Consider the following 71,693-nt stretch of genomic DNA (forward strand, 5'->3'; position numbering starts at 1 on the left):
CGACACTACCGCAAAAAAAATATCCTACTTTACCATCTTTTTTACTCTAGTGTGGACAATTATTTACAAAATGAACATCCTCTTGTATTCACAAAGATTATAACTGCTGAGTGAGCCCATAAACTAATCAGGCAAGTGTCTATGGAGCTCACAGAGTAAGGCCTGTTTTCTTATAAAGCGCTATAGAGCCAGACATATTTTTGCTACCACAGCCATTAAACCTTGTTGGCTATTACAAATGATGCAGATTTAACCCAATTATGAATTGGCTTCAGTTTCAAGAAGTTTTATCTTTTACCTACAAACTATAGTATAATCTCAATGCTTTCCTATAATCGTTTACTGACCACTCAATGCTTTTAGAGGGTCCCTGACTGCAGCTTCCTCTGTAAAGAACCATTGTTCAAAGTAGTGTTAGTGTAAAGATTTCCACCCATCGTTACACATTTCACTTGTTTTAAGAGCCTACAGAGACTCTGTCTACCTGAGTTACAACAGTTTTGTTTATTTCCTCATTTGAAATTTATTGAGCATATCGAGAGTCTAAGGAGTTAAACTTCGCCCACAGATCAGCTGATCTCAGTACCAACCAACTTCATGGCTCAGCTTACGCAGCCCTACGCAGCATATCAACAAATCTCACATCTTCACACTACCGAGGTTGTTTTAGCCTGCCCACAGCTGTTGCACTCTGCAAGCTGCTTTTCAGCCCACCCCCATGCTGTGTCAGAGTTAATCAGGCTCAGGTCTGCTGTGACTTGTGCAAAATGTAAATAACTACAGATGAAACTATAAATCCTTTTATGACAACAGCCTTCGATATAGTAGTTGTATCTGAAGAGTATTTCTATTTCCTCTCATGCAGTAGCTCTTCTAGCTGGATGAGCTTCGCCGAAAATAGGTGGTGACACATCTGGTGCAGCAATCAGGATGCATTAACCTTTGAATAAGAATCAGGAGACTGTTGGCGGGTAGTTCTGGTTGTTGTAGTTAAAATAAAAATGTTAAATGTTAAAATTGTCCTAAATGAACAATGCTTGAGTACATAATAATGCTGTTTTAAATTAACAATGGCTTTTAGAGAACAAGACTTTGGGGGCTCAAATAAAAAATAAATAAATAAAAAAGTATGAGTATGACTGAGGATGAGAGACTCTCTCACTTCCACATAGCTCCACCAAAAATAAAACCCACTTTTTCTCAGTTGAAACCTTACATCTCCTTTTTGAGCCTGGACGCAACCCTGTTGTTTCAGTCACCCTCTCAGTACGTGATGTTTCACAGCTTTTGCAGGATTATCGCCTTGAGTTAACAGGGTCTTAAATAACTCACTGGCACCAGGAGTTGTACTGGGAATTTGCCACCTGCTGCATCGGCCATCCACAGCCACACAGCAGTGGAGAGAGATGGGTGAATGTACTCCTGGGTGCGAGGATGGCGTCAAACAAGCCTGAGGGTCACGCACCACCTCGAGCACCACGCTCAACAGGAAGTGTGGCTTCCTTGAGTCGTTGCCGTGAGGGCAGAGGTCAGAGAACAGGAATGGCAGATCGTGTTATGGCACCCAGATGTGGCAAACAAAAGCCACAGCTCCAATCTCAAGGTGCCCCAAATGTACTGTGCAAGCTAAGCTCTGCAGAAACTGGAACTTGTATTCTGGAAGTGTCTTTCCTTTACAATACAGATGTTTCTTGATCTCGTTTTAAAAGATATAACCTTCTAAGGCTTTGTTGAGCCCTTTTGCTATTTTTATGGTTCACATTTGCATATTTTCCTATTTTAAAACATCGGTTTAACACTTACCCTGTGAGCTACATAGAAGCTTGACTGGACGAGTTTTGCTCTGTTGAATGTAAAGTGTAAAGTGTTTGCCAAAGCCGGCACAGCACAAATGACTGGAGGAGAGGAGACTCTGCGTATGATTTATACACTCTGGGTGGAGCCTTTTGCATGTCTGTGTTTCGGAGCCTGTTTATGTTCTCAGTAAAATATTTCCAGTGGCTCCCTGCTACACCGTGCTTCCTCACCGGCCTGTCCGCTCCGTCAAGAGTGATGAGCTCGGGAATGAGAAACAGGTGTGTGTGAAATGTGGAGATCACTCCTTTATCTCTCGCTCTCTTTCCCTCTCGCTTGACCTTTCTGAGCGAGTCATGTTGAGCTGCAGAACAAGCAACAAAAACACAGGAGGAGGGAGGATGATAAGAGGGAAAGAGCAACAGATCGATCAGCTTTTTAATTTGGTATCAACTGATCACAAACTGTCTACAGCTAAAACAACAAATAAATAAGTGGAACACAAGATGTAAAAAAAAAAAAAAAGCAATGTGAATGCACTGTAAAGTAAATATTTCTGAAAATGTTTAAAAAACTGAAGCCTACACTACAGGCAACTTAGACAACAGGTCACATGTATTACATGGTAATTGCATGTATGTGTTAATTAGTCAGATCCATCTACAAGAAAACAATAATGATTGAAGACTAAATCCAATCAAATGCCGGGCTACTGATAACAGTTAACGAGTAGCACAACCAATCATCCTGAATAAAACAGCTACTGGCAGTCTTAAGAACTAGTAATAAAAGTGAAGTGATTTAACAGTTTGATGAGATCATCTTAGGACAGGGTGGGGGGTCAGCAGATAACACCTCTCCCTGAAAATCTTTCATATTCCTACCGCACAGATAACATAACTGTCTGAGTCACACTTCTGAGTCTGACATCAGAGGATTTTTTCTTCACGGTCTGCATGTAATGAACTATTATAACTGCGAATTTCAGAGGGTCACAATGTGTACTTCGTGCATGGCTCCTGTTAGCATAGCAGCATCCACAAATCTGCTAACATAGTCTCTTTGCACTTGCATTGCAATATTTCTTAGTGTAAGTCAACTTATTAGCAGTTTGCAGGTAAATTAATAAACCGGTGATATTCTCCCTTATGGAAAATAAACTGTGGCCTAATTCTTAACTAGCCTTCCAAATTAAAGCATATAAATCCAGCAATGAAGGCGTTTTTTACATCTCTGTTTTATAATTCATATAGCTATAACGTTGTTTACATGCCAGCCTCCACTCTTCTTGAAAAACACATCAAGCTAAACCTTAAAAGCTATAATTATATTACTATTTTTCATGTTTCTGCACTTCTTTAATGTGGGTGGTTTTGTAAGTAAAGTTTACTAAAATAACTGCACGATGTCGCTATTTGTCACCATGAGCTTCACTGTAATCCACAACCTGACAGAGCACTGCTCCGCTCAGCTCCCCCAAATCCATTTTCGAACCGCCTCGTCATACCTGCCCACCCCCGCCGCTGTGGGGAGGTCGGGACTCCCTCTTTTACTGCCGCTGCCGTGCGTCTTCCCGTCAGTGCGCCAGCAGACCGCGCAGAGCGAACAGCGCAGCGCCACGCCGACCGTGTGTCCGTCACAGAGCTCCACACCTTCACTGGATTTCAAAGACAACAACAGCAACAGTGGATAAACTGAGCGAATGTGGTGAGTGCGGACAGAACTACGGCTTTTACTGCTCGGTTTTTAATAACATTTTTGTGCTGACGGTGATTTATGACATGAAGTTTACCGATCAGGCTGACTCGGACAGGAATCGACCAATCCGCTAAGTGATTATTTTGTACTCTCAGTGAGTTATTTTAGTAAGCGTGCAGTTACGGGTTAAACAGATGGCAAAGAATAAACAGGCTTTAAATAAGTCGGAATCTATAATGGGTTCCTTATTATTCCTTAACTAAGAATCCAGAGACTCACCTCCCAGATAGCACTTCTGAGGTATTCTTGGATTAAAATAGGTTAAATATTAATAATCCTTAGTCAACAGGGTGTGTGCTTTCCTTTTTATATTTACTACAGGACTTCTTCAAGGCAAGAATTATGTCTGGAAACTTTATGATGTGTTTTTTGGCTTTTTCTGTGATGGACATCTGATTCTAGGTAGCTGTTTGATAAGACCATAAACATTTTTTTTAAGTTGGCAAGTGCATCCATTGATCATGTGCTCTGTAAGCCCTATATGTGGACGCCCTGGTTTAACTCAACCTTGAAGTCCAGCTGATAATAACTGCAAATACCACCGGCCTGGAGCAGCAGGTCTTTGCTTAGCTTTGATCTGCACTGAATATTTTCATCTGGATGAAATCAAGAAAATTGCCCAAATGAGGATCTGGTTTCCAAGCATCTAATCAGCAAAGACAAATTTTGTAACCCTAATAAGTTAAGTTTTTTTTTTTCTCTTGTAACCAGCCAATCATTTGAGACCACGACTAAAACTATAGGAGCTCATTTTAAAGACTAAGACGGTGCTACTTGAGAACTTTCAAAAGAATAGGAAAAAAAAGTTGGGGAGGGGCATTATGCAATCCACCCACTCTAAAGTGAAAAGACGGTCTCTTCCAAGGAGACAATCACGTGCCCTCAGGGTCACCTCCACCTTGACCCACCTCCACCCCTGCAGCTCCACCTATCTTCATAAGGGCTCAAGCATCCTGAGTTGGTTTGATCAGCGTGGGGTCAGGAGCATAAACAACTTAACAGTCAGACTAAACAGACCACACATGTCTTGTAAACACATTCGGATTCATAGGTGAGCATGTGCCGGTTTGGCCTGCGATAAGTGGCTGGAGGTTTGATTCGTGCTTTTTGATGCAGCTCATGAAGTGGCTCAAATGTTGCTCTCGCTCGTACCTTCTCACAAACACGCTCAGAGCTTTTAGTGGCCATAATGCTGCTGCTGAGCACACTGTGAGTTTTCCTCAGCAGATGTGCTAGCCCTCTTCTCTAACTACTTTAAGGATGTTAGTGAAGATTTAAATATGAGACAAATTTTCCACACAGTCTTTGGTGAATCACTTTCCAGGCCTTCTATTCAATAGGTAGTTTTAGCTCCGTCTCCTCCCTACCTTTCACTACCTTACACTTTTGTTTGAATCCCCGAATTCCGTGCTGAACCGTGCCCAACGGCTACGGTGATTCATAGGTCTTAAACGCTTACTGACGACATCAATCATTCAAACTGCATACACACGATTCAGTGCGCAGCGCAAACATCTCTCTGACTGAATACCTGCTTGCAAAATTACAGTGCAGAGGCGGTCGTAAACAGTCGCAGTTTTGTGCCTGGATTCATGTGGCAGTGTGCTAATTTTCCAGCAGTAATACAGCTGCATCTGTGTTTGATGCTGATCCCAGCAGAGCAGACAAGAATACATCCTCCAGTTACAAAGCGGAAAGAGAGCCCAGGGGCGCTGAGCTGCTCACTGCAGTCTCCGTCTGAGGTGTTGACAGGAGCCCTGACATCATTAACATGACTAAATAAAATGTGATTTGGGTCTTTGCCTTCCCGCTTGGCTCGTAGCACCAGCAGGGATATTTATGATGGTGGTGTTATTGATGCAACGCTTAGAGGAGCATGCAGAATCATGTTCACTTTCTGACTTTTGAGAGAGTTTGGTTTGACGTAATGTGCATGTTCACAATATGAGCATTTAAACAGGAGCTGAGAAACCAGCATCTTTCTGCAGCATGGGTGAAAAAGTTGACCTATATCACAGGACAGCTAGATTCCTCATCTTTAAGTCTTTTATTTTACAACTTTCTCCGTGTTTTGTTTTTAATGAACAGAGTTTTTTTGTCGAGGCTGCACAAGTGCATAATCTGATTGAGTTTTGACCACATTATAGCTGAATGCAGAGAACAAGCGGAAGCCGCAGGATTTTTCATGGTTTTAGTTCACAATGGGCCACTCATGTGTTTCTTATCAAAATTCAAGGCTCGGTTTTGCTTTCCTGCAGAGCCGGGCTTGAAAACGCAGCCTTTTAAGAGGCCATGTCAAACATTTGTTTTCTTTAAACCCTGTTTTGTTGCATGTAAAGACCCCCGAGTTACGGCGTGAAGCTTGAGTTTCTAATTAGAAGGGAAAATGTGCCCTGCTAATGACATCATCTTCCCCCTGGCACTGCGTTAAGTGACTGTGTGTGTGTGTGTTGTTTCACAGCAGCTGGTTTTAGACATTTGACGTTTACAACTGTGTGAGACTTCAAACACTCTCACACAAACTGTCGGGCTTATAATTTAGCTTTTATTGCTCCTTGTCGCCTTGTATGGGCCGTTGTGGCAAAAGTCTCTGGGAACAGTTTTCAGGAGGAACTGCATGTAAGAGAGGAAGAGCTTGTCGATAAACTCAGCTTCTAAGTTACATCCAGAGACAAAACAAAACCTTTTCAAACAGGCATGAAGTTGTGCATGAAGTTGGCTGAAAGGAGAAGTGAAACCTACCATCTATGTAGCGAGCTTCGTCTCTTTTGCAAACTAGTGTGGAATCATATTCGCAGAAGTATCAATTTGATGTATTTTTCAGGCTTTTTTGAGTCTTTGCACTTAATTTTTTTGACATAATGATTATTATAATCAGTCTTGCCACTCTCCGAGACCTGAGAACATTACATCACTTCCATCTCCACAGGCTTCCGAACTCAATTTATAATTCATTGTGAGCAACGAAATCATGAAACATGATCTGACAGATCTCCATCTCCTCACGGTCCCCTGTGTGTGCGTGGGTGACAGCTGTGAGAGCGGCCCTTCTCCCCGCTGCTCTCACATCCCTGTAATTGTTCACAGTCCGACTGGGCGCCTCTGTAGCTCTGCCACATCCCATCACACTCAGCCGTGCCACGCTGTGTCCGCTCGACCGTGAGGAAGACGACACGAGTCTGGACATTCCCTCTGACAGAGGAGGAGGCCGCCGATGCAACTGCACGGACTCTTCCAGATGTTTTCTGATTCTGACAGAAGCGAGGGAGAAGAGGAGGGAAGAGGGACAAATCGAAGGCTGTCTTTCCGTGGCACTCGGGGTGCTGTTAGTGGGGAAGCAGGTCGGTTGATCGGTAATGAGAGAAGACAGCTGGCAGGTTCAGCAAAGGTTAACAACTAAGTATAGATGGCAGAGAGGACAAACAGAAGAGCTTAGTGTAAGGTCTTTGTGTGGGAGGCTGTGGGTGATTCTTGCAGTTTTTAAGGAGGAGTTACCTCATTTTAGTGAGTTTGAAATAGATGAGTGTTGGACTCTGATCTGTGGCATCTCACACTGAATATTTCAAACTTATCTGTCCTTTTCGTGGTTTCTTGGGATTGGACGTGCATGTTTTTAGCACGTGACGTTTCTTTTAATGGCCTAGTTTCTCTCTGGGTTTCAGTAGACATCACAAAACTATAAAAAGATCTCTTTTTAAAAGTTTTTGTGGCAGTCAGGATTTAGCATTTGCAGTATTTCTAGATTTAGGGGGTATTTTTGCTTACGTTTCGAGCTGTGTCAGTCAGATTAAATCAAACTGCACCCACACATTCCTGATACAGCCGTCTTGCTGCATTCGCTTTTTGACTGCTCACCCCTAAATAATTAATGATCACTGTTAAACACTGAATATGGTGGATTTTAAACCAGGGATTTTCCTGGCTTAAAGCTGAATTGGATGAGCAACCTTCAAGTATCTAATTACCAGAAGTGTTTGAGAAAGTTTACATTATGAAAAGCGGCATGCGGAGCGTTTTATTTCATCTTGAGTTGCACACTTTTGCGCCCCGCCGTGTTGATTGCAAATCAATGCTGACACATTTAAAGTGGTGGAGAGTGTGTGGGGATGCAGGAGGAGGGAGTAGATGGGCTCGGGGACACCATAGTTACAGATGACCCAGTGTTTGGGGACAAGGCACAGCTGGAGACGCTTTAAGCCTTAACCGACCCCAAACAGTCCTGTCACAAGTACTCACAAGTTAGTGCTAACCTTTTACCGCTAACATCAGCAACATGTGTTTAGAATAATTCTGCAAGGGTTGTGTGAGTGTCCTTTTAGCAACCCTGTGTGTGAAAAGAGGGTGGGGTTGGGTTGCACAGATGCTACTCTGGCTGTCTTTCCTTTTACTTTAACTTGGAGTTCTGGATTGAGTTGCTGTTCGCTCATATGTGGCCCCTGTCCTCTCACACGGCTTTAATCAATTCTCGTGTGCTTTTTCTCATCTAGCTGTCAGTAAACTCTTTTAGTCAGTCATTGTGGAGAGTATATTTCTGCAGTGTTTCAGTCAGCAAAAAGGCAGGTAAACCACTGTTTGATGTAACACCGCTTTTGACTTTTTAGTTGCTGCTAAAGCCTCTTTTGTCGCTTTGGTGAAGCCGACGTATGCCTGGCAGAGGGAAAAATGTGCCGACTTTGTGAAATAAAACATCTGGCAGTTGGCCAGACAAAGCTGTCTCTCAAAGCATTCACACCAGCTGAGAGCTTAATGAGGGTTCACAGTGTGAGAACACTGCTTCATAATTTAAGACTCTAGGAGATTGAGGGACATGTCCAGATTTATGCCTCTCTACTGTACTGTATAAACAGCCTCCGGGCAGGCTTTTATTCGAGGGGGGGGGGGGGGGGGGGGGGGGGCTGTGTTACCCTGAGTTGCACAGTGCATTCCCAGTCCAGGGATGTGCCGCACACACACTCGCACACACACACTAGGTCACAGTGGTTTGTAATGCTGGTCACATAATCCAGGCTGGCATGTGGAGGGAGCAGCAGTGGTGGTTATAGTTTACTAAACAATGCCGTCCAGCGCTGGGATATGTGCATACTAACTCTATAAACGTAGCTCTTGCACACACTGTCTACGCTACACAGTTTCTTTCCCCCTTGAATGTACACATGTCCCCCACAAAAAACAGGTTATGTTTGGATCATAGACAGTATAAAAGATGGATGTAACCATGCTGATGGAACCCAACCCTCGAGGTGAGAGTCTTCACTGTCAATATTTTGGTGTTTTGAAAGTGGACGTGGCAAGCATCCAAGTCAAAGCATGTTTATTGGCTGACAACAAGTTGTTTAAGAGTCCCTTCGGACTCTTAGAACGGCCACAGTTTATAACATGAACATCATCATGGTTTATTGAGTTGAAGAGAGAAGAGAAGAGAGTGGAAGGCAAAGCGAAGCTTTTACCGGTGGATCTTTGGCCACAAACTGTGGGTAGTGACCCAAAAAATGAGATGGTGGATACAAGAGGGGGAAATTTGCTTCCTCCGAAGGCTGTCCGGGCTCTCCCTTAGGCCTTTGTTATACATTCTGCCTGCACTAGGATTCACTTCGGTCAGCTTGGGTTGGAGTGACATAAATTTTGTCACCAGACAGTGAATGTGAAGGCTGTGCGATGTCCGCCGACGTGCCTTCCTGTCTTTTGTGATGTTTGTGGATTCTTATATGGAGAATTTATAGACTTCAAGAGGATTTCAAAGAAGTATAAGAGAAATGACGACTAGGTCATGGTTTCCCCAGCTGACTGTGTCTGCAACAGAGTATAATCAAGGCTTCAGAGGTAGGGTGAGGAGCTTGGTCATTCTGGATGGGCTCCGAGTAGAGCCACCTATCACTCCATAATGAAAGAAGCAAGTTGAGGTGGTTCTGGCATCTCCTAGGTGAGATCCTTTTAGGCATGTGCAAATGTTAAGAAGCTTCAGGGCAGACCAGGACACTGTGGAGAAATTGGCTTGGGAGTGCCTCGGGATCAAACCACAAAAGCTGGAGGACAGGGCTGGAGAAAGGGAGGTCTGGGAATCTCTGCTTAGACTGATGTTGACTGATGGTAACTAGTGATTAAGCCCATAAAGTAATCAGGAAAGTGTTTATTGAGGCTACAGAACAAGGGATCCAAGGTCTGTTTTCCCAGAGACTCCAATACAACCAGAAATATTTTTGCAAAAAAGTGTCAATGTCAGTATTTGGGAGTATTGTCACTCCTGATTTCCAACATAGTGTATTCCAGTAGTAAAGTTGGAAAAGTGAGAAGAAAAAGGGTGTGTTTTGGTTCTTGGGAAGTTCATGTATCACTAGCAGTACAGGGTAATACTTATTTGCAGTTAAAAACACAGCTGCTTCACCTTCATGGATAGAGCCTGGTCAGTGCTCTGCATATGGTTTATTTAGCAAATCACAAATACAAAACAGATTAAAGGTTTTACAGTTTTATTACTGTTTATGTTCACTGCAGCCGTCTCAGGTTATTAACTCGGAGTTGGTGGGACTGGTCCGACCTTTTGAGTAGTAACTCCGAGTTGAGGGGGCTTTTCAGATTTAAATTCTGAATGGGAACTCGGAAATTCCGACTTCGACCTAATCTGGAACTCGGCATTAGCGCGAGGGTCGGGGTTTTGTCCACGTGCCTACCAACTTCTCTGTGGAGAATTTACATTACAGTGCACCAACTTCGCATGCTCCCCAGGCGGTCAACTTCAAGTGGAAGTCAAACAGGAATAGCTAATCGGCCGTCGGGCCTCCAGCTGTCAGTGTCCGCAACAGAGTATAATCAAGGCTTAACTCAGTACCTGCACACTTTCCACAATTATTTTGCCTGTCGCTGGATTTCACGGACATTTCATGGTCTCTGCTTACCACATTGCTGCTGCTTCCTTCCTGTGCCCTATATTCACATTTGAGATGTCAGAACAAAGGGCTTTATCAGTCTGAGTGCTGGGTGACCTGCCTTTGTAGGACACGTTTTTCATGTGCGTAAATAGATCAATGCTCTGAAAACAGGGGCAGTTAAAAATCAATTCCTTGTTAATAACAAAGGCAAAATGGACTATATAACTGTGCTGTTAGCAACTGCTCTCCAAATAACTGGTAATTTCCCCATAAATAAAACAGAAGAAGTGCCAATTTACACAATGATTACTTTACTGTACCACTATGTATTGCAAAACGAATCATTTTAATCCAGTGTCTATGTGGATCCCTGCCTGCATTGTCTGGGTATTTCTCTTTGATCATATATTTTCTGTACATTTCTCACAGTGAGGTATCATAAGGCAGCTTAACATTCCTGCATTACTGGCAGGCTCAGGTGTCTCTCTACAGCATGGATTATTAGATTTCCACGCACTTGGCACCTGGTGGACGGATCACAGGCCTCTAACTTTAGATCTTTACACTTATAAACTTTCTAAGTTTTAAAATTGGCATTCGGATGATAAAATAGCGTCCTCGTTCTATCTCTATGAAGAGCAGATTTTAAGATGCCTTTTATTTTCAGAGACTTTGACAGGCAAAGCTTGCGTGCGTTTCTTTTTGCTTTGTTGTAATGTTGTAGCTGGAAAAGCAAATAGTGACTCATAAAACTTTATGGTTCAGAGCTATTCGGTAATCACAAGTAACAGAAGCCTTCCTGAGCCCTGTGCTCAAAAGAAAAGGAACTTGCCCTGCCTGTTGATAAAAAAAATAAATAAATATGCACACTTTATCCTGGAGCTGGCCTTATCGGCGTAAGCACTGCTTGGGTGTTACAGCTGTGATAAAGGCTTGACTTCCAGTATAATGACTGTAATAGGAGGGAGAGATTTCACAATGTTAATTAAATTACTGTAATGTCAGGGTGATAGCTCTCTTACTGATTACCTCAACTTACAATTAAAGTCTCTTCTATTAATTAAGCTACTTATTATCATATTTTGACTGATTAGCCAGTGTAGTACAAACAAATAATGCTTGTTACACTTTGCCCGACTCTTATATGCATTATAATACCTTTGCTTTCCACTGCTAAAATGTTTTTCCAATGCTATAAAGTAGAACTGTGTCAACATTTACAAATAGGCTAATTCATTTTATTGATTATGCTGCAGAGCGCAGAGTTAATCGACTGATAATTAGCACTTATGTTCAAAAGGCTTTGGTTTATTGTGAGTCGTTTGCTGCCTTGGGTAGACCTCTGTGCTTTGATTGTGTGTAATTTTCTACAACAAGATGATGTAAAATCAGCAAATAAAGGCTTGACTTTAAGTGTAGTTGAGATAATTTAGTTGCTAGCTCATTACTAGTTGTCTTTTAATTCTGCATTTTTTCATATATGTACGATCTTCCTTTATTAGCTGAATTTTAGCTCATAACTATGCTAATACTCCTAATACCTGATTATCAGATAAGGTCAAATCTTTTTACTGTATCCCCTGTTTCGTTTTGTTTTGGGGTTTTTTTTCATTCTTGGCTTTTTTGCATCCAGTTCTCATGTACTTGTACCTACACCCACCATTAGACTGAGTACATGTTTTTGCCGTGGCTCTCCAATGTTCAGTTGCCCCACGATGATTAGCATTGAATGACAAAAGAGCCAGAGCAGTGAGTTTAGAGCGCATCTTGTCCAGTTTACAGTTTGCAAAGAGGTCTATTCAGGTTGGGGGTTTCTTAAGCCATCCCAGGTGGCCTGCTGCTGCTCCTCATGAATGTGGCGAAATCCCTTGCGTAGCCTCGAACCGTAGATCACGTGGCTAATAGCACTGAAGGCCTCACAGGCATGATAAGATTTACAGTTGGCTTTGTTTTTGAGGGGGGCAGTAGCCTATCTGTCATGTGTCTTAATCTCTTACATTTTATTGTCATCATGTTGTTCTTTTCCCTCCCTGACTAATGAGGCAGACCAAGTCTGACTTACCTATAGGAGACCATTGTTAGAGCCCGTTAATGATGCGAAGACAGCCTAGTTTGTCTCTTTTGTTTGGAGGAGAGAAGACAACGCCTCCTTTGCTTTGTCCTGGACCACGACAGACTTCTTGAGTCCTGTGTTTGCAGTGTTGGTTAATGACCGAAGCCTGCGGTCATGAATCGTGGCTCATTAGTGGCAGACACTTTTATCCACACTGTAGAGACACTTATGTGTGCAGATGCTCCATCATGATATAAAGTCTTCTTTGAATGAGCGTTGGTTAACGTTTGAACACTGAGACATTTCAGTCCATTAGGGAGGATTGTTAGTCACTGTCATTCTTAATAGCTGTGCCAGATGTTCATATAAAGAAAGTGAGAAATGCAAGACAGTGAAAGAGAGGGAAGATGCTGGAGATGGCCAGTTGGCTCTTTGTCAGCAGCAGATGCCCCTCATCTGCCCAAAGATTAATTTGACAGGTGCAGAATAACCTCCCGAGAGCTTCAAAGGTGGTCTTTTTGAATTTATTAACATCTTATCATGTGTTTACTTCACTAAATACATAATTCACAGAGAAACTTCCTTTAACCTTCTGATCCAGGACCAGCTGGGTTTTCTCTGGATTTCCAAGCATGCCTCGATGAAGCTATCCTTCTAGACGCTCGCTTGAAGCAAACAAACACTTCCTGGGTCTTTTTGTGTGTTTAGCTTCTGGGGCACCACTTTCAGAAGAAGAACCACCTGACAATATAACTGATAACGAGGCCTAAATGTGACCCGCTTTGTTCTCTCACTGGGTCAAATGCATGTGGCACAAACAGTGCTGCTGATTAAAAAGAAAAACGAACTCCACTGTGCCTTCCCATGACAGGTCTCTGTCCAAGCATTTTGATGTAGCATGACACAAAACATCTGGTTCCTCTTTAGCTGCATGGGGGCGCCTGGGTAAGCCTCCCCTGCAGGATGGTCCATCCGCTTCACAGAGGGGAAATGCGGGAGAGATGAAAGGCCGAGAGAGGAGAGGCAGATAGACAGACAGAGGAGTTTTATTAAAGAACACATCGATGGAAATTGCACAGACATGGAGAGCTGGTGATGTGAGAATTCACTGATGTTTGGTTTTTGGAACTATGCTTTCTGCTGCACGTCCCAGGTATTACTTTTGCATCACACGTTTGATGTTTCTGCAGACTCTTCTAGTTTGTTACAACCTTGTAGTTGGATAAAATAGCTGTAGGCTGTTGTAATTATTTGTAATTCATCATTTGTTCACAGTGCCTGAAACATTTGTCCCTACACGTCGGAATCTGGTGGGCAGTGTTTGTAATTTTTTGACATTTGGATACGTTTGCAGCCTGACAGAAATTCCCCTAGAGTTTGAACTTCCTTTTCTGGGTTTCATTCTAGCAAAACTAGTTCAGTCAGTTTTCATATGTACAATCTAAACCATCAAACTCCTGTTGTGTCTCAGCTCACTTTTACGATTGTTGGTTTTTCACCCCGTCTTTAAGTTTCTTCTTATTCTTTTTTTGTTTTTCATGTTGTGATGTTTAACATTCATTGCAAAGCCCGTATGTTTGGAGCCCGCTTTGCTATACATACACATAGTCAGTTCTGATAAATAGAACAAATATATGTCGGCTTAAGATGGGAAAAAGCTTTTGAAGATCACACTGTAAGTAACAGTAAATGGAGCAGGAGATGGAAAGAGATAGAAAGAGAGAAAGAGAGAAGGAAAATATATGTTTACAAGAAGAGAGTGATGGAGTAGGGAGTGAAATGAAAGGGCAGAGAAGCCCTGTAGCATGTGCAGAGGAGCTGAAGAGTGGGAAGTAACGCAAGAGAGTGCAGGCAAATGAGCTTGGGTAGCAATAGGAAGGAGAAGGTGGGGTGATGTTCACTGTAGAGACGAGAACAGAAGGGACGGGTTTAGAGGTTAATGACAACCTGCAATGAGAGACAAAAGAAGTCGTGAAACACGAGAGAAAATCCCAAGGCTATCTCACGCTTTGCACAAGCTTCAAGATCACAGGAGAAGGTGCTGGGTACTAATTTGGCTCATTACAGTCAAAAGAACTAATGGCGGCTATTGTTCTCCAGCAAATCCCAGTTGAGTCACTGGTGTCCCCTGTGGTTTTGTGCACATGTGTGTTTCTTCTCTCTGGTTTTCCCAATTTCTGTTTTAGTGTTTTATTATATTATGTTCAGATAAATGCCTTAAAAAATGACCTCTGATGCTATTTCTCTTTTTCTGTCATATAATTACAGTCATAATGGTTTAATGTGGATATCAAGCACAGTCACATCAGTAAGTGATCCCTGTGAGACAAAAGCTCAGGCTTTGACCTCACGCATTTTTTTCACTCTTGGGTCTGTGTGATGTCATTGTGAGTGCTTAGTATGGTCATCATCATTAACCGTGAACAGAAGCCTGCTAAACCTTCTGATTGTGAGGGGCAGCCAATGAGTAGAAAGTTGTCTTGAAGAGCGGGAGATGAGTTTAGAGGGACTGCACTAAGACCCAGTATGAGACAAATAAGGATTTTCTTGATCTGTGAAATCATGCAAAGCTACCCTAGCTCCAAGATTGAAGAAATGGAGCTAAAGATGACCATAAATCCCAACACTTACACCAATGACTGTGTCTTCTTAGTGCAGTTTTCATTCATATATTATGTTCCAAACAAACAACAGCAACCACTGTGACTCACTTAGTCATGTGATGTCCCAGATAGCACTTTGAGCAAGACATAAACTATGAAAGTGGCTTGTTTTCTTCAGGCTCCTAATGTCACATTCATTGAACGCACACTGGCATCACAAGAGAACACAAAAAGCATTGGAAGTAGAACAAATACAGATACTGCATATTACTGTGGTTTTCAAGGATTAGCTGGCATTTACCAGTTCTTGTATTCTTATATTGTCCTTGTTTTCTTCATATTTCTTTCTATATTTAACTCCACCCCGTCACTAGAAAGTCACTGTTAGCATTAATAACTTAGTTTAGGCTCCTATGGCGATAATCTTCTTTAACACTTGGGTAGCATTAGCCTCTCAATTTTTCATTTTGAACTCAGATGGGGATCAGAAGAAAGAAGAAGAAAGATGTCTAATAAATACCCCATAACTCTAACCACAGACCATAACCTGCATCCTCATTTCCTCTACATTTTCCACCAATTTTCCTCTTTTGTTTTAGCTTCCACACCTGTTGTGATTTTTCTCAAAACCTACCAAAACAATGGTTGACTTTCCCGAGCTCCCACATACCCGACATCTGGAAAAACTAGCCGGTATGCCATTTCCCCCATCGTCAGGTAATTTATAGCGCCATTTGACAGGGTCTCTCAGGCGTATGGAGACTGAATGAGGGTAGAAGGTTTGGTGAAATTCTAGCTCACCTTCTTAAATATCAACAATTTGATATTAGCAGTTAGAGGCACAAGAGTAAAAAGAAAGAAACATATAAAAAAATTGATTGAAACACAGGAATTGGAAAGTGATGTAATCAGCTATAATGATGTTTCTTTAATGCAAGCTAAGTTGCTTATTTTGTAAAACAAAAATATGAAAATATTTTTTCAACTTATGAATGTTATAATTTACATTAAGAGGTTAAATAAAATAGACGCACATAGAGAAAAAAAATTGTTTAATGTGATATGATTTCAGAAGATTTCAGTTTCAAGAAAATAAGTAATAATAACATGCGAGTGTGCATGTAGGACTTTTTCAAGAAACTGCTCCAGTTTTATAAATAGTTGGATAAATTATGTGTGTTATTGTTTTCTTTGTTTCGTGTCACTCTGTTATCGGATTAGTATTAGTCAAAAATATAAGAAAGGAGTGTATGTTGTGGTGTTTTTGCCATTGCCGGTGTCATGTGGTTCATCCTGACTGGAGACACGGATCCTCTTTCCTGGTCATTCATTGTTTTAGCTTTTGTGAAGGAAAAGCCAAAATAGCATTTGATAACACTTGAGGGACCTGAGAGAACAGTAAGCGCAACGGTATAACACCCTCCTGCTGTCTAACACACCACAAGGGGCATTTGTCTCCCCAGATGGACTTTTAATACATTTTGAGGGAAGTTGAATTGAAAACACCCTCCACCTGTGGCTCCAGAGTATAAATAACAGCTTTAGGTTTTAAAGATAGCTTCTTTGGCTTTCCAGCTTGCACTTGGCAGACGCTCACTGCTTTTCAGACAGAAAGGCTTTCACGGCACCCAAACTCTGCATGCACCCCTCTTTCATTTACAGGGCAGCCCCTCACTGCCTTGTGCTGACACACACACACACACAGAAATGCTTACAGGAAACAAATACCCATGACCGCATGCACTAACACGCACATATATACACATACATAGACATATGATAACTGTGCTGGGATGGTTTAAAGCTATAAATACTCCTCAGGCTGAGGCTGTTAATGGCACGTGCACCCTCCTCCCCGCTTGCTCCACCAAATCCTCATATAGCAGGAAAATGTAATATAAAGCAGAGCATAGTTATTAAGAAAAAAGCAACGTCTGTCACGGTGCCATGCCTCATTAGTTTTACTGTCTTTACTGAACTTTTGTAGTGGCTTTTAATTTAAATAACAAGCAGCATTACTGTGTCTATAAAAGATCCCTTCAAAGGTGTTCACCAATTTTATTTTGCATTAATTTAAAGAAGTGAGCTGCAGCAAGCTGTCAGAAACTTTTATTTTTTTGCCTCTCCAGTTATACATCATGTTATTTGAGTTTAATAGCTGTGGCAAAAAGAGGAATTAGTACCGAGACAAGTTTGGGTTTTTTTCCTTTTAACAAGAATAACACTTGTCATGTGTTTTCGGTGATCAATAATAAAGGATGTTGAGTTTGCAGTCATAAACAAAGCTGAAACAATTGTTCTAATAGGAGATCATAATGAGTCTCTCTGCCTTCCTGTTCAGAAAACAGGTGGAGACGGACATGTCATCATCCTGTCTGGACAGCAAACAGTGCTGTATCCATGTTTCCATTCATTCATCAATGACGGGATATTGTCACTCCGTCTCTGTACAGCTTTAAATAATCACAATCTATCGGCTTCAGGCACCACTGCCTTTGAAAGTAGCACTGGGAACTAAAACCACTCTTTCTCTCTCTCTGCCTCTTCCAGGGGTCCACACAGGTGAAGGATGCGAACTGCTTCTCCGCCATCTGTCCATCAACAAATCAAGTGCATCGGTGCCGGCCACCCTTAAGTCAGCTCAACCACAACGGGCGTCAAACAAAAGTCTTGACCTGGCGTCCCTTAAACGCCCTGTGCAAAGCAAATATTTGAGGCTGGTATATCTAATTTCTCCCGGCAGTCACCACTGAAAAGATCAACAGTGAAGGGTGTTGTTGGTAGAGAAAAAGAGAGAAGAAAAAGTGGGGGGAGGAAGAAGTAACCCTTTCAAACTACACCCTGCCTGCTATTTCTGCTGCACTGTGGGCAGGGAGCATCTCATTTGGGAGAGCTTCAGGCTGACAAAAAAGGACTTCCCTGTTCCCTGCCTATCCAGATGCCTTTATAAATACTGGATAGAGATATCAATTTGCCTGGGTTCTTACACTGCCCAACAAAGAGTCAGTTGGCTATCTATAGAAAAAGTTACAACAATCTTGGATTTTGTGGTTTCCTGAATTGCTACTTGGTCTATTATTGTTCAAAAAACATTTAAGAGCTGTGAGTACAGGAATGGGAGCTGCCAGAGTCCTCTATAGTTAGAAACTTTTCTAAACGCTCCCACTAGGCTTGAAATTTCACAGAGCTTACAACAGCTCACTGTGGGACGTCGGGAGCTGTGAGTCAGTTTGTAGGCTGCGGTTTTGATGTCTTTTCCAGCTCGGTGAATTAACATGAAGCCCCTAACGCCAATTGGATCTCCTTCACCTCTGAGGCTTCTCAACAAGGGTCCAGACTACTTGCGTAGGCAGATTGATGGCGGCGGTCACGGCCGCTCAGTCAGCGCCGTGGAGAGACTCGAGGCAGACAAAGCCAAGTATGTTAAAAGCCAGCAGGTGATCAACACCAAGCAAGAGCCTGTACTTGTACCCTGTGCCACCCCACCGCCGCCACCCCGGCGAGCAATCACCATCCCTGTAAGCCTGACGCCTCATCTTCCCCCACGGCGTCCGTCCAACACTCCATTCCCTCCGGTCTGTGGCTCCTTCGCTGCAAGAGACGAAAATGAAAATGATGACTCGAGAAAGGAGAACAGACGTACTTCTGTCGATGTTGAGGCACATAACAGGAGCAATGTGAACAATGCGCCCCCCAGCCCGCGCACACCTGGACTTAACACCTTAGTAGCGCCACACAGCGCTCCCATTCTCCGAAGGAGTACAGGCAAACGCATGCTGAGGCCAGACTCCCTCGTCATCTACCGGCAGAAAAAAGAGTGCAAGAGCCCGAGCAGTACAGCGCTGGGAGAAAACAATAACATGGAGATAAAGGGCTACAGTTTCGTCCGCCGCCTCTTCCAGGGATCCATGAGGGAGAAGAGTAGTGGAGGTGAGAGCAGAATCCAGAAAATGGTCATCGGTGAAGAGAAAGCGTCATCCCGGGATGGCGACTCTCGCATGTCTTGGACCAACGATAAAGATACGCCAGACGGGGGACCAGGGAGCAGGAGGTCCAGCAAAACTGACCACGAGCGCAGCCCAGAGTCTGCCACCAGCTCCGGGTTAAGCTGCACGCTCGAACAGACTAAGAATGGCTTTACAAATGGCACCGGCGATGGAGTTACCAATGGAAACCACTCAAACAAGCATGAGGATGAGAATGACCCGTGGAAACGAGCATCACCACCGGCACCCAGAAGACAGTTTGGAGAGTTGCGGCGCTCCAAGTCAGACTTACACCTGCGCTGCTCAGTAGCGTTGTCAGAGCAGGAGCATTTCTTTGACTTCTGTGGGCTGGACATAGATATGGTAGAGCGTCTGGGTCGCCAGAATTTCCTCTCTGGGGCCAGCTCTATAGACACTCTCTCGTTGGCGCTCCGCAGCGTGGGCGGGGACGGCTGTGGAGGCTCAGAGCCCAGTGAGTTCTCCCGCCACTCAGGAGATGGACTGTTTGAGGAGGAGCTGGCTGAGCAGCTTCCCACTGGCGTGTCAATAATTGAGAGAAATGCTCGTGTCATCAAATGGCTTTATGGGTGTAAAAACGCCGCCCGCGAAGGACCCAAAGAATCAACGGTTTGATAGATGGACGAAGATTCCTGTGCCATTGAGAGCTGTGTAGGTGTTGTGTATTTCACATAAATTTAAAGTACGTTATCCTCTGTGGGCTGCAACAGAGTGCAAAATTTGTTTGGTTTTTTGACTTTTGAGCCTCAAACAGTTTCGTTAATCGAATCTGGCTTCAAAATATGATTTGAATTTTTACATTTCAAACGAGAGTCAAAGACCCTGGATTTGTTTCAGTGGTCAACGTTCATTCACAGGATTAGCATTTCATGACACGCATCTACCTTTACTCCCTTCACTCCAAAGGCACAGCTTCTTTAAATTAGAGAATAACTGCTACTACTTATATCCTGTCAATTTGATTTTTTGTATTTATAGAGCCTGTGGAAGTAATTTGTGACCTTTACGGCAAATGGAGCTATTTTTTGTCGCATTTTTTTCCCCCATTATCATAAATGTGTATGAGTGTGTGTGTGGAGTGGGCGCTGGATTACTGTCCTCTCCATTTGTAGCTTCTTTTCATTTATTTGCATAACCAGATAAAAACTGATTTGAATTGAGCCCCCTGTGAATCCTCACAAGGCACATAAGTGTGTGTTTGTTTGACACAGTCAACACAGCTTAGCCTCCTTGACATCACCGCTCTTCCTAATGACTAATTTAAAATGGAAAACCACTAAGCTATGTTTTTTCCAAACAGGAAAAATGCTGTGTGAGTGTGAAGTGAACCATGAGTACCTCATTCGAATCTGTCCCAGTTTAGTTTGTGTGTCGCTTTTTTTTTTTTTTACTCCTTAAACGCAGGCGTTGGAACAAACATGTGAGGCACCCCCATGGGGTTGTTAATGCACTGAACTGGACAGAGTGAGGAAATGACACATAGAAATATAGTTTTGACTCTCTCCAGATATTTCATCTCATATAATGTTAATCACTGAGCTGGATTCAAAGAAGCTTCTTTGTCCTGAAAAAAAGGAGCCATGCTTAGCTAGTTTTCATTATTTGAAATTCATTTTTCAACCCTTAGTTAGGATCAGTGTTCAGGATATTTAATGTGACCCACTCACAGATTACCACACCTATTCAGTGGTCACTGGGTAAGCTTAAGAGTTTCAGGAATGAAAACAGGGATAAACACCCTGTTAGTCCTGTGACTGTGAACTGGACTTCAGCAGGCGAATATTTGTGTTTCACTGAAATTTCAAGACTGAATATATATAAAAAAGTAATATATTATAAGAGTAAAAGAACTCAAGCTGACAGGCCTTTCCTGCCAGATGCTTTAGGATGTCATTTCCACCATCTGGCAGCTTACAGATGTTAACTCGGTCAACCCGATTCCCATCACAAAACATGCAAAGGGGGCTGAAGCCGCCCTGCTCTCCCTGATAACCGCAGATCCTACCTCACCTTCACCTCATCCATTCTTCAGTTATTCCCGCTTTATCTTAATGAAAGGTCATTTCCATTGCTTGCCCTGGACTACGCCACTGTAATGTGAACTGCTGAGGTATGTGGAGGTTAGACTGAGAGTATTACTGAACTCGAGGGCATGTTATTTTTGTACACGTGATAAAATAACGCAGTTACTTGCAATGTCAAATATTTTCTGTATTTATCATGAGCATGGCACACTCCTGAGAATCTTTCCACCTGGATTTTTTTCAGATCTCCCTGTTAAGAAAAAAACAAAAATTTGTTTGCATGTTTTGCAAAGTGGCGACGTAACTTCCGATTCTCCTTTTTTATTTTCACACACGAGAGGTTCGGCTTTTATTCCAAAGAAGTTTGTGTATGATGTACACAGCAAATAAACACAAAGATTGAAACTATCCTCGAGTATGTCATTTCTTGCCACCTTCTTATGGTTTTTTTCTTGGCTAATTTTGGACAGAGTAACCACCGATTGCGGCATAAACACAGGAGAATGAAAGAAATGTGATGCCGTCTCGTCCTTGACTCTTTGTTGCCTTCCTCCGCCACATCACGTCTCATTTTTCCCCATTATCTCAAATGGCTAGGCGCTAATCCTTTTAGCATTCCCTGCATAGCATACTCTTGAGAGAGCAGCAACAGGTTGTGTTTATAGACAAGGAAGCCTCTGTGTGGCCTGATGCTATGTCTACGCTGTCGGAGCGCAGACTCTCCACCCTGTCTGCAGCCTCCTCCTGACACTTTTTGTGTCTTCTCTGAGTCAGCATTTGTTTTCATGCTCCAGCTCACAGTGGTCTGAAATCTTAAGAGGAAAATCTAAAAATATTTTGATTTGACAATGACATCCGTCTCCCTAAATCTAGTCAAAGCTTTAAAAAAAAGCTTTGCTTTTAAAAGCAAAAATGACTGCACGCTGACACTTCTTGGAGACGTCTGTGGACCTACTGAAAGAACACCACAAAGCACAATCTGAGTGGATTCTGCAGAGGGGTTTTTTTTTAATGTAAAACTTTCCCAAAGTCAGAGGAAGTGATTTATGTTTTCATGATGTGAACCCAATGCAGATTCTTGTGCAAAGAGGGGGGAAAAAGCTTTTTGGCTCGTGCACCATGGGATTGCTTTGCAAAACCAATCTGCAAGAACTACTTACACACAGGCCTCAAATGGTACTGATATGGTGCCATTTTTACAAATGATTGTCATTTGCAAACTGCAAATGAACTTCCAAATTCTGCAGTCCAGCGGTCCAGGTAGTAGTGGTGTGTTCAGACTACCAATAAAACAGCAACTAACTACATTTTTCTACATGAAAGCCAGAAATATGAGGCTGCAAATTCACAGTAAACATGTGCTACCATGCAGTGGGTGTGGAAAATAAAGGTTGAGCTGGCCTCAACTTTTTTCATTTCTATAGTGACTGGTGAAGCATCAACCACTTTCTTCATATCCATCATGAGAATCTCCTGTTCCCATGCATCCCATAAGTGAACATGGAGAGAGGTCTGGTGACTGTGGAGGCCATTTGACTACAGTGAACTGTTTGTCTTACTCAAGAAACCAGTTCTGGTTTGAGCTGAGCTTTGTGACACGGTCATAAAGGGACGGATATGGTGAGCAACAATACTCAGATATGCTGCGATGTTTATACAGTCCCGATCAAAAGTTTAAGACCATTTGAAAAATGGCAAAAAAAACCATATTTTACATGGTTGCATCTTAACAAGGTTCCAAGTAGAGCTTGCAACAAGAAGAAATGGGAGTGAGACAAAACATGCAAAAATTGAGCATGCAGTTTATTGAAAACAACGCTTAAACTGGAACAGGCTGTTTTACAGCTGATCAATAGTTTAGGACCACATGCCTTTAAAAGGCCAAATATGTGCTAAAATGTGTATTCATTGTCATTTCCTGTCAGGTAGTCACACTGTCATAATTTTCTGATGGCAAAGGCAAAAAAACATTCGCTTTTTAAATGCGTTCGGGTTGTTGAACTGCATAAGCAGGGTCTCTCGCAGCACACCATCACTGCTGAGGTGGGACACAGTAAGACATTTGGAATTTCGTAAACGATCCTGAGGGTTATGGAACAAAAAAGTCAAGTGGAAGACCCCCAACAATTTCACCAGCACTGAGCTGGAGGATCCAGTTGGCTGTCTGTCAAGACACTGGACGATCCTCGACCTAAATTAAGGCCGTTACTGGTGCCGACTGCAGCCCCATAACCATCAGACACCATCTGAGACTGAAACTTTTCGAGAAACAAAGCTCATTTGGTTTTAAGTCTCCTAAAGTGTGCCAAGAAAATATCCCTCACAGGTTACACAGACACCAGCAGCCTGAAAACTGTTGATAAAAGGCAGAATGGATCCACACTTTCATGTTGTTTACTGAAAACCTGAATGTTGAACCAGAAATTTGAACTCATCTGACCAGGCAACATTTTTCCAGCCTTCTGTTGTCCAGGTTTGGTGTGAATTGTAGCCTCAGTTTCATGTTCTTAGCTGACAGAAGTGGAACCCTGTGTGGTCTCCTGCTGCCGTAGCCCATCTGTTATGTGCTCCAAGATGCTCTTCTGCACGCCTTGGTTATAAGAAGTTGTTATTTGAGTTACTGTTGCCTTCAGCCCCAAGCAGTCTGGTCATTCTCCTCTGACCTCTGGCATCAACAAGGCGTTTTCACCCAGAAAACTGCTGCTCACTGGATAGTTTCTCTTTTTTTGGACAATTCTCTGTAAACCATAGAAATGGTTGTGTGGGAAAATCCCAGCGGATCAGCAGTTTCAGAAATACTTAAACCAGCATGTCTGGCACCAACAACCATGCCTCGTTCAAAGTCACCTTTCTTCCCCGTTCTGATGCTCAATTTGAACTTCAGTAAAAATTACGAAAATGCCGTAAGACAGTTTTTTGTACTCAGTGTCCTGTCATTACTCCAAAGTAAAAACATTTTTGCTACCTTTAACTCTGTGAGCTCTGAGTCATCATCAGTGTTGACCCCAACCCTACCTCCAATCTTTTGATCTCCTGATTGACAGCCTTGATAGCTTTAGCAGAACAATAAATAACAAAAACACACAAAAAAGTCAAAAGAATGCATATTTACAAGGTTACCGTGAGGGTCATCACTGATGATGATGATGACTTAGACCTCTTGGGGTTAAAGGTAACAAAGTCTATCATTTAGCACCTTAAAGCCTCCATGCTAACTAGTGGTTGTCTCCAGGTACATAATTTACCAATCAGAGAATCATCTTTCTAGCCAAGTGTCCACAGAAAACAGCATATTTCCCCAAATATAAGCTATTCCTTTAAGATATCCAGATAAGCTCTCATCATGTGGGCTGTTTTACTGCAAACTGCTCAATTATTCACTGTCCACTGAGCAGCCCCAGGATTAGTCTGCAGATGACTCATTTAGCAGTTTACAGAAAAGAGTTGACCGAATTCACAAAGAGGCTTTTCCCAACATATATGATTTCTATTGTAGGGAGTTTCCCTTTAAAGAAGCACAACACAGTGTGAGAATATTTAAGCAAACAAACATTTGACACGTTCACCGGTTTGCACACACTGAACAAAGCTTTTGCAAGGTTGGCAAGTTACAACAGCAGCACTTACACTGTACAATAAGTGCACACACGCTCACACACTAGCACACGCTAATCTAATTTCTTTCTTCTAGTATACCACACTTCCTTTCCCTCTTTCTGTCTTTCCCAAAGCAGAGCAAAACAATAGCCCTCCTGTGTGCCTGCGTCTCTGTCAGCTACGCTGACCGGAGGGCCTGCTGTGACATCCTGTTTTGGGTTCATAGGACAAGGTTTAAACATATGGTCATGTTTTGGGTTTGGCTTTTTTTTTCTCAGTCTGCCTGGAAATAAACAGACAACAGCTGGAAAAGGACTATTTGGGTCTGATTATTACAGGGTTGACAAGGTTTAGGCTGGTCTAGTGCTGAGCAAGCAGAAAGACTGAACTGGTGTACCTGTTAAAGATTTTAGTGTGCTTGCAAAAAAGGGGAAAAAAAATGCCCAGTAGTTTGAAAAGTGGATGATAAACCAGCAGGAATCCAGCACTCCAGGCTTTGATGCTGCTGCTGATGTGTTTTTTCACTCACTTTAATACAGACACACAGACACACACACAGTCCGAAGACTTTCCATATCACACTTTTGCCAACCAGCACATGTGGATCAGCAATCTTTTGACCCATTTATGACTTGATAAACTGGATATTTCACTGAATGAAATCTTTTGAACTCCCCTCAAAACTATTTTTGGTAGTTTAATAAGCTGCAAATGTAGACTTTTAGCTTACACAGGAAGCCGTTGTTGTTCCTCTGCTCAAAGGCCTCCAGTACCACTAAAGCATAACAGACTTATTTCTCAGACAGTGGATGGAAATCTGATTCCACTTTACCAGGGGTTTTAAACACTTACAAGGCTTTAAAAAATTCTGGCACTACTCGGTGAAACAAAACACAAGTTTCTTTTCCACTAAAGCCTCTAATTCAGCTCTTTGATAACACCTTAGGTCAAACTCTTCTGTGCTCGTGTGGCCTCCGACTGCGATCCATTTGTAGCTGGGATCTTTCTTCTGTGCTCTGAGAAGTAATATTGTGTGTCAGGGTTAGCATGGGTTGTGAAGTGTGTCAAATCTGGCCTAGTTCTTCTGCGCCAGCAGCTTCGGCAGACTGCGGATGTCTACGCTTGAGAGAAGCTTGGTTCATGACTCAGAGACCGAGAAAGTAACAGCACACACACACAACCCTGGCACACAGTGGTCTGCCAGGAGAGAAGTCAACTATTTCAGCTGTTAGCAAGGCACACCTTCATCACAGATGTGCTAGAAACATCAACAAGCAAAGGTGACCTTTTTGATGCGGTAATGGTGGTCATCTAAAACCAGAGGTGTCGGTGTAGGAAAACAGCTCTGTCCTACTTCCACACTGATTCTGGCATGTGTGTCAGAGTATAATCCTTTTAGAGAAGAAAGGGTGATAAAAAAAAAATAAGATGAAATATTTGCCAACAAGTCTTTTGACTAAAAAGAAGAAGAAAAAATAGACCAGGGATAAGTTACGAATTACTATATATATGAATTTTAAACCATGATTATGATTAGGTATTTGTCATTGGTCATTGCTTGCATGAACAGTGGTATCACCATATGTGCACCTTCTTCAAGGCTCATTACAAAATAATATCTTTGTTTTTATGCAAAATGCCTTTTCTTTTCTGTGTCTGTAATAAACAAACAAAACCTGAGGATCCACCATGAGCTTGAAGAAACTTAAAATGCCAAATTCCCACAAATTCATATTGTAAAGTCAGGGAAGACAGTTTGGTTTCTTCCCGCTGATGATTTACAGCATAATTCAAAAGTCTAGGTTCAGTTCAGTCTAGACCACTTTAGTCAAAACACTATTGCTATTTTCATCTGTAATGATTTATATATGGCAGTATTGTTCTGGGAGAACATAATTCTGCCCTCTTTCCATCTGCATACATGAAAGGACTAAGACGGGGAGAGCAGCGGGTGTAGAACAGAGCAGGCATCACTGACAACAGGTATGGCATCAATTAAGCCAGAAACGGCATGAAAAGAAGGAGCTAGGGTGGAGGTGGGTTGCAAAGCAGCTTGCAGAGGAAGGAGGATCTGTAATTAGGCAAAAGAAAATTAAAGAGTCCTTTCTATATATGAAATTAGCAGATATGGGCTGGCACTGAGTGCAGCCGCTTCCAGCTGATGCACGCAGAGTGTGATGTCTAGACATGCCTTCTAAAATGTAATGGTCAAAAAAGGAAAATTTTGTATTTTTTATCCTCTAATTGCAGTATTACATCCTAAGAAAATGGGAAGACTATAAAATAAATGATTAGATTGACATGAACTGAAAACCACAGTTTAGGGTAAAGCATGGGTTGGTTTACAAAGTCAAATAAATCACATGATTAGAATCCACAGCAGGTGAGGTTCACCAGAACTTGGCCCCACAGTTTGACCTGACACAGGCTCAGGCTCCTGACTGACACATCTACTGACAAACTAAACTAAAATCCTTATAACAGAGTCCAAGGAATGACTGGAATGATCCAACACAGCAGCAGTCGATTCAGTTATGTAAATCTGTTCCAAGAAAACAGCAGCTGGCTTACATCTGGTAACGAAATCCACCAGGAAATTATTCAAAATATAAACACTTTGTTGTACCTGCCTGTTTTACCTCTTAGCAACTGCATAACTACCCCCAGTAAGGCTGAAATTTTAAGCTAATGCAGTCAGGAGGAGGGAGCAGACTCCACTTTGCTTTGCCCCCATCTCTGTAACAAAAACCATCCCTGAACTAAAGGTATCCCGTAGCACTACTGGGTTATAAATCAGAGGACAGACCCCTTTCATTCCCCTTTGTCAGGCATGACCTCTGCTTCCCAGGGGGTCAGGGAGATGGCCTGAGCATCGGCACTGTGGGAAACCTGACCAGGAGCCACGGACCCTCTACAAATAACCATCTTACGTCAGGAAAAGCTGCAGCAGGACTGCTAGCGGGCCTCTGGTTCGACACCAAATGAAATTTACAGAAACAGGAGACAAGAGTTTTATGTGTTTTCTTTTCAGAGAGCAGGGAGGTCAGTTCACCCTCATTGTAGAACAAGAGCAGGGATTGACCACTGCTGACAGTTTCCTAGTTCAAGTGTTATGTAGGTTAAACATTTTTCTTTAATCAGTGAAAGAGTCCTTTTATGTAGAATGTAAACTCAATAAAATATACTTTGTAGTTCTCCAGCCGTGCATCAAAATCTCATATCATCTTATATCTCATATCATATCAACATATCGATAATAACTCACGTCCATGAAATCATTTGTTATTATTCTTTTGTGTATAATGTCATGTAAAAATGTTAAATATGTCACATAATTGCAGTTAATTTGTAGCAAATTCCCTGATGATAAACAAAAACATGAATGTGAATATTCATCCATTATTTTTAGGCTTTTAGGCTGTATTGCTTATTGATGGTTTCTCAATAGATGACCATTATGGGGGTTATCTGCTCTTCTATAGAAATTTTTTCAAGTTTGTCCATAACATTTATGATGAAAATAAACTTAGATGATAAGAACCACCCCGTTTCATGCACTGGACATTTGCATCTTTTCAACATAAACAAGTGTTTACAGCTTTTTTTTGTAGTTCAAATTCCTTGGAGAAGTTTGCATGTCCCTTTGAGAACAAATCGTTTCAAAAACAAGAAGTAAACAGATTTATAATAAAACTATGAAAGTAAATCAGAGCTACAAGGTTACCCACATCTTTGACCAGATGTTGATGCTGGTGAACAGGGCGGCAAAGATGTGCGCTAATCAAAGCCGTTTTAATTTTGTACACAAACCATAATTACAGTTCTAAGAATTCGTTGCATTTAATTAGATTTGAGGTGTAAAGTTGTTTTTTTTAACTTGTCTCTCTTAACTCTACACTATATTGTGCAATTTCTAATTTTGTTGATACTTTTGCAAACTGCTGAATGCATACATTTAGCAGTAAATATCACCCCATGTTTTTGTAAGCAGGCACAATTTTTCTAGAAGAGCACTATGAACAGCCGCTCTGTGGCAAGTTAACAGTCAGCATAAATTTGCTGATTCATAAACAGTCCCAGCACAGAATTAAACATATTGCAGTTACCAAACTCTTTGCATCCAAGTAGCACACTGCAACGAGTTCCTTGCTGTGAAAACATTTGTGGCCACATCATGATGAGAAAACACCCCAGTCACACAGTCAGATCTATTCCCAGTCATGTGGGAACAGGACAAGCTGTCAGGCCAACAGCTGGCCCTCGCTCCTCATCTGCATCCATGAAAACATTCATCTACACTTCTCCTGCTCTGATATCCGACTCCCACGAGGGAACAGAGTTCGTAACCCAAACGCCACGAACCGGTCGCTTTATTGGTCACTTTATTGCATCCCTGTGGTTTTTGATTACTCTCTTTCACTTTCAGTTCTTGATGTTTTTCACCAAGCAGGGTAAAACCATCTCCTGGGACCATATGTTCACAATATGGCCAGTGAAAGGCCCGTCCCTTTTTAAGGTGGCAGCTTTGATGTTTTCCACAGTCAGTGAAATTGGTTTGAGAAAATGTATGTTTAAAAAGACAAATCATCTGCAGATTCAAACGCTCTCCTTCATCTTTTTCTCCACCTCCTCTCCCTCCTCACACGATCCCCTCTGTTACTAATGTTCTTTGTGCCACTTGGTTTACCTTCAGGTCAAAGCCATAGCTTATAATACATGCTTTCAATCTTTCTATTAAGTGTACTTTGGTAGCATAGATAAGGTGCTACAGGTCAATCCTAGAACCTTTTCACTCCAGCATGACTTCCATTATGTAAGTGGCAATAAAAAGATACGTAGTTAATACGTGCTGAAAGTCAGAATTCAATTTAATAGTCATTGACCGATCAGGCACCATTATATCTCAGAAAGGTCATATCACCAAGGTTTTCCAACAGAGCCCTTTGCTCTTACTATAGGCTTAGTTGTGGGTTTTTAAAGTTGAACTGGAGTTGGGCACTATTCTCTAATTAGGCCTAATACTTGTGCTTATGGCACAAAGTCCTGTTTCGTCCTGTGAAACACAGATATGTACATATTATGAAAAAAATGTCCCTTTTGGAGCTTTTTATTTATCTACTGGTATGGCTAGACAAACAATATCCTACTAACAGCTCAATAAATTAATTTCCTTTGGCTATTTATTTGTTTAGACAAGAACTTTTCTGCCTCAAGCCAAGGTGAGACCCTTTTTTGTGGAACTGATTAACTTTGAGAAGAGCTACAGCACAGACAGGCTGAGTCCAGGCTTAGACTGTAACCTTGAGGCTGTAGTGAGAGAAAAAATAGGCTCATGTCACAGCAGAGGCAGGGGAGCTGCTGAGTAAATCACTGTCTGGTCTTCGTGTCTCTTTCTGTACCACTAATTGACTATTTGCTAAACTCAGTTCCTGTTGCCACACCTGTCAACCTGTTTTGTTTTTGCACAATCCAAAATGTAACTTGCAGTAAAAGAGAAGCACATTTTAAGTTTTTATTTTTGTAAGCAACAAGCCTTTGATTGTTCCCCACAAAAACGCAAGGATGATACATATTTCTAACCAACAGCTGTTTATTTTGGTCTTGCATGAGGACTGTCAGTTACATATTTCATCATATGACAAGTATTGGGTATCTAAATTAAAGTGTTAGAAAGCTATCTTTCAGACAATTTGGTTGTGCACATGTGATTGTGACTCCAAATGAAGCATTGCTGCAGACAGTTTTTATTGGGCGACAAGCTAAAAATGTAGCAGAACATTGACCACGTTAGCTTTATTTTTCATGAACATGAAATATGCAAAGATAGCCACTTAAGTTAGTTTGTGATTAATATGATGTAGGAGCATCTTGGCAGTAAAATACCAATTTTGTTTGGACTGAAAGCAACTTTTTTCTTTCTGAAGGTTAGGCTTTAAAGTAATGCTAGGTTGCTACTGAAGCTAGTAAGCTAGTTACAAGGACAATGCTAACACTTGATAATTATTCATTCAGAACTCCTGTCCTCTGGTGCTTTTAGCTTTTAAACTTTTCAGACTACCATGTATTTGTTATTAGAGTCTAGTGTGGGCACTATATAGCAGAATCTAAACCCTGACATGTAGCTGATACCACAGAAAATAGCTTTTTGGTAAAGTCCTCATTCAAAGCAACTACAGAAGATAGTACACTAAACTTTCAGTGCATATCTCACCAAGCAGGTCTGATGTACAGGAATGGGCATCAAAAAATGCTGCGAACCATTTTGAGAGATGAGAATGAATTTTGACATTTGGCTTATATTTGTGCATATTGTCCCTCTTGCAATTTGCATATAACTCACATCTCCATATGCGTGCACACAGAACAAACAACATTAGCAATTCTCTCTCAGCCCGTCAGCTGCAGATGAAGAACGTCTACTGGATATGCTCTCCAACATCATCAAAGCAAAGCAAAGCACTTGACCTCGCCCTCGTCTTCACCACAGTTCTGGGGTTAGCCTTTCCTAATTTAACCCCAGTCTGGTTGTGAGGGCGAGGGAAGGCCCATCTCTGTGGCGCCATGTTGGGCAGGACCTCCTCTGAGGATTCAGCCAGTGATATCCCTCAAAGCCCACAGAGGATTCCTACCTGATCATCCTCAGTGGGACTTAATTGCAGGATCCATGGAGGAGGGAGGACACCTGTCAATCATAAGCAGTATTGGTGGAGTCTCAGTGGATTGTAATGCTTGCATGGTAATATTTTGTACGTTACTGTGCAATTATATCGCAGTGGGTTAGATTTTTTCAAAACTTTGCTGAGTGGACATCATCAGAAGTTTTAAGCATTACTGCTTAAAGCATTATTTGCAAATACAAGCTCCTGCTTCTATAATACTATTACTTTAGTGAAGATAAATCAAGCTAAAACAAGCTGTTGGAAATAATAGAAAATATATTAAGCTCACTGTGGTAATTCTGACAGCCATCCAATAGTGCCAATCATAACTGGCAGACGACAAACTGGAAAACAAATTATCAGTCAAGAAATTACATGAGAACTGCCAGTTGACCTGGTGAAGTCTAATCTGATCTAATACAAACTGTTTCCTCTAATTACATTCTTCAGTCCATCGGCATGAGCTCTCATGACTTGTTGCCAAGCTTGTGAAGGACTGTGCACAGAGAGGAATGCAGCGCTGTGATGCGCACACTGCAGAGTATCCGAGTTATGTAAAGACGGTGTCATTACATTTTTTTTTCCCCATCGTTTTATTACTAAGCACAAAAAGATTAAAGAAAATCTCTGCAACAGTTTATGCTTTTTCTGTAGCAAATTTTAGTCATTAACAAGAAATAATAAGGGGATCCTGCCACAAACTTACTAATTAGTCCTAATCCTGTCTAAATTACATACTGGGTGTGGCGTTCAGCTTCAGCTCAAACAAGCAGAGGAAATTACTGGCCTGAAGTGATTTTGCTTTTGTTTTTATACTAACACAGAGGATATGCTGCTTTCTTTTGTGAAGCTTTATGCTCTAAAGCGCTTCAGGCTCAGTGCAGGATTGCATAAAGCTCTGTAACATCATCAGATGTCAGACTGCAAGAGTGAAGGGCACAGGTGAGCTTCCACTGAAAAGTCTATTGTCTTTGATATGGTGCGTGTATCTGACACCCAGCTTTGGGACTAGGTCATGAACTTTGACAGCCATATCAGTTCCTCCTGGGAAAAGAGTGATCCAGGTGTCTAACTGGCCAATTAGTGTGTCACCCACACTGGTGTAAAGGTCCTCAAAGAAGCAGTTTCTCACCATATTAAAAAAGCTGAGTGGTGTTGAAGTTCTGGATTAGGCCTTTGATCCTTTACAAGATTTCTCTGTTAGTAAAACACCAAGTACAGAGGAACCTTTCACCTCCCTCAGTAAATTTACTTGATAAAACATAAGAGCAAACAAAATACCAGCACTCACATATGCATATATTTCTTAATGTTTTTTATTGAGCTTGAATAGCACAATGTTTTCTTCCACATTCAAACTCTCATGCACACGATATCTGACTGTAAAAGTCGAGTTCTACTGTAACATCCTGAGGCATCTGAAGGAGCACATTCAGCACAGCCAACCATTCATTATACACTGAAAACATGGAAACTTTCTGGCTGCACAAGCATTGTCTTTTTCACTTTCACTCGCCAGGTTAGCATCACCCTCTTCCCCAAAATGAAATTCAAGAAGAAGCAGACATAGCAGAGGTGAGTGTAATCTAAACCGGTCCAAGTAGGCTACAATTTTAGCCTACTGTAAGGTGGACAGTTTCTAAGGAACATGATGGCTTTATAATATCTGATTTAGATGAGAACCTCCAGAGGCCTACAATGTACATGTGTGCCAGTTTTGATGTTTTCTTGGCAGATGAGCAGGATGGGACTCAAACTTAATGATAAAAAACATGGACAAATCTGTGTCAATTAGATAAGATGCAAAAGTGTAGAAGCATTTTCTCAGTTTCATGAAATATAACTGGATACAAGACGGTTGAAACTGCTCGATTTAACTGTCCACACAAACTTGCAACACGCTCCAGTGCTCGTAAATCCCAACAGCCCACAGCAGCCTTGTCCCACAATAGCTGTACTTCCTGACAGCCTCCATCAACTTCTTATCAAGTGGCACTGTCTCCTTCTCCAGTCCTCCACTCAGACAGCCTGACACCCCAGATTCCCATGTCAGAAATAGAGATGGACCGAAGGAGGACAACGACTCGAGGAGAAGCAAACATGCAAAAGAGCACAGGAATTTCTGTTTGCAGCGGAGGGGGCAAAAGTCGGAGCGGCCAAAGAGAGATGGAGTGGGATTTAATAACATGTTGATGACAGGCTGGAGGGGAGTATGCAATGCTCCTGCAGGAGCGGAGAAAGAGAAGGGTGTAAGATGAGCCATACTGGCTTGTATAGCTGTGAATAGAGGTCTGCTCTTTTACACTACGACAGAGTGTGTCTTCATACCTGCACTGATCGTACATGACGAGAAACAGGGGCAGTGAAATCTCCAGCTGTGCATCAATGTGTAATTTCCGCCTTGGCTAGTTATGGGTCACTGGTTCCCCGAGGCTCGATTTGCTCGAGCATGGATGAATGATCAGTCTGTGGTGCATGAGGGTTATTCCTGATGTGGTGGGGAAACAAGAACCATTTTTTCTATATAAATGTATTAAAAGCCATACGTCCACCTATCCACCTATCCATCCACTGATGTGCACCTGTGACAGAAGCCACTGTGGGCAGGATGATGACGAAAATAAGAGGCATTTTTAAACTGTTAAACGGAAGATTATTTGCTTACTTGTTGAGCACTAGATGACAAGTCAGACGCTGATTACTTTATAGCTTCATGGAGACCGGAAATTAAGCAGAACAGAATGTAAACATCATTAGTTACAATTTTATAGCTTGTTTTTAGTGAGGTTCTGTCTGCATGTGGCCACTAACCATGTGATGTCAGGCATTTTGAACATGCGATGATCATGATTACAATGCAGGGTCAAGTGAATAAAGCCCAAGTCCCAGAGGCCTGCCCCCCGGCAATCACCAGTTGCTAAGGAAATTGCGTGTTCCCCAGCTGGTTGACAAAAATCTCCTTGAAATTGCTTTAGTTGCTACCAAATTGCCACCATATGCACAGAAGATGGCAACTCATCCATAAACACTCAACAGCGATAGGGAAACTGTGAAAGTGCAACCCAAACATAAAATAAAACATAAATAAAAAACATTTGCCTTCAAAGTAAAAGTTGGACCTTTTAAAATGTCCTACCTGACAGTGCAGATAAGTGAGCATCTTCCAGGCAAACCGCAGCAATTGTTCAATGACCAAAGCAATCACAAGGAGGTTTTTGGCGCAGCATCTTCTTTGCAGCTGATTTCACCTGGAGGAGCCACTCGCCTCTCAGTTGAGGAATAGCAATGTGCCCACGGCATCGCACAAGAAATCTTTAGTATTTAAAAAACAAAGCAAAAGTTGTAGTTTAACAGGAGGGATGTTTTCTACTACCTGTTCTTAGAGAACAGTGATTTCCTGTGCTTCACACAGGTAGCTAGCATCTACCTTCTAAACCTTTATATTTACCCAATAGAGTGCTTGTTTGAATCTCATGTTTCCACCTAATGCATCCAACTGAGGTTCGCTCTTGTTTTATTTTCAGCTTCCTTCACTCTTGAATTTTTTTTCTATCCTCTTTTTCTTTTATCAGTAAGAATTTTTACAGTTACTTCTGTTGTTCCACCATCCATCATTTCATCCACCTGGGAAGGTTAACAGTCTCTCCTCTTTTTTGTTTTTTTGATATCATATCCAGTGAGAGGCAGAACTGCAGAGGGAAAGAAGCGCTTACAGGGAAGCAGTGTTTCTATACTGCCAACACTGTGAAACTTTTTTTGATTTTTCAGTAACAATTTTGAAACACAAAGCTTTTGGGGTGTTCTATAATTTAACAACAAATGTATTTGAAGGATGCTGTGATTAAATATGCATACTCATTCAAAACCAGGTGAGTATTTCTGAGTGCCAAGACTGATTAAAGTATTTTAAAAAGCATATTTTACTATGAAGATATCAGAAGTTTTACATTGTTTATTTTTTTAACACAATATCTTTAAAAAAAAAAAAAAACACTACATGAGACGACATTTTTTGTGCCCATCAGCCTCTAAAATTAAGAATTCAAGATGCATTTTTCAGATGCCTTCTTAGCGTCTTGTTGGAGTCTGCTGGTTCTCACGGTGAGCTGGGTGTCTGGTGTGTGTTTGTATGTGTGTGTGTGTTTAGGCTTAGCTGCAGGTCGGGAGCAAAAGCAAAGAACAACAGCCATAACAGCTGTAGAAACAGTAACTCGAGCCCGACAGAGACTTTGTGGAGGGCCAAAGAATCAATTTGCATTCCAGCAACTATACAATACAATATAAAGATATAACACAAACCATCACTTTTACTGCGCGTGAGTGACCGCTACAGCCAGTGACCCGTGGCATCGAGCTGACAAACCAGCTTTCAAAATCAGCACAACACGGTGGATCGTGGGCCTCCTGCATATTGCTCCCTTAAAAATAACTCGGCAAACTATAATTTCAGAAGAGAAACATCGCAGCTGCCGAGTTATATTTTCTGTGCCGTGTGTGGAAATCCCACGGCTCAAGTTCTTCGGGCTCAGCACTCCTCCTACTAGGTGGCCACTTTTATCTGAAAATAATCAATGGAGCCAACAAGTACAAACATGACCCAAGAAATAAACACACATATTGGCTGAAAATGTATTGATGGTCCTGTAAGCCCCGAGCTCTTGTTCGAAAGTATGAATGAGAGCAGAAAAATCGATCTATTTTCAGGCAGGCCTGCCTTTGGAGATGGGTGATCAGATTTCAGCAGAGATACAGATGGATGATGGGTGCCAGGACGTATGCATGCATGTGTGTGGTTGCGTGTCTGTGCCTGCGTGAGTTTTACTGGGTCGTGGTGTGGCCGCGAGGGTGTATGGGGGGGGGAGCTTTGCAGAAAGATTACCCTGTTTGCTGGGAAATAGAGGGGGCAGGAGGCAGATTTTATTTTCTAAGGGGGTCCCAAATCCATTCCTAAAGAGTCACAAGATTATAAAGCCTAGATTGAGCTAGTAGATTACAGGGACGAGACACCATGTGAACTTCTGTGATGTGAAGTGAGGGACTGTGGTTCTCTAAATAATATACCTCCACTAGGCCCCTTCCTCCACACTATAAAACTGATTATCCTGGCGGGTGGGGGGGTATTGTTATTGGCCTTAGGTGGCTGTATCATTTATAACACCTGCTTTATAATTTCTTAAAACTTTTGTATGTATTTTGATGGCTCATTTATACTTTAAACCTTTTTGGCCTTTTGTTCGGTTTAACTGTTTCCAAAATGTTTAGGAAAATCCCAAAAAGTTGATTTTGTTCATCCTGGATGTTTTTTGGAATCAACTTCTTGAGATTTCCTTACCAGGATGATCGAGCATGCATCTAGACGTTCAGGAGAATCATGAAAGTGCATAGTTTCTTGGGATTAACATCTTGTTTCTGAATGACACGAGTCGCTCCACACTAACAGTTTAGACAGGTCAGCTTTTTTAAAACATGCAGACATCCACACATTATCACTTGAGGATTAACAAGGCCACTGAAACAGAGGTCATAACAACCCTGCAGAGAGCTGAGTCTAACTTCAAAAAAGTCAAGTCGCCACCTTATCTATGCAGACACACTGCAAACAGTGGAGATTAACTCTGAAAACTGCTTTGTCTGCCTGTTTGTTTGGTGGATCTCCTCCTTTTAGCTGATAAACCTATCAGGGTGATGTCTGGTGCAAAGTTACAGCTAATCTGTCAAAGTTTTCTCCCTGAAAATGACCTCTGTGCAGTGATTCTGAAATGTCCACTCACTTAAATATACTAATGGCCATTACTTTGGGGCATTAGTGTAATTTCTGTAAACAAGAAGGACCATTAGGGAGCAGATAAGGAGCCTTGGAGGACGTTTTATATTGTGACCGCTGCTGGTTGTTATTTCATGTTAAATCGACAGGAAATAATGAGCAGTGCTTTAAAAGTGCTGCACTTTTGCAAATCAAAAAAGAGAAAAGAACTATTGCACGGTTAATTTAGAAGTGGAGCAGGTTTTGTAAACAAGAAAATAATTGTTGCATTTACTCACACCAAAATGGATGGTGTGTATTCCTTTTTCATAAAACAATGGAGAAGGAAAAATCTCCCCTAGACTACACTGTATATACAGTAAGTGTTCATGTGCCTCCCTCACATAAGCCACAATTTTGCCTCAAGCAGGTGTGCTGTGGTAAGCTGCTGAAAGAGACCAGTCATTGTTTTTGCGAGAACATCTTTGGTCCCGTAGTTCGACTTCCAGATGTGCCCGCTGTGCCGTGTGTGACTCACCTCGTTTGTTGAGACACCCGACACAACAGCGTCATACCTGAGCGCTACCAGACATTTCTGTCTGCCTGTGAGGGCTTTCATAAGCGCTATGTCTATTTTGCTTTTACAACCCTTTTCATAATTTTGCTGATAAATCTTCTCTTCCCCCCTGTGTCTGATCTTAGATTTTCTTGCCCATGTTTCTTTTACTGATTAACCTCATTTCATAATCTCAGTATAACATTTGAGACCTTGAGCTGTAATCTTGAAGACAAACTTCTTAGGCTCTGGCACAGTCCGGTCACTTTGGCCGGCTGATTTATGGACTGGTGTTGGCCAAGCGAGGTCACAAAGGGACGGACGATGGAAACGCAACAGCTTACAACATAATCACATGGTAGTTTGTTCCAAAGTCATCAGACTGTGCTACATCTTAAAACTTGTTCCACTGACCTCATGTGATGCTGTTTTAAGTCTGTTAGCAAATCCATAAAGAAAATAGTTTGTGGATAACCAGATTTGCCTCTGCGGATTGAGAAAGCATCTATATATATATATATATATATCTATCTATATATATATATATATATATATATATATATATATATATATATATATAATACAAATTTAATCTTTTTGTATTTTAGATTGCCTAACCTTCTAGAGTCCTACTCAGAGTATGTAAACCTTTGTAACATTAACCTGGGTCCTTAATTACCACCATTATTGCTATACACCATCATGATTACAAAGGTAACCCCCTCTACAAAAAGAGATCTTGGATATAAACACAATTAACTCATCTTCTCTCAGGTTTGGGCTTTTGTTATATAATTAAGGCAGGCTCACACATCTTTGTGGGGTTGCTTTTCTCTTAAGTAATTGCAGTGTGTGGCACAGAGCCCAAGGCAAGCAATGAAGAAGAGTGAAGAAACAAGAAAATAGTGTGTTCTTGTCTGTGTTTTGTCTCTGTGGATGAGGGGGATGGTGAGATATTTGTGTTGCACTGTGAGCCAAAAGTGAACCAAATGGCAAAGGCCTACGGGACTTTGAGAGTGTGGCGGTCACACACCTGTCTGACAGGACCACAAGTGATAAAAGAGTTTTACGCTATGGGACCAGTATGAGCATGTGTGCATGAGTGAGTTGGATTAACGGTCGAGTCCCCAGAGCTGAAAGTGCTCCTGCTCTGTGTATATGGGCGCACTACATGAAAGCAAGTTGTTTTGGCATCCGTCAGATTATTTTGTTTAAACTTCTCGCAGAACTAAAATTACAGCAGGTTAATGAGAAGCCGTGGCAGTGAACCAGCATTCACAAAGGCAGGATATACTCTAAGTGGAATGACTCCATCATTAATTTGCTTGTGCTTTTCCTGCTTTGACACATAAATGCCTGCTTGCTGAGGAAGGTCTTGCCCAAAACCACACTGGCCCTGAGATGAGATCTTATCAGGCAGACTAAGAGAAAACACCTGTGAGAGTCTACTGAGGGTCTTAAGTGCATATAAAAAAAACATGAACCATGATCACATGAGGGAAAAATCAGATAAAAAAAAAAAAACTGGTACCGACTCTACCTGAAATCCAACATGCCCACAGACGTTCCCATGCTTTGACTTTAAGAAAAAGACTCTGTCACCGTGACTTTACCCATTTGTTTTTGTTTTTAATGTGTTTTCATTTTTATTGTTTAAGCATTTTAAGCCTTAATGCACTTAAAACTTATGAGATACTCAAAATAAATCTACTATAGCACTGCGTTGAAAGGAAAAAATGGCAATAGAGTCCAAAACCATTTTTGGTTGCAGGTTGTAAATATGTGCTGTAAAGTTGAGCATTATGTCACTGCAACCTCCGGGGACTGACCCACTTTTTGAGCCAGCCTGAAGTGGTCATTTGAGGAACTGCTTTGGCTACCTTTTCACCCCAGATGTTGCTTATTGTGTCCCCAGTGGGTGATTCATGTGTATCTAGCAAGTAGCAACAATGTAGCCTTGAACCTCAAGTCTTACAAGAGCACGTCGTCGTGCATAAACATCTGTTCTTTCTAACTCAACATGCACAGACTTCTATATTTTTTAACTCTGGGTTTTCAGAGCTAACAGAGGCTGACAAAATTGCATTACCAAACAGCTTGTATGGATTAAAGTAGCCTTATCCCTAAGACCTGTAAACAGACGTCTGTGAGTAAAATCAGTAGTGCTCTTTGGTCTCACTGTTCATCAGTTTTGTGACAGCTTTACTGTGTGTAGTTGTTACATTTGAAGAAAGAAAGCTCTGATAAACCAGTCTCCAAGGAGTCAACAGAGACCACAAAGCTAACCTTAAATAATGATAGCCTTTCAGCTTTTGTCTGGGCAGAGATTTGGTAACTTAATCTACTGCCAAAGCGACTGAAAATCTTTAACCTATGCCACTTTAATCTTTTCCTCTTGAAGATATCCACATAAATAAAGTCAGAACTCATGAAAACTGCAGTACTTGCAGTCCTTGTGTGTTGTTTTTTTCGCTTCAGCTTGTGATCTCAGCAAAAATGGTTTCGAGCACCGATAAGCAGTTCATTATTTCTGAGCTCCCCGAGATGCATTTTAAACAAAACTACCAGACATCACAGACCCCTCAAGTACCCAGTTGTGCCTCTGTGCACTCTCCCTCGTCTCCCCCCGCGTAAACTGCCAGCCCTGCCTGCTCGCCTTCTGATGCATTCATGCTCTACAAACCCCATTTCCACCGAGCATTGCTGACTTGATGTCATGAAACTAAAATATGGACCTCAAAACATCAAGACAGTAGTCGTCAGAATTTCATCACCCCGCCCATCAGCCCAAAAATCAGCCCTTTTGGAATAAATGTTCAGTCTGAGTTTGTTTTAAATATGCAAGAAACACGAGTTTGTCACTGAGCTGCGAGTGGGGAAAGATCTCTTCTGACTCAAACAGAGACTGCTGATGTGAAAGTCTGTACACAGCTAGTGAAACTCCCTGATTTCCCATGTCCCATTATGACAGGATAAAATCTGACTGACAGTATAAACACATGGAAATGGCACGAAACCATGGGGTTGAGTTCGGGCTACACTCGCTTGCATCATTTTCGCATCATTATTGTGTGTTGCCAAATTCATATAGAAATGCCAAGAAAGACTCCTAAATTTAAAAAGGAAGCTCTGTTCTATCTGAGGAAACATGACACAGTAAGAGAGAGGAAATGGGTGTGAAAAACAGGACACGAAAGAGATGAAGGAAGTGGGATATGAGGAGGAAAATGGGCTATTTTTGACAGGGTATCTGATCAGGCTGTTGTCATGTTTATAAAAGACTGATGTGATGTAAATGTGAAGGACATGAAGGCAGAAAAAAGGGACAGTTGAATATATGCTATACAAAATTTAAGAGGTGAAGAGAACCCCCTGCTGGCCAGAGACAGAATTTCGTGTTCTAGATTTTTAAAAAAGGTTCGAGTCAAAGCTTCTATTTAATTCTAATTTTTTTCCAATATTGCTCAAAAGTTACAATTTTTCAGTCACATGTTCATACCTTACAAGAATTTCAGTGCAATAGTCTTTATTCTTATACACCGAAAACAGCAGAATAAAACATGGAATAAGGCATAAACCACAAAAGAACAGAAATAATACCATAATAAGCCAAATTTGTTTTAAATCACAACATTTTAAAAGTCAAAAAACTCACACATTTCAGTCTCAGTCACAATCACAAAAAATCCAAGTCATCGGTTTTACCGGCTTTATCTCACCAGGCGTGCATACGTGTCAAATAAATGTGCTCCACATTTTGCATTCCTGAAGTTTAAGGGAAACTCGGAAGATTATGTAGTATCTACATCACACTGCCAAATTACCTTTCTATAATCCGCTGGCCTCTGAACAGGTTAAGTGAGATAATCCCTGTCTAATCCTGCTATCACTGCCTTTAATCTCTTAATCCGGTTTTTGTTAAACTACAGATTAGATCAAGTTTGCTGACAGGTGTGGAGGCACATGTTCGCGGTGAAAGAAGCACTTTAGGGAAGTAAGTGTAGTCATACAACTGCAAAAACAAAACACTGCCGTGTGCTGCCTAAACCAGTGTGGTCGTCACCAAAATTCTGCCTTACTGCATTCTCTGTGCTGCGGGGTTAGATGGTAAAGAGACAACTCAGGTCTAGGTGCCCACCTCATCTCCCAGAAATAATTCAGAATTTCATAAATTAGCATAGTGACATTTAATACAAGCAACTTTTTTTTTCATAAGAAATAGTGGTTGGAGTTCAATCACTGGTCCGGGACATGAACACTACCTCTGGCTCTGTGCAGGCAGAGAAATGGAAGCTCTCTTTGTTAAGCGTCGCCTATGATCTATACTTCCTCTTTACTCTTACATAAATAGACTGACCTTTAAGTAATGGGGAACCAAAGATTACAAAAAAATAAATAAACAAGAACACTGATTTTCTTTTTATGTCTCAACCAGCAATCAGGCCATTGGTAGTAATGTTGCTGTGAACACACGTTTTCTGGAGCGTATAATAGCTGACAATACAGAGGGACTTCAAGAGGCGCCAGTTTAGTTACAGGATATCCTTTGCAAAATTTACCCTCCTCCTACATCTACCACCCTCCTCATGTTGTTTATTTTCTTTTACTTTCTCCTCCACCATGTTTCTAATTGGTCTTGGTCTTCAGCTCTGCCAGCTTGCTGGTAACAAAGTTCCATTTGAAAGACGCATCCTCGTTGCCTCCTCCCAGCGAGACGTACTTGGAGAAGCTATTGTTGCTCCTTCCTCCCCCTTCACTCTGCTCTCCCTCAGTGACCTGCCCATCCTGCTGGCTTTCCGCCCCTCCAGCCTCTCTCACCCCTTCCTCACCCTCTCCTGTTGCTGCCTCGTTCTCAGCAGCAGCAGCGGCGGCCGCAGCAGCTTCGGCCTGCTTCTTGGCTGCCCAGTTGGACGCAAAGCTATCCCAGAATCCCGTGCGCCTGGTGGGTCGCGGAGGCTCCTCGGGCTTTGCTGCAAGCGGACTGAGAATTTAGACAAAGCAGTAGGTGCTTTAAATTATGAAACAACTGATGAAGATTTTAGATTTTAAATAACTTAAGTTACATGTAAACACAGAGACTTTATAAGAAGGGCTTCAATAGTGATTAATCCAACAATCATTCCTTTATGAATATGATGAAAAAGCCAGATTTTGGCCAGTAAGTATCCTAGATTTTCAGAAAATAAGAATTTATGTCTTCCAGTAATTATCTTCACTTCTATTTGTTTTTTATTAAGCCTCCTTTTTCCCCTTTCAGTTCAGTCTGTACACCAGTTTCGGCAAAAACATTTCTTTGGGTCAGTGCAACGAAAGTAAAACTTCAACCTTATAAGTTACAAAATCTAATAAAGGTGTGATCTCAGTTGGAAAGTGTAAAGCTATATTTCACCAGCACAGGCAACATCAATGTTCATGAATGCATGTGAGAAGATGGACGATTAAAAACTCACTGGTCAGCGACAGGGGAGCTCTCAGTCTCCTCTAGGAGCTGGTGTTCATCATCTTTGTTGAAGAGCGCTGATAGCCGATTCCAGCTTTTAGCTCCTGCCCCCTGCATCTGGACAAGGTCAGAGGTCAAAGTAGGGATTTAGTGCTGTCAAATATGACTTGACTAATGCTCCTTTGTCATATCTTTAGACATATGCTTAGCGTGAACCTTTGTATGGATATTCTCACTTTACTCACTGCATCTGTGAAAATTTTATAAAGTATTTGTGAAACCTGTGTGATTAGTAAAGGGACAGAAAATACCCTACAAGATTTACAAGCACTGCCAGGGTTCACATACTTTCCTGGCCAGCTGGGAGACAGCGTTGGGCCCCTCATCCTCCTGCACTGGACTCATATCGTTCTCCACCTCTGTGACCTGCAACACCAGTAAACAGAACAATATTTCATGAACCTGTCCACACACAGCAGTTTCCCAATCTGGTCACAACAAACTGTCTGAGTTTAATGCACAACACAGAATCTGTGCACAGCAGTCGCCATCCGGTGCGTATTGTGGGTACTGCAAGCTGAAGCAGACCTAGCTTAAACACACATGACACTATTATATGGACTGCTGGAGACTAAAAATAAATTGCCACCATAGAAAAAATGTTTAATATTTCTTTATTAAAACTAACTTTAACATTTTGCACATTGTGTTTTAATTGCTTGTTTTATCTCTTGACCAACTTACTAATTACTTAACAGTAGTATTTCCACATCAGTGGATGTTTTGACATAAGGAAGACTGATAGTCAAACGCTTTAGCAGTCTCTAATTTCACTAGAACGTGTGAAGCAATGGCGACTCAAATAGCAGTGATGACATCTCTGCATATCTATCTAGATGGAAACTATCTCTCCGGATTCCCTGTCGTCCTTGCAAATGCCCGGGCAGCTCAAGAGGCCACAATCTGAAGCAGTCAGCTGGCAGATCTGAATACGCCAGTGAAGAACCTGGCTATCTGTCTCGTCCGCCTGTCAGCCCGTCACTCACTGGAATGCCAACTAATCCGTTTGTTCAGCTCCTGTGCAGGATCGAATTTCTCAGCTCTCTGGAGATCTGGGTCAACGCAACACTGTTTCACAAGAACCAAGTCCTGCATCGAGTGCAGGTGTTGCAGTGAATATGAGCGGTGGGAAAAGTCCAATCCAACAAAAACCGCTAAAAAGAAAGTAAAATTACAGTTACTGATGCAAGGTACAATCCTTATTTTACTGCTGCATGTGTTCAAAGTGAAGCTTGTTTTAACTGTTTCATTTACAGCACGGATGTCTGGCCTTGGAAAAGGTCACAGCGTAACTCCAAGACGTCCTGAGAGCTTTAAAAAGGTAGAAAAGAAAACTTAGAAAGTTCTGCTTCACATGAGTGTAATCGTCTATTAGGCCTTTCTCTGACTTCTTTCTTTTTGCGATAAAATGTTTTTATGTTTACTTAAGTCACCACAGGCATCTGAAATATGAGACCAAGACTTGATAATATTTTTATGTAAGAAGATACCAAGCAAAAAAGGCATTCGGTGACTGCTGAAAACATCCCATATTGCTTGCATTGTTGCCTGTATTTTGGTTAAAAGCTGTTTTATTATTGCTGTGACTGCTCTTACGTATCTGGATTTCATTTACAGTCCACATTCGTCTAACAGAAAATAATAAAAAAAGTAGATTTGATGCATGTAGATTTGTATGCACATGTCAGTAAACACAGTTTCATCAGAGTCGACTTTGCCAGCGTGCATTAAGGCCAGCATTGCTGTTCCCAGGCCGAACATCTGTCTTAAAGTTCCCATTGCATGGAAAACAAATCAGCCCTGCAAGCTCATCTAACGCTGTGATGAATAAGAAATGATCAGCAAAACAAAACCAGCTGACTTTCTGGCTTCCGTGCCAACAATTATGTCAGCTTTCTTGTACTTTAAAGTGTTTCTGACAAACAAATTAATGAGTAACATGAGCAAATGTGGAGAAACGTGTATGTATATTCTGTACCTCCTCAGCAATGTCCTCCTCATATTCGGGATTAATAGTCTTCAGCACTTTGCTTTTATAAACCTTCCACATTGGATTCATACTTGCAGAAATAGGTGCTCAACACTTGAGGGCAAGACCTGTGAAGATGCCTCTGCGCTCCACCTTCCACCGAGTCTCCACGTCCAGCTTCAGCTCAGTTGGGCCGACTTTGGCCTGTTTCCATGCGTAACGTTCTCAGCAGATTATAAATGCAGGGAACTTGTTCAGAGCTGAGGCCCAAACTTTGTCATGCTGCTTCTCCTGGTCAGATTATGTCTGTCTCATTAAGCCAGCAGGGCTGACAGCTGCTTTCATCCCCACAGAGTGTCTGAACAGGTAAAGCTAGGAAGCTGCGCTGCTTGTGCATCCGCCTACGCAGGTATACACACACACACACACACACTAATTGTCAGCGTCACGGTACTGCCTTGGTTACCTGGAAACAGGTGTGGATTTCCTCATTCATATTTTAGAGGGTTTCTTTTGCAGAGCCAGAGGTCCATTGTCATCCTGTGCTGGTAGGATGGCTCCTATAACCTTGCCACACAAACACACCAATACAAACTAGTTTTTAAGAAAGTTGGAACTACTGTCTAAAAGGTAAATAAAATTATATAAATTCCACAAGTATTTAATTAAATTAGTCCAAAGACTGCTTAACAAATGTTCAAAAGTGAAAAAGAACTCTAAAATTTCACAGCTTACACTTTGTCTTTATGATCTTTGCAGTTTACATGTGCAAACATAATTGCAAATGTTTCCCTGAACACAGGGTGTGCAGGTTGTCAGTGCTATACAAATGTAAAAGGTTGTACATTTCCACCTTGATCTATTCTGTGTACATGAGCACAGAGCTTTGAGAAATTCATGTTCTGACAACATCCTCGCCTTCCTTCCAAGTCCCGTCTTATTCAAGTAGCGAGCTGGAGGGGGATTGTGTAAAAACGTGCAACAGTCGCTTGTAATCTGAACTGCATTTGAATTAACGCTACACACGTGCTCATGTCTGCTTTATTTATGGCAACTCATCTTTATACCATCCGTATTAACAAGTAACTCCTCTTTCACTGTCACCTGGCCACTTCCTTGCTGTCCTCCTCTCTGCCGCTGCTATTGGCTGCTGTGACAGATGAGACGAACACCAATCAAATTCAGGCGCCATGCAAGGTTTTTTTGTGGGTTTTTGTGACTGGTCGCCTGGCAACCCAAGCGGGCTAGTTTCATGTAGATAAAGAGAGAAGTATAAAGCTCTGATGACAGATTGGATTTCACCAGCCACAACACAAACAGCCGGCTACAGAAATACGCCATGTTTTGCTCACCTGGCTCAAACTGACAAAATTTTAACTGTGGGCATAAACTCAAACATCAGTAGTATAACTGATCGCTATAAATGATCGCTGCAGGGAAGGATTGATCATGATCTTGATTATCAGCAGAGAAATTTGACCTAAGCTGTTCTGTTGCCCTCCTGATCCTGGTTTTGATTACCATACAGACTTCCACAGTAATGAAGCTGTAAGGTCGGGTAGATCCATACGATCGGCGTGAATTATGAATGCAAGTCTATGGACGACACATCTACACATAAAGACGGATGGAATTTGGTTATTTGAACAGCAGCCAGTTTGGGCAGCCTGAGGAGCTCAGGTTTCAGACGGGAAAGGTCACACCCAGGGATTTATCAGTTACCGCAGCACACACAGACAGTAGATTATTATGTATGACTGACATGTTATGACCTACATATCTTTTCAAGCATTACAAAGGAAGCTGGAGAGTAATGTAACCAGTATGTGTCGGGATATTAAAAGAGATCAAATTAATCTAGGTGTCGCTGATAAACTGGTGAAATGAGGCTGATTCAACATAGTCTCACTCTATCCGGATTTAAAGTGCATATCACTCCTCAAACTACAGTTTTGAGACGTTCACATCAGACATATTTTTCTGAAATGAACTTGTCAGAGGAGAAATACGAGCACAAATCCGTCTACCTGAGTACTAGGTAGCTGCTGGATAGTGTAGTGGTAATACTACACACCTTCGGAGCGGGAGTCACAAGTTCGATTCCCACCCGGTATCCAGTAAGGGTCCTGGCTAGACCCCTCATGCTAAAAAAACAAAGCCCTAGAATGGCGCGGCTATGTCTGCAGCCTGTCCGCAGCTCGGACACAAGAGTTTCACTACATGTTGTACTCTGTATAATTGTGTATGTGACAAATAAAGGCTGGCTGTCTGTCTGTACTTCAACAAAAGCTTGAAATATTAGAACGTTTTTGTGATATTTTACATTCTTAACCCCTTACATTTCAATTCAATTTGTTTGTAAAAGAAAATAGACACTTATAGCTGCAGATCATTGCACTGATAATACCCCTAAGCTTTTAGACCACAGGTGCTTGGCTCAGTTATCATTTTTATCGCTTTATAACCTTATAACAAGATACATTTTTATAAATAAATTAAAACTGATCAGAACTGAGTTCAGCTTACTGGTGTGCGGCCTTCCACAACAGTCCCAGTTTTCCATGTGGTCCATAGGAAAATTAATTGCCTAACCTTGTTTTAGACTATTTAAACACAGCACTAACTGGGGCTTTCCAGCCCTGTGAAGGACTGGCGACTTGCACAGAGTATACTCTGCATCTGGCCCTGAGTCAGCTCCAGCCCCCATCGTGAAGTGGATAAGTGGTTTATAAAATAGACACATGGAGGCTTTTCCATTAAATATCAAGAATTTAAAGTTAGAGAGGCAAGGTCGAGATGAGTAGAGCAGGGATAGTGGATATAATGAAAAAAGGATGTTGAATATGGAACTGTGAGGTAAGAGGAAAAGAGAAAGATCACAGAGGAGGTTTATGGGGAAAGGATGCGGAGAGGATAGGGTGAGATGGAGGCAGGTGATCTGCAGTGGGAGCAGCCGAAAGAAGAAAAATAGAACTAGAAGTTAATTTTGATTATATATTTTAATAAGTTTATTACCTCCTCTATCAGTTCTCCACATTAAACACAGACAACCTCAGATCACCACTAGGTGGCTCAAGAATCCTCAACAATGGTGGACATCAGTTTCAGAGAATCCTGAAGTCGCACTCATTTCCTTTTTTCAAATGCTTAATGATTAAGGCCGTGATTTTATCCCACACAAGCACAAAAACCCCCGGAATAAATAAGAATACAATGCAACATAAAGAGGATACCTACTAGTAGGGAGTGTGATTGCATCAAATAGATTTTTGTTATTGAAAGCGGGAACAATAGGATTTGGTTGCTTTACTAATCACCCTATTTGCATTACAAATAAACTAAATAAATACAGGTAAGGGCTGAAGTCAGGGTTCTGGTGGTTGATTTCACCTTCTTGACACTGTTCGTTTAAGTTAATTCCAGTTTCTGTTAGGCCCATTGTATTTGTATGGTCTTCTAACAGACGACCAACTTTTTGTATTTCACACAATCCAGAAAAGCTTTCTACCTAAATTTAGGCCACAGGCCTTTGTCTCAGAGCAGTTTATTTTGTATTTGAATTTCAGAGAGAAGTATATTTGCATTTCAGCGTGTCCTCCTTAACAGAGGGTGGATACCCAAAGACAGGAACTGGTATTTTCTATCATCAAAGCATAAAACCGATAAAATTGGACTAAAGCCAGTTTTGATACTTTGAGTGCTCACAGTAGTTTACCTATGCGACTCTCATGAATAGCTAGCAAGACAAGAACAAGAAAATAAATCTACTGTTCTTGATTTCATGATACCAAAGAAGGTTTACCTATGTGGAGCTAGATAAATACTGCCTCCTTTCGGTTCTTGCGAACACTGTGTGGTCTGCAGGAGGTCCCTGAGTTCATTCATATGCGTATCATATATCTTTTGACCACTGGGGGGCGACATATGAAATAATTTCCTGCTTCAGTGGGTTATTTGAGAGATTTGGAACACAAAGTACAGAACACAGTGTACTGAATGTCATCCATATACTGCCTCTGCATGCATGCTACAGTGTTAACATGCAAGCCTCTCAAAAATCAGAGATATTAACAAGTGAAGATGATTTGCACCATCGTTAATAATCTAAAGGGAACTGCACAGGAGATGCTTCACCACATTAAGTTTTCTGTGCATGATGCTACATTTTCCTTTGCAATGCCTGAAATCACAGCCAACTGAAATTAGTAAGATTTTGATATATGTAAGCTAAACAAAAGGCTCTGGATATGCTGAAGCTCTTTTGTCTGAGCAGACATCCCACCACACAGGAATGTCATTCATTTCAGTGACTAAGCTTAAAGCTGGTTTCCTCTGTCAAGCTTCTCATTGTTGTAAAGCTGATATCATAATCCCCTTTTCATTTTATCGTACAGGAATTTAACTGTAGTGATATTAAAGAAGTTTGCATCTTAATGTTGTTACTTTATAACCCAACACATTTAATTAACCTGCATTCATACTGTAGGTATGTAGTATATTATTTATTGTGTATTTTATTAATTGTCCTTAAACAAAGTTAAATGACAAAATATTTGTGTATATTCATGCAAAAAGTCCCAGAGTAACTTCATTATAGAGCCTGTGCAAAGAACAAATCATTGCATTTGTACTTATTGACACTGGCCTGTTACATCAATCTATAAAAATGCATCATATTTTGTTATCTCATAGGTTTACTGATTTTATATAAAAATATTTTCAAAGAAAAAGATGCATTAAATTAGTATTGTAAATCTAAGTCCTCACGTTGCACTACAGCGTATTGTTGCTCTCAGTACAGGTGTAAAAAAATACCCTTAAACATGCGCTGTTCAGGAAAAACACCCACAAGTCAGTGCAGGTGAACCGGTTGACCTGCTTCAAAAAAATGCATTTATAACTACTTTGGAGTTAATGCCCTTCACTGCAGGCATTGACTCACATCTGCGCTCTCCCTTTTTCTAACCTCCCCAGCTACAGTATCTTGTCACAAGACAAGATACTCATATTCGCTGGCATGAGTCTATTTAAGAGTTTGTTGTTCAGCCTCCTGCAGCGACTTGGAAGGGAAAAGTCAAATTCCACTTCTGTGTGCGCAGGTCTGCGAGCTATAGCGCTGATGCATGTGTAAGTGCACACCGGACAAAATGTTTCTACACCAAAGGAGATCTAAGTGTAAAGACTGATTAATGCACTACTGGCTGTTTCTTCCTAAATAAAATGTTATTTCATTTTACAGCTGTTTAAAAATGGTGACATGTGGTTGAACGGCTTCAGCTGGTGACAAGCATCAAGAACGTCCTGGGAAAACAAAGATGTCTGGTTACTCTAGGGGAGCATGAACCCAAAGGGTCTTTGCTATATTTATTCTGTGCAGTGTCTGAAAAACTTGAGTCATACACTGCAGTGTTGAAGATCAAGGCAAACACAGCTGAGAATTTTAGACTAAAAGGATCTGACATTCAGTTTTAAACTCTAAGAGTGATTTGCTGATGTTCACTGCTGCAGCGAAATCTCCGTATGCAGGTCAGTAGGTCAGACTGCACGAGCGCTCTATGCCCTCTTGCTCATGCAGTTCAGCACATTAACTGAAAGATCTGACATTTTGAAAAATATGTCTAATGGCTTTTTTAATACGAGGTGAAGAAGAAGCATCAGCAGAAATCACCCTGTCATATTGAAAAAAAAGGGAAATTACAATGATGGCCTGGAAATGACCACAAGAAAATCTACAGTTCTGGTCCACAGTTTACAACCACTCATCACAGGCTTGAATGTCATGGTAATTTGGGGATTGTAATGATTTCTTTCAGCTGCTGTTTTTCCAGCATAGAATGATTCCCAGCATACATCTGTGAGTTAGGTGCATACGTTAGAATTTGAGATGTTCTCTAATCCACACAGGGTCAAAAGTATAGAGACTCAAACATATGCACACACTCTCTTAAATCTGTGATACTTGAAATTATCTATTAACATCTCATTGATCGTTATTGACTACAAATGTTAGTTTCTTTTTGCCACCATACAAAGGGGTTTGTTTGACAGCACTCACTGGAGTTAGCAAGACTTAGGAAAATAGTAAAGCCCAACGTAAGAGCTGTAAATTATCCAGCCAGAATTAAGCTTACTGATGGCTACCAAAAGCATCTGGTTGAGGTGCAACTTGCTACAAGACAGAGTATGGCAGCTGCCAGTTATGTCTTTCAGGACAACCAAGAGAAAAGCACTAAACAAAAAGGTCACCCATCACAGATGTACAAATGCAAAATTTTCATTTAAGGAGGTGATCAAAATTATGAAAAAATACCCCATATTATTATTTTTGTACCAGACTGTTAATTGCCATGTTTGCAGGAGAAAAGGGCTCAAACACATGACACTGAGACAGACTGAAATAAACAGAATAAGTGACAAGAACCCAAAAAATTCAGTCAATGCCAAGAATAAACCTCAAAGAGACACTGAAACACAAACTGTGGCGAAGAACAGGCCTATTTATACACACACACACAAGGTAATCAGGATATAGGACACAGGAGGGTAACGGGACACAGGTGAGGACAGTCATGCAGTTAAAGGAATTGTGATAAAGAAACAGGAGGCAAAATAGGAAGTGAATAACAACCACACTGAAACAAGGACACACAGGCCGTGACTGGACAAAGGGGAAGACACAAGAGAGATGAGACAGAGGGGAAAAATATAAACGATAACAAGAAGTAAAGGCTTGCCATACTAAGAAATTACCAAGAATCAAAACCTAAATGTAAAAAAAAAAAAAAAAACAGTAAAAAGTAAAAAACTAAGAAGTAAACAAAAGATACCTAAAAATAAACAAGACTTCAATTTGTAGAAACAAAAAACCCCAGGTCAAAAAGCCTGGAGGATAACAGTAAATATGTTCATTCTGTGGGGGTTGACTCACTTTTGGAGCCTCAAGTAAACATTCAACTTTCATCCCATTAGCTTCATTTTTTTAGAAATGAAGTTGCTACTTGGCCAAAACATAAGACACATGTGTAAAACTGTCCTCTTTTTTTGCAAGAAATAGTAAATTAAATATTCCCCGTCAATTAATGAACTTACCAACTGATTTTTTTTTTTAGGTAGATCCATCTCCACTCATTACAGCTAAGCTAACTGTCTCTGCCAGAGGTAGCCGTACGTAATTCAGCCACCAACTGACTTCCCTCAAAGTCTCTTACTTTCATCTGATTAACTCTTAAATGCTTGAATATGTAAAAGATTTTTTTACAAATATTGAGGAAGGGTTACTACAAAATCAAAACAGCTTATCTTCCCAAATTGGGGAAATACATGAAAAAAAAACATGAAAAATTAAACATTATTTGAGTAAATTAGTGGATGTTTATAAGAAAGAAACTACACGTTTCTTGTTGAAAGGACCCTAATAATTTATAATTGTCTTATAAAACGTTCTAACCTCCTAAAATGAGTCGGGTGGAATCAAAATCGTGCACGCTGTGTTTATGCAAATGAAAACATGGCTAAATGTAAATGTTATATTTCACACGGGTTCTTAGTAAGGCGTGGTGAGTTGCATAAGCTTAAACAATAAAGTGTAGCACCAAAAAGCAAGCAAAATAATCAGTGAGAATCAAACAGGCATGTTTTGATCATTTACAGCTACCTGTAAGAAGAAACACACTGACTTTGCACCGTAACATCAGGCAAAATGCTCGTGTCAGCATGCACAAGTTGGTTTTTTTTGTCATTTTTAATCAGCAGTGATATCGATCAGTGGTGTGCACGTTGCATAAAATTGTGCATCCACGTGTTTTTCTGTATTCTACATTGCATGTTTCTTTTACAAGGATCTGCAGGCGTGTGAGTTTCAGTGCAGTTGCTTCCTGTCGTGCCAGCAGTTGTGTAACACACAATAAAATGCCCTTTCACAGCTCCTCTTACCTTCCAAAACAAGCTCGTATTGTCGTTATGTTTCCATCATCGTCATTTTGGCATCAAGCTCCTGGTTTACATAAGAACTCTCAAGGTTATTTCTAGCACATTTTTTTAACAACTTAGCAAAAATGCATACAAAAGGACACTTTTGAAGAAAGTACACCTCTAATTTTCTCATTACTTGTGCAATGCTGCAGGTAGATTTCACAGTTAGCAGTACATGCAGTGATTGCAAAGGGCATAGCATTTGAAAAAGCACACAGTTTGCAGTCTAATCGTATTCCACAAATGAGGAAGTGTGGAGACATTGAAGAGGTGCAGCACAGTAGCGCAGAATTTAGCACTGTCATCTACCACAACATCCTGCTCAGATTGGGCCTTTCTGTTAGCAGCTTGAATGTGTTCCCTGTGAATTGCACAGGGAATTATGCCCACAGTCCAGAGACATGCCCGTTAGGTTCATTTGAGATTTTAAACTAGTTTTAGGGGTGGATGTGAGAGTAAGTGGATGTGTGTTGTTTTGGCCCTATGATTGATTGGTGACCAGTCCAGTGTGTACTAATACCTGTGGAAATGAACCCAGCTCTAATCCAAAGTAACCTATTTTATCAAAAAGAGTAAATAACATCACAGTTCCAAAGCTGCAAACTGTTTTGGTGTGGCTCTTAGTCCACACAGCCAACTTCCACATCTGCAAAGGTGTTAAACGATCTACTGATACACTATGTACTACCATCCAGATGACATCTTTTTCAAAGAAAACCTCAGTTATTTAAGCAAGGCAAAGCAGAAACCACACTTATTAAAATGGCATGGCTCCACATAAAAAGAGTTCAGATTCGAAACTTCAGTTCATTAACTTTTTTAAAGGTTTGGTGCATTGTGAAATGACAGCTGGGAAACACCTTTGAAATATGACTCAATGTTGAAAGACAGTGGTGTTTCCTAGAAAAGTGGTTCTCTTGTAATTAAGTCCACACAGGTTTTTCCTCGCACCAGGATCCCAAAATCATAACCATGACAACCATGGAAATCACAATCAAGACTTTTAACCTAATGTATTTCAGATATACTGAATCTCTATGAAATCTGCTTGCTAGTTACTTCAGTAATATTTTTGTAGTCACGTCTATGCTCATATATTTATGTATGATTGTACAGTACGTGCAACAGTTTGTTATTTACACACTCACAAAATCCCCTGAGGACATCGGTGAGAAAGTCCAACCCTTTTGTCTAACTGTATATGTGGACGCATGCCTGCTTATACTTTTTTTACTAGATATAACCTGTTCAAACCGGCTGTGAAGCGGTTACATCCAGATTTTGAATGCATGGATGAAGGTAGTTTCCCTGCAGCTGGCTTGCTGTTTCGCTTAACAAGAATTTGAAGTTATTGGCCAAGAAGAAAAACATTCACAGTTGTACATGAAGAGTCAAAAGATTCATTCAAAGATTTAAAGCAGATGTAAACCTCTGATGGAAATATAGATGCACACAGATCATGAAATTGGTAGTAAAAAGTAATATAGGAAAAGGTCTGGCTTCTTTTATATACAGTAACACATACATGTGTGTGTGTGAGCAGATGTGATCATATATAAATATGCTTGTTGCAAGGGGTTTATGGCAGCATGTTTGCAAGCATAAATAAATGACCAGTGTACATGACAGAGCTGTGAATCATGTTATGCAATCAAGCCAAATGACCTCATATGATGGAGCTCAAACAACTTCTTTCGCTCACCCTAGCCAAACCTTAATACATCAATTATCTGACAGCTCTTTTGGGTGTCGAGGCGCCACTCGGATCCAGAAAAAAGTTCACAAGCGAGCACTGGCAGTAAATTTTCTGGTGCTGGGTGTCCTCGCGGTTTCAAGTAGATGTAACTTCGCAGTTTACAATCAACATTCATACAGAGCACCACATGCCTCTGCAGCGCCTCTTGCAACACCCGTCTCTCAGATATCCATGCACACCTGTCTTTAAATGTTGCCTCCAAAATTAACCTGCAATAGCCTGTTAATAGCATCAGTGAAGAGGTAGAGGGGGCTGCTCCCATTGGAAGATTAGATGGAAAGATCAGGGGATCAGAGGAATGAGATGAGGGGATTAGGACGTAACAGCTATCATTCAACACTGAATTCTCTTTATAGCAGTGTTGGGTGTGGAGCTCCGGAACAGCTACTGGTGTATCTGGAACTAAATCAGGTGCTGTGTGATATAGCAGTGACAGAAAAGGAAATGGGGAAGGGGCTGGGGAGATAACAGAGGAGCGTGTCTTTCGTTTGGACATGATCGACTTGTGTGGCAGGGAAAACAAGACATTAAATATAAGCCAAGTTACAAAGCTGTTCTTGACTACAGCTTTGTTATGTACAGTAAATACACACTCCAGCATGCAAGCGCATAGATTAAAGTCCATAAAGATGCAGGTATAAACAGCTGACACAGTGAAAATTGATTGGACATTGTTATTAATTCACAGAAGTCAATGTAGGACTTAAATTTTACCCTGATTCAGCAGGTAGAAATAATGGGGAAAATAATTATTTGAGCAGTCTCTGTTTTAATGGTAGTTTTATTTTAATGGAGCGAGGCAGAATATCATCCAAAAATCCAGAAAAAACACATAACATAACAGTTATACACTTATTTGCACGTCATTGAGGGAAATAAGTATTTGATCCCCTACAACCCAGCCAGAATTACAATCAATCAGTTACAGATACCCCTGATCTCAACTCACTAGGTGTATAAAGCACACCCCCATTCCAGCCTCTCCACCACCATGGGCAAGACCAAAGAGTTGTCAAAGGACGTCAAGGACAAGACAGCAGAATTTCACAAGGCTTCAGTGGGCTACTAGACCAAGCTTGGTGAGAAGTTGACAATTGTTGGTGCAATCAAATGGAAGATATATAAAATGACTATCAATCGCTCTTGGCCTGGAGCTCCATACAAAGTCTGCTGGTGGGTCAGCCCAAAACCAAACAGGAGGAGCTTTTTAATAATCTGAAGGCAGCTGGAACCACAGTCACTAAAAACACAATCGGTAACACCGTAATGGACTGAAATCTTGCTGTGGCCGCAAGGTCCCCCTGTTAAGAAGGCACAAGTACAGGCCTGTCTTAAGTTTGTCAATCAATATAAATGATTCAGAGAAGTTTCGGGAGAAATTGCTGTGGTTAGATTACATCAAAACTGAACTCTTTGGCATCAACTTGATCCACTGTTTTTTGAGAAAAAGAGAAGCTGGGTATGACCCAAAGAACACCATCGCTACTGTCAAGCAGGGAGATTGAAACATTAAGGTTTGGGATTCTTTTTCTGCTAAGCATACAGGATGACCATTGCCTTGAGGGGCCAATGGGTGGTGTCAACTGCCATAACATTTTGGACGAGGCTCTCCTTTATCAGTCAGAACAGTGAAGATCAGTCCTCCAGCGAGACAATGACTAAAAACAAGTGGCAGATCTAGAAAATTTTATATGGGGTTGAAATGGAGGGGCAAGAGGTCTATGCAGGGTAGCAGTTGTGGTTAAAGAAGGAACCACATTAAGGTCATGGAGTGTCCAGACCTCAATCCTATAGAAAATCTTTGAGTTACGAAGCAGCAACCAAGAAACTTGGTAAAGATGAGTGGACCAAAATCCCTTCTAAGCTGAGTGGAAACCTGGAGACCAACTACAACAAGCATCTTACCGCTGTGCTTGCCAACAAGGGTTTCTCCACCAAGTATTAACTCGGTTTTTTGCATGGGGAACAAATACTTTTTTCACTCAGTGACATGTAGATCAATTTTAAAACAATTTGTGTGAAAATTTGTAACTTCCAGACGTCTGGTTAATATTCTGTCTCTCTCGATTAAAATGGAAATACTATAAAATTAGAGACTTTTCATTTCTTGGTAAGCGAGCAAACTTCAGTGAGCAAAATTCAGCAGGGGATCAAATAATTATTTCGCCCACTGTATGGCACTGGGAAAGTCTCTGAACAGGAAAACATGTCAAACTTTAAGCTAAAGCATCTTGTCCTCTAATATAAATAAGATCACAGTATGTCTTCATGTAAAGTATGTTACTGGACCAAAAATCCTCAGCCTATCATGAAAGTCTGGACACAGACTGAGAACAAATGAGTAATAAATGCCCAAAAACCACCGAGCAAAGACATCTAAATTAAACTCACTGCATAAAAAACTGGCAGTGCCACACTTCCAGTTCTTGTTGTGTTTGTTTATAACTAATCCAAATGTCTAAGGCCACACAGTCTGGTAATTACATGTCTAAATATATACCAAGATAATCATCACATTACCATTAACTAGCCAAAACGTTCTACTTCATTTATACATGTATGTATTCTTCAAATCAGTTGCAGATAAATTCCAGCTTTAGATCAACTGTGTATTTTCAAGAGAAGTTAGAAATGGTAACACAAGAGAGGGGTAAGTAAGTCATGTGTCATTTCATAACTCTGAAAAGAAGGTAACAAGGCCCAAAGACATGCCCTCAGGATCGTATATATCAATGCCTAACATATAGCTGGGAAACATGAGCTTAGCTCTGAGACTGTAAAACATTCAGCTCACCTTAGCTATAACTCAAAAACAGAGGAGAAAAACAAATATAAGAAAAATAAGATAAAGTAGGCAAAGTAAAATAATAATCTACAAGAAAATAGACCAACAGAAATATTTGAACTTATAAATCGATTAAAAGCCAACACATAAAGCTCACAAGTTTTCATAACAGAAAATCTATGAAAGCACCTTTTATCTCCACAGTAATAATCTGTGAAACCTCACATGACAGAAAAAACTCTCAGAGGGAGACAATAATGAGAGTACGCAGCATTTAAAAGAGAGCGAGCGAGAGTCTATAATTCCCAAACCGCTGCCTATTTCCAGCTCTGGCTCCCACAGCCTCTGGTATTCTCACAAACATTCCCCAGCAATACAGTCAGGAAATCAGCAGCTCAGTGGCTCTGCTGCCCTCATACACAAACTGTACTCATCAAACCATGTTGGGGTTAAAACAACAATCTCTGGCTGTGGATTTGATCAACAAAAAGAATAGTCTGAACTCAGTTTAATAAAAATAAATCTTTAAAATAATTCTTTAAAATCAATCAGTGATATTCTAAACGACTAAAACGTTCACAACAAATCACCGAGGTTGTCACTTCTGTAAGCAAATTTACATTTCAGCAAAATTATACAGAGACCCTAAATTGTTAAATCCTATCTTTCTGTGACAGTGCAGGCACGAACTTGTGTGACAGTGTGAAAAAGTTGTGGTGTAACAAGTTTCTGGTTCCACATTCAGTGATTTCCTTCTGAGTTTCGCAGCAGGCTCTGCATGGCACACTCCGTGGCACGTCACATCCCCATGTGCTCTGTTGTGAAACATCTGAAAAGTTGCGGATTTTGAAACTAAACTCAGTCATATTCTTATATCAGGAAAGGATTGCGAATGGTGAGATTTAGCCTGTGTAAAAAAAAAAAAGGAGGTTTTTTTCTAGATTAAAAAAATAAACATTGTTTTAATAAAATTAGAATCAAAACTATGCAACTTTTGTCAGCAATAAAAATCATATCTCTGTATTCACAGCTTAATCCTATGATTTCAAAAAGAACTGTGATTCCATATGAGTGTCCCCAAGAAACAAGACATGAACAACACTTCCTGTGTACAAGCCACAATCGAGGCCTTAAGACGTGAAATGTCTTGCGAAAAAAAGACACGAAATTCTGAATTTTTCTGATGCAAACTTGGGTTCATCAAATCTCACGAGCACACAGCAGCTGGGGAGAATTTCAATCAAGTTGTATCACGACCACTTTCATACGTATGTCAAGATGTCAAAAGAGCCGATTTTATTATCTTTACATGATTTTTTTTTATTCAGTACTGGTGCTGATTGGTCCAATCTGATTATTCACTTGCAAAAAAAAAGAAAAATCTAGCTTTTTTTCCAAAAATAAATTCTTCTTGTGAATTTACCCATGAGTGTGAAAAGCTGCACTAAAATTAGGTGAGTCCGAAACATATTTTCAACACACTAATGCTCATTAGCACGTTTGTTCATCCCATGTTCAGGCCTTTACGCACCGGACGGGTAAAATCCGTACGACTATTTCGTGCATTACAAATATTTTTCAGACTCACCTACTGTTAATGCAACTGTTCACACCAACAGCATAATTTACTCTTTATTGTATTATTTTTTCCAAACCAAAATGATTTTTCAGATCCAACTAAACAGATCTGACTAATCAGTGTTGCTTTTTCGCAACACGCTTGGTGTCTCTCCTCTGCCAGTAAAATCGAACTTGTAATCAAAGCTTTCCTAGAAGCAAGTCTAACCGCCTCTGACACTTATTTGGGCAGTTATCTTGAAGTTATCTAAACAAGCCTGTGGTAGTTTTTTATATTCTTCATTTTATATTTTTCATTTTATCGTGACTCAAACAAAATTCCATCTTGAATACAAATTTTGAATGATGAAATGAACATAATATAGATGAAAATCCAAAGAATTGGATTTGTGTTTCATTCACACTGACCCACCAAGGAGATAGGCTACATACAAACTCACACTATGATCATCATAGTAAGATTAACTTCAGTTTTAGTGCTCATTGAAGCATAAACACTGCATTTACAGTATCACCAGCCAGATCTGATATTTAAAAAATGCTTTGATCCCTGTGATTCCTGCTCTGACAAGTCAACACTTTGGACTGTTACAAATCTCTGACTGTCCTGATAAGCATGTATAAGCATGTATATGCAGGCTATAACACATGGTGGGTAACTGTCCTGATTCCTTGACTTAACCTATCACCCCTGCCAAAGGTAGACCCTTCCTTTTGCTACCCAAAGGACAATTTTACAGCTCACCATAGTCTTTTCTGATTTTCACCAGCAGTAGTAAACTGATTTCTGACCTCCTATTCATAAATAAATTTGTTAATATTGATTGAGATGTGATATTAGTTGCTTTCAGTTCCTTTATTCTTATGCAATATGTGCTTTGTTACAGTGGGTTGCATGTAAAAACCCACTGGTGTGGAACTGATTCACTAAAAACAGGTTCGGCAGATGTCGAGACCCGTTTCTTTATATAGTTCTCTATAAGGAGTGGCATCACATAAAGGTGATAAAAGCACAAAGATGATAAACCCTGTGGGTAAAAAACACAAAACATCTGAGCCCAGAAACAGAGAAACAAACAGCCCTCAAATTGAGCGCTAAGCAGCTTTGCAGTAAATCCCAACCAAATGTGATCCACAGGGGAAAAAAAGCAGAGAGCGATTAAGACAGAACATGACGTCCTACATCACTGACCAGGAAGGTTAAAGGGCTGAGATAGAGAGACATTAACTTCTATTGTTAACCTATCAAAATAGGTGAGTTTTCTATTAATCACTTTACATTTTTAAACAGGTCTTTTTATTTGAAAAATGAAAAGCCCCTTTTTATAAACATAATTCATATTTTTTAATGAAAAAAAAAAAGACTACATTTTATGGTGACCCAAAAATAAATAGACTGAAGGCTTCAGTGGGGCACCAGATAAAAATGGGTGCTGATGATGTGCTGCAGGATGGGAGTGTGTGGCATGTGAGAGACACGGTGTTCTCTGCAGTCTGCACGTTGGAGTCAAAACAGTGGCTCCCCGGCCAGAGGCCACCCCACAGTGAACCCCCATCCAGCACATGCTCCAGCCAGGCACGTGCATGCTGCCGTCTCCCCAGCCTGACTTTGCCAGGGATGCATAGATGTGACCTGACGTGATCTGCGCACATTCCCTGCACTGTGATGTGCTTTGTGTTTACACGTTTTCACACGTCTAATAAATCTGCAAGGAATATCTGAGCACAAAAGAGGTTTATGGTGAAACACAGCGTATAATGACTATAATATAGTTTAATTACAAGCATTTCGTTACATTTCTGCACCAGCTACACCCAGACATCCAACTTGTTGCAACCTTTAAATTATAAGTTTTTAATAATAATGCTTCACTTTTTAATTTAAGATTTATTTAATGATGCAACACTTCTGCATTCAGCATTTCATTTCTGCTGTGATGTTTCAAGTCTTGAAGACAGCTTCCAATCATGGGGCAACCAGAAAAATCAGACCCTGGTGAATCCCATGTTAAAATGTTCATTTACAGCAGAGAAACATGTTTACAGCCATCTCCAGAGACCAGTTTGGGTCTTTACAGCTTATTTACCACTTCTTGATAAATGTCAGCAGGGTATACCTCACCCATTTGAACTTTATTAAGACTTAAACTTGGAGGAGTGGCTGCTTTGACTGACAGGTGAGTGCTGGCACAAGCAGCTGTAGCCAGCAGCTGTTTGCTAGGCTTCATTGCTGTGAAATTGGACCTGAGAGCTGGGTTTTGGTGTTGGCACCTTTTACAGCAAGACTTTGTTTTCATGACTGAAATTCTAGTATGTTATTTGTCACTTAGCACAAACTAGCAGGTATCTCTGTCTGTGCTATTTACCCATACAGTCTATGGGTGCAGTTTTCTAACCGTGCTTGCTAGCATTAGCTGATAACTTAGCATTTCACCATTTGCTCTCCTAAAATGGCACCAAAAAAAGTCAAAATTTATTGGTTGAGACATCAGTGTAAAGTTACATTGGCTATATTTATTTTTATATACAGTGTATAAGCTAAATAAGATAATGAGGCCTGGAAATATAGTTATAATACTGCTTTTGGGGTTGAAACTGTCAGCTGGAATTGTGGCTTCACATTCTTTTTTGCAGTTTCCTAACCTGAGAGTGTCTAACTAGAAATTCACAAAACACACCTACTCGTGTCAGTAGGTATTTCTCATAAAAGATTTTGTAGACTATTTCCTTCTAGCATTAGTAGCTTAGTAACCATAAACTCATGTGTGTTATCTGTTTCTTTAAAAATAACCGAACAGGGGAGTCTCAAAGGCCCTTAGCCTAAGATACAACAAAATTACACTATAGCTTTATACTCGTAACAAGATCTAGTCTTAAAGGAAGCCTCGAACAAGAGGTTTAGTTGTTTTTTAAAAGGAATAATACACTTTAGCTTCTTTGCATATCATGTTAAAAATGTAGTGAAATTAAACACACTGCCTATGATTTTAAGAGTGAAACCCATAAAAAACACTAGCAATATGAGGGAATTAATATATAATTGATGAGCTGAGGACTGAAATATCATGCACCTATAAGTGGAGTTCATCTTTCTGAGAGATTTTGAAATCATAATAAAAGTTCATTTTTATCTGAGGATGAGCCTCACAGTCCATTTGAATTTCTTGCACTACTGCTTTGAATGTCACCCACTCCTGAATATATTTCTGCCCTAAAACAAATGTCTGCAAAGTTATTTCTTCTAAATAACTTCACTTGGTTTTGAATATTGGGGTCATTTATCTGAGCGTAATCCAAAGCGCCTTTATTTAAGATTTGTTAGTTGTTAAAACAGAGGATGCCCCCCCACCCCCATCCTCCATCCCAAATAATCATCCTCCAATGCACATTCGCTACCGATGACCCTATCCCCATTCTTTAGTCTTTGTGGTTCAGAACAGATTTCAATGACGCATCACCAGTCAACCAATAGGCGCTCTTCGTTAAGGGCTGTGTCCTGATGCTAGCATCAGTGAAATTTTTCCCCAGTAACGTGAGGAGGAGGAGCTAATGGCGGGGGCAGAGGGTACACGTGGCGTCCAACGAGTTCTCAGCCTGTCACAGGGCATCACATCAGCTTGTGAGCAGGCATGCGCACTTTATACCCTCCACACCCTGCAAGAGAAAGGGAGAACATGCAGAAAAGCAAATGTACCGCACTCACATTTGTTGTTGTATGTAGCAGGGCAAGACACTGAGGGGTCGGTTTTGTGTGACTAACCTGTCACGTTTTGCTGCACTTGACCGATGGCCAGCACACCTCTGCTGAGGAACTTGAACATTTCCACTATGTTATAATTAAGATTTTGGTTTATAAGGAGCATATTGAATTAAGGTGTTTTGTTGTCCACATATCACACAGACCATCATCCAAGATTCAGTATAAAGGACAACAGAAAACTGGAGCTCAAAGACTTGATTGTTTGCAGCATATGTTCTGCAGTTTTTAACATGCAAATGCATGTATTGCATAGGTTTCCAACTGACTAGCGTGCTAATCTACAAAACCACAAGTATACATAACATTAGATTGCGTTAGCAGGCAAAGAAAAAAAAATATAGCTGCCTCATTTAAAAAGGGAGACATTACATATGAGTGGCCACATCCTGTTGCGTGCAGATGACACGAGTCTGTGTTGCAGGAAATGCTGTAGCTGTGCAGCTCCCTGTGCCAACCTCACAGCGGTTTGTACGCTGCCGCCACCATTTTAATTTCAGAAGAAACTGTGCCAAGAACAATTTATTTTTCTTCCAGTAAATCAAAAGTGTACATGTTAAAATATTCACAGCTTTATTAAGTCAATACGAAAATAAAGTGATACATTCATAAAAACAAAAGGGACTCGTGAGATTTGTTTGGATTAAAGTTCTGCACAACCATGCATTTCAGTAAAGTCTGCACTAAAATTAGTAGATCCCAGAAGGAGGGTTCTTAGCCAGGGTGCTAATCAAGGTCGTCGCACACACAGGACTTCACAAAGTATTGTTAAAACAGTGAAATCACAACCAGAAAAAAGTAGAGTTTAGTCCCTTTGCATATCCACTGTAACATGTACATGTGTTTCTTTAGTTCTGTGCAAATATCTCAGACACCTGGCAAATACAATTTTATAAACACAGATCAGCCACAACATTCAAACCACTGGCAGGTGAAAGGATTAACATCATTTCGATCATATGTTTACAGTGTTACGTTCTGACTTGGCTCCTAGTTTTAATAACATTGTTGAAGACCAAGCGCGCTACCTCATATTAATGGCACTCCCCCACAGCAGCAGACTCCCCCCAGCAGAGCGATGTGCTCCGACGTGCCGTAAAAACTCTTGGGGACAACTTAACGAACACAAGGTGGAACGAGCATCAATCACAGAATCCACTTCCAGCCACTGTGGTTTCAGCAACATGAGGAGAACCTACAAAACTTTAAAATGTTGTGGCCAATTGGTGTATAGACATAGCCCTGTGGTTCTTTGGGTCAAAGGAAAAAAAAAATTTTAAAGCTACATTTTTAAACCCTTTATCCACATTCTGAGCCCGTCTTCCCTTCATTACCAGGTAAACTTCACTTGCAGTTAGCATTCCCTTAAAAAGGCATTACTGCTCATATCATTAAATCCCTTTTGAACAAGCTTGTTTCACAGTTTAGGTTTCTCTGCTTTTTATAGCTCAGAACAGCACTGACAGCATTCTGCAAGCATCTAGCCTGGTAATAACTAACAGTCAGATCCAATTAGCTGTCAAGATTTTGATCACCCACCCAAACCAGTCTACAGAAAAGAGTCCAAACATGACCCAGAGTGAGCCATCCCAATAAATCCCTGAAGGTCCTGGCAACAGAAAGAGTAGAAAACACTCAGTGCCCGGTCAGAAAGTTTTGCACGTGGTAAGTGAGGGATCCCAGAAATTCAAAGTGTGATTATGACTGTGAGGTGAGAAAAGTTCAGTCCCCAGAAACACTGCTGTGTCTCGACTTCTACTTCCTCGCTCCACCGCCATCACTTGTCATTGGTTCATCCATTATTTCGACGAATGGCACCGGCAGTCGAGCCTCTTCAGGGTGCAGGCTGGGCATTCACCTTCTCCGTCATCTGTTTGGCACTGTAGTAAGACAAACTCAGGCCCATGATGGCCAGCATCATGGCTATCTGGTTGACAGCACGGTCTTGTGGCTGCGCCTGCACCTGACCTGCTACTTGCCTCTGCAGAGAAGGGGAAAAGGGTCAGACGTCAGAGAGCAGTGGACAAAAAACTTCATACTTTAAAAAATTTTTTTTTTTTAAAAAAGCCCAACATCTGCAACTTCAGTTCCACAGCTCTGTGCCATGTGACCCAACATTCAGAAACAGTGATTAAAAATTTACAAGACTAAGAGATTTTAGTCAAAGAGGAACAAGAAGTAAAAAGAAACTTTATACCAGGAATGAAAATACTAGGAAGTGATGCCTACACTGGATGGTGTGTACTGTACACAGCTTCTGAATGTACAGCCACCTCCAGGATCATTTGAATTCCTATAGGGCTTCGGAAATTTAAAAATCCTTCACTCGTTAAAAAGAATATATGTGGCAAGATGTGGCCTCCAGTAAGAGGACAAAGCCCACAAATAGCATGTTTTCAGAGCTAGCTGTAACTTTTTAGCAGTTCATAGTTGTTTTTTTTATTCTTAGATATTGCAGCCAACAAGGAAGCATAACCAGCAAATACTTTCAGAGTTTCCACACTTGATTTTTCACTTCAGTGTTCATCTTCAACAGTAGTCAATATGTGGTTTAAGTTGATTTCTCAAAAATGCTGTTATGAACCACAGTGTAGAACACAAATACCTAATAACAAGCTTAAGTGGCTGTTTCATGTCTTTGTGAAAGAACCAGTTATCTTTAAAAATAAAATCTAACATCCAACTGCTAGATAGCCCATAATAGTTTGAAGTGATTTAGAATTACTTTAAGTAATGGCGCAACATAAAGCAAATGTACACAAATGAAGAACCAGCATCAGACAAATGCCGTCTGTGCTTTCGTACAACCTTTAGCTGCCCTTCTCTAGTACAGCTCCTTTAACAAAGCAAGTTTTCTGTCAGACCAGTCAAATCTCATACAAAACCCTGACACATTTATCATTTCTGGTATAGAAACAAGGCTTTGTTTCCAAATTAGCGCACATAAGCAAACACAAAATGTCCACAGCTAACGAGACGTACGAACTGACACAAGTGATGCGTGGATTATGCCGACAGCGGGTGGAACAAAAGAAGCCGAGAGTATATGATATCACAATGATTAGTGTCACCCCTAATTACGTTTGTGTTGAAAGCAGATTGTGGGTCACTGAGCCCCTCGTCTAAAGCGAATGTAAATGCTTATGTAAGCACGAAATAAAGAGGATATAAATACTGGGTGACCAAAGGGGGGATAAAGGTGAAGTCCCATCAAGCTTGCACAAGAGGTTTTTTGAAAGGATTTAAAAAGCCACATTACTCCTGCAGATGGCTCAGTGGATGGAGATCAGTATGAAAGTATCTATCAAACGCCGGATTTGGTATTTGATGAGTTTAGTGTTCATTAATAAAGTGACAGAACATAAAGTTCATACCTGGAGGAGACGGAAGTATCCAGGTGTCAGCCTGCCCAGTCTGATGATCATGTCTGCTAACTGGGTGTGAGGTGGGTTAAAGCTGATGCAAGAGCTGGGCTGGTTCAAGACCTACGGAGAAATAAATTTGAAATATTAATACATAAAAAAACAACAAGAACAGGATTTCCATTTGTGTTTTGAGAGTCTGGGATTAATCGACTTTTAGAAAAGCATGAGATAACCAAAGATCTGAATTTCAAAATGAGGTGTAGCTGCCAAAAGATGGAGAGTAGAAGATTGGCTTGCAAAAACAGCTAAACCATCTGATCCATGCGTGAGGAAGGTACATCCCCTGCCTGAAGCCACGGTACAAAAAACTTTCATGTGTACAGAGAAGCACTTTCTTTGTGCTTAAATCCATCGTTTCACATCTGGAATCCTTTTTGATTTGCCCTTCTTGGCACAGATTTTTTCATATTTTGCTTTCTACCAGGAATGCCCCTCAGCACCACCTCTTTATTAAATTATGATGTTTGGACCAGAGCAACAGAGCCTCTATTCAAGCTGCATCAGAAACAGACACAACAAAGAGAAAGACAGTCTTGTTCATTCACATATGGACAATCCCATATGTGACAGATGCGAGAGCTGATTTAAAACAAACTGGGTACTAATAGTCGAACAAAGACATAAAAAAAAAAAAAAAAAAAAAAAAAAAAAAAAACGTAGCTTGAGAAATAAAAATAAAATACACCAGAAAGGGAAAAGACTCTACAAAGTGGAGTAAGGTGTAAGGATATGAGATGGTTAGATATTAGGTCATCTTAAAAAAATAAATAAATAAAATCCCACTTCAGCATAATGATGCACAAAAAGGTTTGACTTACAAGAAGCAAACCAACAAGTGTTTGCTTCATAAAGAAACAGCAAAGTCACTTTTCTCTGAGATGCATCTGCGCTGCAGGCTGTGGGAATTTTAAGGAAAGGGATTGTGGAGAAGGCAAGACATTCAGTATGTGAAGGATTAATGCGCCAACCTGGTTGGAGTTACACCCCTATGGAAAGGAAAAAAGGAAAATGTAATCCAAGCTTTAAGAGTTGGTCCTTGTGTCTTATAAAAAACGCTTTGGGGGAGTTCTCACCTTTCCAAAAAACAACGTCGAGAATCTCACTCCAACTGGCCAGCGGGACCTTCTACTTCTCAGCTTAAAAACCCATAACAGATGCCAAACCGTGATGAACTTGAACTACAGAGAGCTTCTGCACTGCGCTCCGCCTTTTTATACAGCCCCTGCCCAACCAGATCTTCAGGCTCGCCTACAAGCACACGCCCCCTTTCCAACACAGACTCACCGCTGTCACACCGCATTACTCTCGGTGGGTTGCTTTCCCAAAAAAAAACCCCTCACACACTCCTTCCGCAGTCTTTCCTAAACAAGAACTGCCGGACAGGATTTGCACACTTAGTCAACAAAATGTAAAGAGAATAGTAGTAAACTGAAAGACAGCAAAACAGTTCCATCTCAGAGCTCACATGTCAAAGTTTAGTTTGTTACATAACCAGCCTACTGTGGATATTTAATCTCCAATTAGGGCAAATATTAAATGTCATAGACCTCCGGAAGGCCCATCAAGAAGCTCCTAGCAGTGCAGGTTGGAAACTTGGGACATAATTTCCTCTTATTAACGTTTGTTAATTTAAGTGTGTTTTAATTTCCTGCTGTGACTGTTTACGTTACATAATTTTCTCATTTCACCAAGAACACAGTTGCAAACTGTTGTTTACAATCATGTAGCCTCTAATATGAGAGTACATGACATTAATTTTAAGGGTTTAAATTTCCAGTATTAATTAACCTTTACTTTAACACCTTTCTTAATGACTAATTTCAATCATTGCTGCAATTTCAATTGAGATTTCCAAACTGATCTGATGAGGATATTCTCCTGAATTTCCATTAATTCCCGGGAACTCAAATGTTTGCATCTTGTCACTCACAGACGCACACACCCTCATATACATGTATTGTGTGTACGTGGGAAAGAATTTTAAGACACAAGGAGCTTCTGAGCGTAGATAAGCAGAGTTTAGGAGTGGTTTGCTACATGCGCTGGCTTTAGTCCAGCTGAATCATCTGTGAAGTATTCATGTTTGTTTGAAGTCTTAATGGGAAATAGGGCGTTTCCCGGTTTCATGTCACTTCTGACCACGTTTCAAAAATACCAGCTGCAAACTGAATCAGATAGTGACTTTGAGGCATGTTGACACGAGAGTATTTAGTGCATTCATGGACATCCTATCTGGATGTGTTCCCTATTGGCCTCAGTCTAATTAGTAGACCAGCTGGGGGGGAAAACGTGAAGAGGTTGACTCCATCGTTTCATGCTTCCCACAAATATCGGTACTAAAACCTGAACGGTGTCAGTCTGGATTAGTGTCACACATTCACCAGGACCAGCAAACATTTGCTGGGTACACTGTGTACTTTATTCTAAACAGCCAATGAAATCCCGTAGACTCTCCTTTCTTCCCGTCTTGGTCCCGCCTCATGTCACAATTTACTGCCCACTGGAGCTCACTCCCCCCCCAGCAGCAGGGGATCTACTGTGAGTGAGCGAAAGATATGAAAGGGACGGAGGTAGATGTGTGGCAGAACTGTCGACCAAATCAAAATCTCCTGACATGCAACAGCAGCTCAGGATTGAATCCTCAACGCGACTGTGATCAAGCAGTTGAACCACTCTATTGTCTGGTCATCCACGACATTCATCACTATGGCATGAGTGTATTATTGACATGCCTGTGTGGATTTGCTGAACAAGATCCTGTGTGATGGAACAACTGGAAACATCTAAAAGAAACTTAAAGCTTTCACAAATGTTTAATTACAAAAAAAAAAAAAAAGGATTTTTGGTTTTGAATACTTTGTGTGTTAATTCACAAAAAATCAAAAATCCTTTGTTTAAATCTAAAAGTGAATGTCCCTTTTAAAGAAACACCATGGAAAATACTGTATAAGGGAAGGGTGAGTGGATTTTCCAGCTTCTATACTGTCCAGGTACAAAATGTACACATGCCAAGACTCAGGACTCAAAATGTCAGTCTCTGCTGGCTCTGCACACAAACTGACAGCATAAAAAAACAGCAGAAACCCCCACCCCCCAGTTTAGTTTACAATTTCTTTTGTAACAGTTTTATCCAAAATCTTCACTCTTATTCATCCTCATGAGTTTGTTAGATACAAAACTGTCCTTCTAGGCGTTTTAAATGTCACACTGCTCATCAGGCGCTGCTTAATGAGCAAGTTTTTGTTTTCATAAGACGCTGACAACTTTTTTTGTTTTTCTTTTTTGGAAAAAAAAAAATGTTGCCTTTTTATAATCAGCTGCAATAAGGTGCCACAACAAACTCAGTCAACTTTCTAACTTTAGAAAATGTTAATTAGCCCACTATCTCAGGTAATAATCAGCTGTTTGCTTTGGAGATGTTTCCAGTGTTGCATAAGCTCACTGGGCTTGTAATGACCTCTGCGAGACCAAAACTATCTTTGTAAATGCATTTTAAAGCAAAACTATATATATTTTTTCATTTTAAAGATCTTCGCCCCGTGTTTGTGAACACGTGGTGAAAAGTCAAAAACGCATCTGAATTAAGTTTGCGCGAATTAAAAGTGCCAAACAGCTTTACCGACACAGCGCGGCGATTCCAGTTGTTATGTCACAAAGTGATCGTCGTGGACGCTTATTCATCATCAGCGCTCATGTCTTTACCTTTTTCCTCTTTTAAAAGTATGGACTGAAGATCGGCGTGCTCACCTGCAGCTGTGCGGGGGGTTTGCGCAGTACGGGGAGAGTCAGCCTGCGTGTGTTTTTATAAATTGCGCACTGTGGGCACTTTATAAAGTCTATAGGAAGCCGGGACGTGGTCGGTATGGACGGGGGTGGGGCACTGTGAGACAGACATGCCAATGTGCACGAGAAATGCACAGACCCCCACGTTTAGGAGGAATGGGCTCGTCCGCTATATGTGCGCTCGTATTTAGCGCTGGGACATTTTGTCTTTGCGCTTTATGGATTTGTTTTATGTAACAGCAAAACAGACTGTAGGTACCCGGACATGCCATGTGTAGCATACGCGTCGGGGTATTTTTAGGTTTGAACACTAAATGGAGAGGTTGTAGTAATATATAGGCTGGCTGGTATTAAAATTGTGAAGTAAAGCATAAAAATGCCTATATGCTCAACATCCCTCATATTTAAATTATTTTTGAAAGAACAAAAAATCTGATTTTGTAGAGTTTTTTAAGTGTTTGTTGTCCATACCGTATATGACATTTGCAAAATGTTTATAAATCAGACTCACATAAAGTTGTTTTGATTGTTTAATGACAATCATATTCACTACATGCTGGTTTCATTGCGTGTTTTTGTCAGATTAAAACATCTACTTCAACCGCAGCTTTTGTGATTAGTGTGAAATTTGCTTTTTTGGCAGTCAGAATCTGAAAAAGTTTGGATTAAAAGTTTCTTTTTGACTCTGAACAATCACATTGATATCAGGTCAAACACTTTAAAAAAGATCTCTAAACTGGGTACTTTTTGCCATGTAGGTGGACTGAAAATGTAGGTGCTTTTGTTGACATTATGGGTGAAAAATGACCTAAAACACTACAAATGAGGGCATTCAGGAGAGTCATCATATCTAATTTTGATGACCTTATATCTTGTCACATGAAATATGCATAACCCTTAGAAGAATGTTGGAAACATTTTAGAGATAAGTTATCTTGATTTGTCTTCATCTGGTACTCAGTGTTTCTCAAACTATACAGCAGGCCCTACAGAGCCGCTGTAGGTTTAATATGGAGTGATATGAAGTCAAATGAATATGACTTTTAAAGAAACTTTTACCAAAAAAGGTGGAGGGGTGCTGATGTTGCTGTGCAGAGAGATTCTACAACCTATTTATTCTTTTCTTTGCATTAATGATGGATAGAAATTTGGGGATTTGGGGACTGAATGCTTTTCCATGTTTGAAGTGGGACGTACAGGAAAACCTTTGAAAACCACTGAGGTAGAGAAGGGAAATAAGTCTGATGAGATAATTAGTTCATCAGCTTTAACATGAAAATATATTCAATTGTTTGACAAGTCATGAGGCGAAGCATGCTTAAATCTAAGCCCGTCTTTTACTGACTGTAGTTAATCATTGAGTCATTTTGGTTAACACAGTCGGATATTTTTTTATGTTACATTATTTTACAATAATTAAATTATTTCACATTATTGGACATAATTAAACTGTAACTTTCTTTCTGTTATGTTAGTGTTTGCAGTGTAGAAGGTGATAAAGTTAAGAAAGAT

At 40.8% G+C, this 71,693-nt stretch overlaps 3 protein-coding genes across 5 annotated transcripts; 1 reads left to right on the top strand and 2 right to left on the bottom strand.

Annotated features, from left to right (window-relative positions):
- Positions 1-3,387: 3,387 nt before the first annotated feature.
- Positions 3,388-21,501, top strand: fam110d (family with sequence similarity 110 member D). The gene is made up of 2 exons (XM_063488016.1): positions 3,388-3,501; positions 17,625-21,501. The coding sequence occupies exon 2, from the start codon at positions 18,350-18,352 to the stop codon at positions 19,691-19,693; it is 1,344 nt and encodes a 447-aa protein (XP_063344086.1). The 5' UTR covers positions 3,388-3,501; positions 17,625-18,349; the 3' UTR covers positions 19,694-21,501.
- Positions 21,502-42,283: 20,782 nt separating this feature from the next.
- LOC134635502 (uncharacterized protein C1orf232) lies at positions 42,284-45,216 on the bottom strand. Its single transcript, XM_063484881.1, has 4 exons — positions 45,136-45,216; positions 43,446-43,523; positions 43,108-43,214; positions 42,284-42,638 (listed from the first exon to the last, which is right to left on the bottom strand). Exons 1-4 carry the CDS (start codon positions 45,214-45,216, stop codon positions 42,284-42,286), a joined length of 621 nt encoding a protein of 206 aa, XP_063340951.1.
- An 18,307-nt stretch (positions 45,217-63,523) lies between these two features.
- LOC134637051 (putative transmembrane protein ZNF593OS) lies at positions 63,524-67,588 on the bottom strand. Of its 3 annotated transcripts, XR_010095057.1 has the most exons (4): positions 67,472-67,588; positions 67,367-67,384; positions 66,348-66,458; positions 63,524-64,954 (listed from the first exon to the last, which is right to left on the bottom strand). XR_010095057.1 is itself a non-coding variant. In XM_063487373.1 (3 exons), the coding sequence occupies exons 1-3, from the start codon at positions 67,244-67,246 to the stop codon at positions 64,808-64,810; spliced, it is 288 nt and encodes a 95-aa protein (XP_063343443.1). In that variant the 5' UTR covers positions 67,247-67,342; the 3' UTR covers positions 63,524-64,807. The 3 variants fall into 3 exon arrangements, 1 of the variants encoding a protein (XP_063343443.1); XR_010095058.1 differs by lacking the exon at positions 67,367-67,384; XM_063487373.1 differs by lacking the exons at positions 67,367-67,384; positions 67,472-67,588 and adding an exon at positions 67,217-67,342.
- Between the last annotated feature and the right edge of the window lie 4,105 nt (positions 67,589-71,693).

This window comes from Pelmatolapia mariae, linkage group LG10_11 (genome assembly GCF_036321145.2).
Source record: "Pelmatolapia mariae isolate MD_Pm_ZW linkage group LG10_11, Pm_UMD_F_2, whole genome shotgun sequence".
NCBI classification, from domain to species: domain Eukaryota; kingdom Metazoa; phylum Chordata; class Actinopteri; order Cichliformes; family Cichlidae; genus Pelmatolapia; species Pelmatolapia mariae.

Bases quoted from the DNA above. Each gene is read 5' to 3' on its own strand.
- LOC134635502 (XM_063484881.1), bottom strand. From the start codon at position 45,216: ATGAATCCAATGTGGAAGGTTTATAAAAGCAAAGTGCTGAAGACTATT. The intron at 43,524-45,135 runs GTACAGAATATA...CTGGTGTTGCAG, and splicing joins AGGAGGACATTGCTGAGGAG to GTCACAGAGGTGGAGAACGA. The intron at 42,639-43,107 runs GTGAGTTTTTAA...CTAAATTCTCAG, and splicing joins AGCTCCCCTGTCGCTGACCA to TCCGCTTGCAGCAAAGCCCG.
- fam110d (XM_063488016.1), top strand. From the start codon at position 18,350: ATGAAGCCCCTAACGCCAATTGGATCTCCTTCACCTCTGAGGCTTCTC.
- LOC134637051 (XM_063487373.1), bottom strand. From the start codon at position 67,246: ATGAAGCAAACACTTGTTGGTTTGCTTCTT. The intron at 66,459-67,216 runs GTAAGTCAAACC...ATTTCTCCGTAG, and splicing joins CACTTGTTGGTTTGCTTCTT to GTCTTGAACCAGCCCAGCTC. The intron at 64,955-66,347 runs GTATGAACTTTA...CCTTCTCTGCAG, and splicing joins GATACTTCCGTCTCCTCCAG to AGGCAAGTAGCAGGTCAGGT.